The sequence below is a fragment of the Magnolia sinica genome, chromosome 4, assembly GCF_029962835.1.
Source record: "Magnolia sinica isolate HGM2019 chromosome 4, MsV1, whole genome shotgun sequence".
NCBI classification, from domain to species: Eukaryota; Viridiplantae; Streptophyta; class Magnoliopsida; order Magnoliales; family Magnoliaceae; genus Magnolia; species Magnolia sinica.
The window spans coordinates 41438398-41510486 of NC_080576.1; the positions used below are offsets into that span (position 1 = coordinate 41438398).

Sequence of the window (72089 nt, forward strand, 5' to 3'; positions counted from 1 at the left end):
AAGGAAATGTATATGTATTAATCGACGTGATTAACAGTCGGATGACTTAATTTATAGATGACAATTGTTCTCACGGGTTAGGTTCGCTAATTTACTTAAAGGAAGTACATAAGTCAAGTCTCATGATAGGTAGTCTAGTCTTTAAAATCAATGGTCAGATGACTTGATCTATGAATGGAGATCATTCCCAATGGTTAGATTTGGGTCAGGGAATAGATGTAAGGTTAGGGTAGTTAGATTTGTATCCTACACATGTACATATAAGTTAATTTCTTAGTAGCGCTCGAGAACTTTCAATACTCGGGTATTGAAATGTTTGGGGCGTTATAGTTCTCCATCAGCCTTCCTCTAAAATTTCAGCTCGAATGGATGTGTACAAAATTCCATAAAAATTCGACAATAGCACAAATCAGTAGAAATCGCTGCTACTGGACAACAAGCTTTTATACACCTTACAAGGGTGAAATACCCCCAAACCATCGAATTTTACCTCGTGGATTTTTTTGGAGCCTGAAGAATAAGTCAAGGGCTTAAGCTCCAAATTTCGAGAGAATTAAATGTATGGATCGAGAGTTAAAATTCTTGGAATGATAGACTATTAATGTAAAATGATTTTAGACAATTACAAATATGACACTAAAGCTTAGGTTCATCAATGAATGGATGATTGGCCTATCCATTGTCGTCTAGTCCAATTAAGTTATCTGGCTCTCGGGGCAAAACAAAAATTTGTTTCCAAGGATATAGAGTGAGCGAGACCACGGAATTACAAACTATATTCAGACAAGGCACAAGCGTTTAATCCAAATACCAAATCTCAGGGTTGAGATTTTCTTTTAAGGGGGGTAGGCTGTAGTATCCCAATTCACGTAGCTAATTATACACACACCTAAACGTCTATCTATATCTAACTTATGAGTAGTACATTGAAAAACATAAGCCTAATGAGCCAGTGAGGATGATAAAAGCATATCAAAATTCAAGTTGTCACGCCCCAAACTCGAAAACCAGGCTCATAGAATTTCTGATTGCTGAATCCGGTGTCGGCAGCCTCCGTAGTACTCCATTCTTGGCTTCCAGCACTCATACACCAGATTCCAATCCTGGTATCCTATAATGAGGATTTTCAGTGTGAATTTATTTTTTTGTAAAGTAGCATAACCGAGTCACAAACGACAACATTAACACCACATATTCATTAATATAAACATTCAAGTACAATGTTGAAAGGGAAATACATAAATAACAAAATCTCTAAAGTGGTCTGCCACAAGCTCCTGCCTCAATGTTGCTGCGACCTAACGTCACCTGTACGCAACGGTCGTGCATAAGCTTATAGAAAGCTTAGAGGGTGGTGTAAGTGTGTGCACAAGATAAGTGCCAAGCACACAAATATCAGAGTAAGTGGAAATACTGGCAAATCCATAAGTCATACAATATCAGAGCAAGCAATACAGATCAGCTATGTAAATGCTGAGTCATAAAGAGACAACTATCAGATGCCGAGGATGCAATGTAATCTACAATTCGTGACGAACCACGATTACCATCAGCCTCATCTAGGCCATATAAATGCAGAAACATAGCAACCCAAATGCCATATGTCACGGATGTAATGCAATATGCAGATCCTAGCAAGTCTATAATACCATCAACCTTATTCAGGATATGTAATACATAAGCATAGTAAACCAAATTTCATGTGCTGAGGATGCCATGCAATATGCGGTGTGAATGAAATGACCAAGCTGGAGTATGAAGTGGAGATGATAGTACATAGTATCACAAGCCATGGAGTTCATCACAAGGAATTCTATCCAAATTGGCCCGTACCTGATTTGAATAGCTGGACACAATGTGGTAAACTTCTGATCTCAGGTTGTCGCGTACCCAATCGAAATCAAGGCCATTGCGAGGGGTACACAATGATTTGGTTGCGCACCACCAGCCCGAGTGGATAGTGAATAAATGAATGAATAAGATGCTGAGTATGCAACTCCTACTCAGTAAGTCCATATATCAGTACTGTACATCTCTGGGATCATCATCAGGATCTAGTACACTCCGCACTAGCTGCCGCCTCCCTAGCCGTGCAACCAAGCGAGTGAAAGAGACTTTAATACTCACCTACTAATATCGGCTCGACTCATCGGTAGCAGACCCACTCATGAGCTGGTCAAAATCAGCCTAGCTTACAGCCCCTTCACTGAGGTGGACAAGGCCACACCTCCTTCCAACCGACCACAACATAGTAGGAGACATGGCCTAATGGATACGGCCCTCATGCGCTCATGTATACCCACTTGGTCTAGACATTGGAGCATCCCTCGTACCAAGGGGTTTAGGGACTTTCACCCACGGACATATTAGTGCTCATATGCTAGAACCAAACATTTTCAACATCCTAACTGGTCATCCACGATATACCTGTGGAGGCCATGGCCCTAATGTCGCTAGGGCGTACAGTGATCATGTCACACACATGCGAGATACATGAGTCATGCTATCCAGTCATACATTAAACATGCACGTACCATGTGCTCATGTGGGGCCACTCTATCTCATAAGGAGTCCCATAACAAACTAGCCCAATGGCACATGTTATGATCAGTTACTCCTCATAACAAGCATACATATGATGCCTATAGGCATATATCACGATGTAATAAAGTACATAGGCATAATTATCTGATAAGGCAGACAACAATAATCCACAATCGACCTTCACAGGCATGTCACATTCCAAGAGTATAAACTAAACAATATACTCCTTCTACAACTATAGGACTCCATGCGGCATGTCCCATGTTACATTAACATTAGCCTACCAAGGTACTGATATATCATATATTCCAAGACGGGGTCCACTAGAAGGACGGTGAATCTTTCCCATACATCGAGATAGGCTCTATATGGTGGATATACTAAATCTGGTACCACATATTCTTCCATCTATGGCAAGAGGTGATGGTGTACTAACATCAAGGATAGGTCTCACACTTGTCCCAAAGAAGTACATGGGTAGTGTGGATGATATATATGTGACACCGAGGTCCTAGCAACTGGATACAAGGATAAGATATGTCTCATGGGGCGAGTCAAGTGGGTGCACCACAAGGTGAGTTAAGAGGGTGAATCTATGTACAACAAGCGGGCTTCCTCACCCTCTTTATCATGTAATAAGTTGGGCTTTCCTACGGGGAGCCTGATACGTACACAAGGTGGCTTGGCGGGCTTCCTCACCCTCTTTATCATGTAATAAGTTGGGCTTTCCTACGGGGAGCCTGATACGTACACAAGGTGGCTTGGCGGGGTCCATACATTTAGAACTGTGTCCTTCCAAGCATATTGGGTAGCCCGCCTAACACCTAAGTGGACCTTGGGTATGGTCACTAAACTGGGCCAGCATAAGTATCTAAATGAGCCACACTTCCTATGGAAGGCCTGGTGTGAACACAAGGTGCGCTTCGAGGTTTAGATAATCCTAAAAGGTATGGTGGAAAGCACCATTATCAAATGGGGGCCCAACGGATTGGGATAACCTAATCAAGGGAAAGGTGGGTATCACTAGCATCAATGGGGGCCCAAAGGTTTGGGTTTGCCCAATATGGTGAGATGGGTATCGTTAATGGGGGCCCAAAGGTTTGGGATAGCCTGATAAGGGAGGGTGGGTAATATAATTATCAATGGGGGCCCAATGGTTTGGGGTAAGCCCAATAAGAGGAGATGAGAATGGGCCTAACAATGGGCCTTAGGGAGATTACAACATGGACATCTAACCATCGTTGCTCCCAAGGTAATGGGCTTAACAACGGGCCCTAGGGATGATTTCAACGGTGGACATTTAACCACTATTGTCTCCTAGTGTGTGGTCCACTTGGGATTTGAATCTAACTCTCTATAGGGCCCACAACCCTTATATAAATCAGGGAAATGGATGGACATCGTGTATGTAACACATACATCATGATGGGCCTCACAAGGCAACCCCATGGTGGGCATATAGCCCATAAATCAGGGTGGGCCTCTCAAGGCAATGGGACCCAAGACCTTAGAGAAATGGATGAACAGTGTGAATATAACACATATATTATGGTGGAATCACTCATCATAATTGGGCCTCATATAAGGGCCTCGTATACATCACATCGGGCCTCACACAAGGGTCATATATTCATCACTTGGGCCTCATACACGGGTTACATATACATCACAATGGGCCTCATACACGGGCTGCATATACATTGTAATGGGCCTCATACACGGGCCACAAATACGTCACAATGGGCCACATCCCATGGGCCTCAAATACCTCACAATGAGCCACGTCTCATGGGCATCGAATACATCACAATGAGCCTTGCACAGCCAGCAGGTGGGCCTACTGGACCGTTGCCCCTGTTGGGCTAGATGGCGTGTATGAAACACTTGTCCGGTGGGTCCCACCGTCCACGTCTAAACGGTGTGGATATACAACACATACATCATGTTGGTCCCACTGTCCAACATACTGGACAGTGTGGAATAAAATACAAAAATCAAGGCGGGGTCCACGTCCCAAGTGGACGGCTTGGATAAAACACGTACATCATGCGGGGTCCATGGACGGATGGTGCAAATAAAACCCATATATCATGTGAGGTCCACACAAATGGACGGTTTAGATAATAAACATATTCGTCAAAGGTGGGTCCCACCGTCTAGCAACTGGATGGTGCGAATATACACATACCTCACGATTAGACCCACAGAACTTGCTAACGTCAATATAACAGCTACAAGCTGTTTATAAGGTACACCAGCCAATCCATTTCTAGCAAGGTGGGCCCCACCCCACACATGTGCCACATGTGGGTGGGTCCCATGCCCAAAAAGGGATGGACGGTTGTGATTTAACACATACCTCAATATCAGACCGACAGAGCTTACTGACGTTAATATAACAACTATATAGCTATTATGGTGCACCAGCCAATTGGCTTCTAGGCGGGTGGGTCCCACGTGGGGCCCACCATATAATATTATATTATATATTATATTATATATATTTATATTTATATATTATTTAATCTCCTAGCCCTGGACATCCATTGATTGACAGACGATCTGGATGAAGCCCATCATCAAGGTGGCCTCTCATCTTGGTATTGGACGGACGGCCTGGATAAAGCCCTGCATCTAGTGGGTCCCACGTGGTGGCCCACCATGGTTTTAGATCAGCTAATATTTGTATTTTCCTTCCATTTGGGCAGCAAGATAGTCCAGCTGCTGGACAATGGCCACCCCATGGTTTGGACAGCTTGTGGTCCCATTGGATGGGTAACGTGGATTATACATCAAAGTGGGCCATTATACACGGAAGAAGAGAGAGAGAGAAGGAGAGAGAGAGAAACATCTGATGGAGGAGCTCTGCCACTATGAGCTCTCCTTGGTGGGCCATACTTATATAATACATACGTCAAGATGGGTCCCAACTCATGTGGGCCCTCAATTCATAAATTCAAAGGTGGAAACCCCTTTTCCACCCACAAGATCAAGGTCTAGATGATCTTCTCATAATAGAAAAAATAAACACTATAATGGGGTCCATGGAGAATGGTCCCATTATGGGATAAACATATGAATCGTGGTGGCCCATTGGCCACACCTAGGGTCCAAAGTGAGATCCATACCATCAATCTGTAGGCCCCACTTGGCCCATTATTAAAAACATAAATCTAGTCCTATAAACACCCACCGTTGGATCTTCTTGGTTCTATGGAATGCCAAACTCTTTGGCTCTCTCTTTGATAGAAGATGATGAGGATTGAAGGGCTAAGATGAGAGATTTAGGGGTAGGAAGTTGGCCACACACAAAGCTCTTTCTCTCCTTGGAAAGCTTGGACGTCCACCCTATTTGGTTGCTTGGAAAAATGGGTAGAGAGAGAGAGAGGAGATATTGTAAGAGAAGATGACATGGAGGGTATGGTCTCTCTTGACTTTTGAGGGCATGAGAAGGCATGGGGTATGGGTTGCCTTGACTTGTTAGTAAGAAAGGAATGGCTAGGTATGGGTTCATTTGACTTGGTAAAGAGAGAGGTATGGGTGAGTGATGGGTTGGGATGGGATGTACTTGACTTGTGATTGATTGATTGATGTGATGGATTATAGAGATTCTCTCGAGATTTACAACGCATGGCATTTCCTTAAATTAAACGCGGGCCCACAACTCCTAGCATGAGTATTGCATCGGTGCGCAAGTCATGGCGTTGGAACCGCGGTGACAGTGTAATCACAATGGTACAAGTCTCGAGTCGTGTCGATTCAAATTTATAGGATGCGACTTAGGGTAGCACGCAAACACCGATTACAGGTCGCGGACTATCGGAATTTGACGGGGATGATTGCAGGAGTCTAAGGAACGGTACGGACTAGGATACGAGCCTTACACAGGTAGTACATTGGAAAATCAGAGTATGCAGTAAAGCGTGATGGGCCACGTAGAATCATCCTTTATAAGAATACAACAGTACATGATATTTCCCATGAGTTTAAAACGATCGGGATTATGAACTAATGGAACCTGTTTAAGCGAAATTTATGCGGTTTGACTCGAATTCTAAAGTCCTTGCAAATCTCAATGACCCAATGCCCTGATCAAGCAAAAGATCAAGATTTAACAGGATTATGAATTGATACCAGAAAATCCTTCACACTGTGCAAGTAAAGCACCTATGTATTGAGCGCAAACTTAATACAACCATTTATTCATATCACCTATAACACAAGAAATCCTTAGAGGCATGTAATATGGCTTAGATGTACTAAATTTCAGGGGTAAAATTATATTTAAAGGGGGTAGATTGTAATGCCCCGAACATTTCAATACCCGAGTATTGAAAGTTCTCGAGCATTACCAAGAAATTTACTTATATGTACATGTGTAGGATACAAATCTAACTATCCTAACATTATGTCTATTCCCTGATATGAATCTAACCGTTGGAAATGATCTCCAAGTAATAAACCAAGCCATCTGAACGTTGATTTTAAGATAAGATCATTCATTACGTGATTTGAAGTTAGCATTCTCCCTTGAATGAACTGGCAAATAACTCCTTATCTGTAATGATCCAAATGCAAGTCTATTTTTAGGAATTATTTAGAAAGATGTATACAACCACGTAGAACTATTGAATTTCACAAAACTCTTATATCAAGAATAATTACGACAATGTCATTAACCTAAACCCCTGAATTCTAGATCACATGATTCTCACGATCCGTTTAATGTGAAATTTTACACCATGCCTATGTATTATAACTTAGTTATACATATCAAATTTCAACTCTTAGATCATTGTACAAGTGGGCCAAAGTGATAAACAGCTTGTAACTGTTGATTTTGAGGCCCATCTGATTGGTGGTTGTACACCTATTTTGGGCCTAACCCTTTAAATTAAATGGAGAGACGAATGAATGGTGTAAATTCCTTAAAGGAACACCACTGTGGGACCCACAAGTGGTCTCCATGTGCACGGTACATGTGCACCCGCAGTGCGAACCTGGAGTCGGGTCAAACCTAGTTTGACCCGACGATTTCCGAAAATAGAGGGAATTTCCCCTGTTTCATCCCGCGTCCGTTACATCAAAATGGTGGGCTGCCAGCATCGCCCTCAGGGATGATCCGAACCTCCGATCATGTACGGGAAGAGGATCCGACCAAAACTGGGCCACCCACGTGCACCCATACATGCACACGTGTGCATGACAATAGTCGCAAGAAGTCTATACGCCGCTCATAAAAAACGAACGGACATCGTCCGCTGGGAGTGGTTATGGCCTACTAGGAGCGACCGATCACAAGATCCAAACCATCCATCCTATCGGCCATCCAAAACTGACCACCCCCTCTCTTCCTTCCTTGGTTTTCGCTAGTAAACAGGAGCAAACACGACGCTCGCCCAGATTCACCACTGCAAGCAACAAACGATCAGGACTGCCCATCTAAAGATCAAATTAGCTCCGTATATAACATATTGGGCCACCAGGACGCGAGAGAACCAATAGACGGAGTGGATTCCCGGAAGACAATCGTAAGTGGACCCCACCAAATGACCAGCGAAACAGAGCCACTCCGCTGGCTGTAACAGCGTCCAAGACTCTCTGCTTGGATCTTTCCTCACGTCTAGACTCTTCTACGTAGCCCTCCACCCCATATCAATCCATCCTAACCGTCTAGGCTCCTCCAAGAAGCAATCCGACTCCTCCCACCACGACAGAAAGGATTTAGAGGGAGATCGCATGCCGCTCTTACAGTTTTTGCTACGCAGAAACTGAACCGTGAAAGGGAAGCTACACTGCGTCTCCCTCTTACACAAACCTGCGTAAGGCTTGGCTGGAAGTGTCTAGAGACTCTTCCGCCTATAAAGCCGTCCGTCCGGTGATGGGGAGAGACATCACAGCGGGAAAAGAAGGAAAAACGTGAGAGAGAGAGAGAGAGAGAGAGAGAGAGAGAGAGAGAGCAATGTAGAGCAATGTCCAGCTCCCTGCTGGACGTATCAGCAAGAAAGAAAAAGAAAGAAAGAAAGAAAAAGGAAAGGAAAGGAAGGAAAAGAGAAAAAATGAAAAGAGAAAGAGTTGGAGAAAGAAAGAAAGAGAAAGGAGAAAGAGAAAGAAAGAGAAAGAGAATGAGAAAGAAAGAAAGAAAGAGAATGAAAGAACAGAAAGGAAAGAAAAAGAAAGGGAAAAGAGAAAGGAAGAAAAGAGAACAAAGGAGAAGAAAATAGGGATCGTGCCACAGGGCCACTAAGCCGTCGAACTCGGGACAGGATGAAGTTGAGTTCAAATAGAGGTGAGGATTTTATCCTTTAAGCTTACATTAATTTAAGCTGTTATATTTACCTTGCCCTTTACATGTCATCATGTTATTTTTATCTTGCCTTTATATGCCTTCATGTTATTTTTATCTTGCCTTTTTCATGCTTTCATGTTACTGTGAATTGTCCTTGCAATTATATGTTTTATCATCAATTATTTGCCTTTGAGAATTATGGTATAATGTTAATTATGAGTGATCTTCATTATTTTTATGTGGAGCGATGGATACAAGCCTTGCCTCTGTCTTTACCAATTTTGTTGAGTAGCCATTACTATTCTTCTCTTTATTAAGATGGCCATTGTCATTCTCATTTTTATTGAGTCGACCATTGTTACTCTCATCTTTGTGGAGATAGCCGTCGCTACTTTATACTCTATCTTATCAGCCTTGTCCTACTTATTTTTATGGCTTGGGTATGTGTCTTAATATTCCTGAACTCCCATAATTCAATGGATTTCTCTCCTTGGTGTAAGTACTATATTGGGAATCCCTCTTATAACGATTGAATATATATCCTGGACGTAATACGTTTTCGGTAGTGGCTCCTGGGCAATACGTAATTCCATGTTTCATGGGTCGTGGTGCACAAATCAATGAAAGTAATTTGCAATGCGTGTTACATCACTTCCGGGATTGGATGTCGCAAATAGTCGTTCCATGAACAAATCGTGTCACGTAATTCATACAGTCATATGTTGTGTTTGTCTTAGGGTAACCGCATAAATCCATGTTAAACGTGGGACATGCCGGTGAATCTCCGTAGTATGGGATGCGGGGCAAGTCGGATAACTCTAATCATATTCCACATTGTGGCGATCGCTAAGTGTGATAAACAGCATATACTTTGCTACGCATGCATCTCATGTAGATTGCTTGTGCATATTGATACCTCTTGTAGTGGTAGAGTATGGGACGTATGAGAACCTTTACATTGCTTTTATGAATCTCTTAAATTACTGTTAATCTTAAAATAACTATCACTATGAGTAGGGCATTGACCCTCTCCCAACCGTACAGATGATGTAAGTGATGTATAGCTTGAAGACCTAGAGGACCATCTCCTTATGAAAGATTATAATGGAAGAATATGAAGATAATTTTATTATTTAGTTTTATACTTCCACTGCGAACTCAATTAATATTATAAGCTTCCATTGAGAAGGCATTTGATTATTTATTGAATTTCTTCACTTTGATGTAATAATCAAACCGGTCGATTTTATTCTTGTAATGTTACCTCCATGAATGTATCCAGATGCGATTAAAAAAAAAAGGTGCGATTTCTAAAGCATCTAAGATTTACATTATTAACTCCTGATTTTCTCAAACACGAGTATAAACTATGGCTATGAAAATTCGGGATGTTATAGGGATGTAGGAAGTTTGGGCACTAAGTGACCAAAGTTTCAACCATTGCACCTTTATATAAACAAGAGCTTAATTAATTTGATTAATCCTATAATTTATGAGGTGTATTGCTCTCATTGATTCATAGGAGATCGTCTCATGATAATCCCCTAATTAGAGACTTTTTAACTCATTGTAAATGGACTCTATACCCTTTTGTAGAAATATCCTAGTCATATGGACACATTCTCAATTTAAGGGATTATTTTGTTGACATTCTTACACTTACTGAAAAGGCAAGCTTAAGAAGTCCTTGTAATCAAATAAAGTGCTAAATAAATAAATAAATCAGAAATCTCAATCGCACTAGTATTGAAATGTTAATTCAAATTGATTCGTGGGACAACCTTCACCCCAAAAAAGTTAGGTAAGACAACCTTATTTCACGAATATGATAATAATCAAAATTTCAAATTAAGCAAGAGTAAATAAAATTATCTATTACAAACATTCACCACTTTTGCATAAAAGAACTTACAATCATTCACCACAAAAGTAATAAAAGAATTCACCACAACACCAAGAATTATAGTTGTTCGGTGTGTCAACAACTGTTCTCAAACAGCCACACCTACTCTATTCCCAAAATTACTAACCACGTAATCTTGAGCTTCACTATGAATAAGGTTTTCACAAGGTCACCTTAAAACCTGATACAGTTGTGATTTTACCGGGCTATCACAAACAAAAACCCACACTAAGATTTTCTGGCTATTTCAGAAAAACCAATATCGAGATTTTCTAACTATTTCAGAAAAAAACCAAATACAAAGTATAGAAAAATACTTATCTTCACCATAAAAGAATTTGTAGTCGTAGAACGCTTTTCTTAAATGACAAGTGTTCAATGTTCAGTCTAATAGAAAAGGTCTAGAATTTTATTTGATTTTAATTAAGTTTAAACCAAAGGCTACTTGCATTAATTCCCTTAAATCTCGATAAGAGCAAACACTCTTTTAGAATAAAAAGGCAGAGTTTTGAGATGAAGGAATTAATGAAAAAGCTATAAAAAAAAATTATAAATACCGCTTGATAGCTTGACAATAAATGAAGCTTCTTTCTTTAAAATAAGGACTTTGATAGGCTTGAATTATATTTTCAGATTGAGAAAGAACCTCTATTTATAGGCAAAAAGTTTATTCTTTCGACTAGTCTAAGGTAGCCTTTGATTGGCCTAAGCATCGGATTCAGTTTCAACAAATTTTCAATTTTAAGCGGGATAAGATCTAACAGATCTTCGGCTGGTCGAGGGACCTGTTCGACTGGTCGAAGATAATATTTGACTAGTCGAAGATGATATTCGACTGGTCGAATCGCCTCTTCGACTGGTCGAACAAGCTAAATCCGACTTGATTTTAGTTGCTCGACTTCGAGTTGAGGAACCTTTGACTGGTCGAAGGTGGTCGAGGATACCCTTCGACTGGTCGAAGGTGCAACAAAATTTCTATCCTATTTCAGTTGTTGCTTGGACTAATCGAAATATTTCTTAGATTGGTCGAGGCGGAACTTAGGCTAGTCGAAACTCAACCTACAATGAGTATAAAAATCCAAATTTAAATCGGTTTTGAAAACACCTAAACCTGAGGACTTTTTAGGGTTTATAATACCTGTAAGGACTGAATTTCATAGGACTAAAACTTCACAAAGGAGCTTGATCTTCTACTAGCACTTTTAATAAATCTAGCTTGGTTTTCAACTTAAGCTTGAGCTTGAACTTGAACTTGAGCTTAAGCTTGAACTTGAACTTGAGCTTAAACTTGAGCTTAACTAGAACATGACTTGCTAAGATGTTTTGACAATACAAAATTTGATAAACTAGGTGTAAGATGTGCTTTAAATATAATAACACTTACACTTACTTTATTAATTAATTCAATTGTTAGCCTTATATGTTTTGTTAGAGCTTGATTGGAGGGTCTTAATAACCTTCTAAATGAAATTAATGAATTCTAGAATTTGGTGAGGTGACATGACTTCCTTGAATCATGGAAAACTTTTGACTTCTAAGGGCTTCTCTTTATTAGTGATTAATTAAGTTAGTTTTACCTTCCCTAAGTAGATTTCATGTAGCATTATAACAAGTATTTATTTAATTAAAATATGTTACGTGTCATGACTCTCTTTAAATTAAGGAAGAACCTTAATTTTTAGTTAATGAAGTTACCTATCTCATTTAATTGACTTTTATAAGTCATGCAGTATGCTATTTTAATATTAAGTTCAGATTTGTTTTAAACTAACCTTAATGGAATGGTTTCGAGTATGAACTCATCCTTATGTAATGATGATGTTATTTATGTACATTTTCATGGATATTTGCATATGAAAAATGTGTTGGTTCTTCACTCTATAACTTGCGTTCGGGGTCACATGCCCATGTGCAGAAGTTATCGTTGGATTTATCTTGTCGAGGCAGTCATCATGGAATGAGTTTCAGGGATTTACAATATCATTATGAGGGACGTACCCTCTGGGCAATATTAGGGGTCCAATGGGTATTTGGATTGTACATACAGTCATTACATGATTTTATTTTGGAAGTGAACTTCATCTATCAACTAGTCGATTGTACTTATATGTTGAGTCGGGTGTTACAATAATAGCACAATCCACACTTTTGCCCGTTACCAAAGAAGGCATCATTCACCCAAAACTTGAAGATATACTCCAATAATGAATGGTTAGAAAAGAAAATCACGCAATCACAAAAAGTCTTGGTAAAGTAACATGGCACTAAACTGTGAGATGCAACTTGGGCGAGCTACAACGAATTAAGATAGTAATTTCTAACCACGAGGACAATGTTAATTAATGGGAGGATAAATGTCAAGTGTCCTCGGGTTGATCTATTTGAATGGTCACGGAGTAATGATAAATTAAGTATGAGTCAATTGGGTTGTTGATTATTTTTAAAAGTTTTAGTCAACAATCAATTAGTCCTTAGGAGATAGTTATTTAAGTTTATTCTATTAGAATTAGTCCTTAGAAGATGGTTATTTGAGTATGTTTTATTAATTTGTGTTATATTTAAGAACTTGCGTAATAAGATTCAAGAAGATATTTTTTCTGATTATTTTGTCTTGACCCTTTTAAGAAGCCTGTTAGCCCTTGTATGTTATGAAATTATTATTACTTCATGCAAAGTTTTGGAATATTGTGACTGTTGGGCAGTTCTTTATCTTACTAAAAACGTTACGCGAATGAAATGGATGGTATATAAACAACATGGTGGGCCGTATACAAAACTAATGGCGAGCGTTCCATCCAACTGTTTCTTATGTTGCTGCCTACCAGAGTTTGGGATCGTCATGATATTTGGGTTCGATGGTTAAAACGAATCAGCGTACTTGATGAACGGGGTGGATCTCATCACGAAGGACTCTCGGTTGCGAAGTGGAACACAAGGCATCTATGACGAAGGACTCTCGGTTGCGAAGTGGAACACAAGGTATATACACTAATGCAGATCCTTTATATCTGTGCGAAAAAGACGAGAAGGGGAGAGAAAAACATGTCCGATCCGTACGAGCGAGTGAAAGGAGGGAAGCTAACATTCAAAGGCGGAGGTGGCCTCGCCCCTCTCAAATCCATCAACAAAAACAAGAAGAAGAAGAAGAATAAGAAGCCTGAAGAACTCCCCGAAGAGTCAATCGACGGTGGAGATGTGCCCTCAAAAGACGGGCCCGGAGAATCGGACGGTGTCGGAGATATCTATACGATCGACGCCGCGAAGCGCATGAAGTACGACGAGCTGTTCCCGGTCGAGGCCAAGAAGTTCGGGTACGAGCCGCGGTCGACTTCGAGGTCTGTCGAGGAAGCCCTCGACGATCGCGTGAAGAAGAAGGCTGATCGATACTGCAAATGAGGTCAGATACAGATCCCATCCATTCATCTGAGTATATCATCTTATTAGGGTTTTGATTTGTTAGGGTTAGGGTTTCGTTTCACTCTCTGTGTAAATTTTAGGGTTTTTAGGGAATTGATAATGAGACCCTCCCTGATTGATAAGTACACCCACTGTTTTCACTTTTCGTAACACAGATTTTCTTCTCTCGGAATTGCTTTTGTACTGTTGTAGTTCACCAAAAGTAGAGAGGGTGGGCTTAAACGGTAACTCCCTTTTCTTTACCGTTATTTCTATTGGTGGAAAGGGAGAGAGAATGGTGATAATGTATCCTATGTCAATCTGGACCATCCAAGTCACGGGACTCAGCGTGTGTGGAGCATCGTGAGAAGGCCACACTGATGATGTTAGCCGTCTGGATGCTCCCTGTTGAGTTTGAAATGCCAAGTCATCATCATTTGAAAATCATTTATGGACAAGTTGCCGCTATTTGAAAATGGCGGCAAATTATCACCAGACAATAATATACTGGAAGCTTTGTTGTGTTTTTATAATAAAAAAATAAATTTCAAAAATAAAAGTTTATTTTTAGTAAGTAAATAAATATATTGATTATGAAAACTTTCCATTAAAAGAGTCTATAGCCAATTGGTAAGAGAATGGGTTTTTGCTTCTACAAACAGGGTTCAATTCTCTTCAAGGATAGTGGGAAGCACCGCTTGTGCTCGCGCGCACAGCGTGGGCTGTAGGGCTGCTTGGGCACTTATTAAGCGCACTTAGCACTTTGCACGTGTGCATCATCGCAAGGAGCTAAAAGGATTTAGTCTTTTTGGCACATGGTTCAAACCTTTTTGAGCCATGGTGCAACTTGAATTAAACTCGAGTCTACCCTGAAGTATTTTAATCTTTTTGTTGATTGAGAGTGACTGTGATATGGTCGCTCATGTGGCACCTATGCCACGTGTCACTCATGTGGCAATAGTTAGGATGATTAGGACCTGTGGTACATGTGGCTACAGTTTTATACTATTGGATAACTATTTTTGTCTAAAAGGGTAGAAAAATAACTGGCATAGGACAAATGGTCATGTCTTTTTCATTGTCTTTTTTATGGAAGAATATTGTTTGTTGTGAATGCGAATGGATGTCCTAAAGAGGCACATGAGTATCTCTTCTGGAAGAACTCTATAACTCTTCAATTGCTATAAATCCTGGATACTATAATCCAGAAAACTCTCTCCATTTTCCAGATAAAAACCATCTATCGTGCAATACGCTCAAATCTGAATCTGACCTCTTGTTGTGTTTTTTCTGAACGTTTTAAAGGTGTATCAGTGTCAAAACTAGAGATCTGTTCAACACTTAAATGTGTAAATTTTTGTGTTAAAATTCGGATTGAGAGTTCATCGTATCCAGAAGACAATTTGCAGATTTCATTCATCTGTACTTGTTGGAACAACCAAAAAAGGGCAACAACTCAATATTGAGAAATTAATTATTCAAGTCGAGCCTTGAACCCGATAGATCTAATCATCTCATTATCTTTTTCGTCTATCTTCTGTTGTGTACTATTTTAAATATTTTCTAATAAGCGTTGGATTGCTAAGCGCCATGGATGGCCATGGTAGAATGTGGAAATTAAAATCAAGTGATCCGTCTTTTAAAATAAAATAAGATAAATAGGATTCATTAAAAGCAAAGGGGAAGGGAATTCCCAATATTGAGATGGACACAAAGCCCCAGAAGAAGCTAAATTGCAAATACATGGATGTGATCTGTCTTCTCTTGCAGTGTTTCTGTGGATCTAGTTTGGTAGTGATCATGATCACTTTAGTTGCCCATTTTGCTTTGTCTTTTTGTAAATAGTATGTGTGCTTCTCTGATTATCCATTACCGTGAGCGTGATTGTGTAGTTGAGGTGCGTAGAAGTAGACACAAGGCATTCCATAACGGTAATGGTGACCATGATTGATGTAGGACGACTTAATCCAACCCTAAATGACTTTGATATTTGAAAGTGGTAGATTTATGCCAAAAAAAATAAAAATGAAGGTGGTATTTGAAAGGGGTAGATTTATGCAAGCATTGACAATAAAATTCAGCATTATACATCATAAAATAAGAAGGAAATAAGGAACATTCAGTAATGATCATAACCATCCATGACAAACATGTTGTATTTGTTTGTACTCATTCTGGCCGAGCTTTGTTTCGACCAATCGGGGTCATTTACGTGTGATCTGTATGGATACGTGTGGTACAATTAGAAGATTTCCTGCAGATATGTACGGTTGTATCTCGAAGGAGGGATTACAACGTATCAATTATATTGAGGTAGCCGATGCGCATGTGACCGAGTTCGAGTGACTAAGCAACAGGTAGTTAGTGGTCGAAATATGTCGGTTTATTGGCTAAAGAAAGATTCAAAGGAATACAGAACGTGGGAAACATCCGGAAGTAGAGTAATGGGAAGACGGTTATGATAACCGTCAGTACGTGAGAAGAATCTAGAGCTGTTGATCAAAGCTTATAAATAGGAAAGCAAAGCAAGCAGAAAACTCGTCTCATACCAAACCAAACAAACCAAATCTATCTTCAATCATCCTGTCAAATTTACATTCCTTAGTGTAATTTTTTCTTTTCTCGTTCAAGTAAATTGTATTTCCTAGCATAATCATTTACTTCATGTACTTGTCAATTACATTCCATAGTGTAATCCATAACATAATCAGTAACGTTAACCTTGTAGTCAATAGCTTTAGCTATAACTGGAGCTGTTGCTAGCACATTGAATCTCATTCAACAGCTGACAGCGGTCAATTGTAAGGATTTCTTTCTTTTCTTACTTTATATGTGTTAAAAAGTCCTTTCGTACGGAAGGCAAAAAGGAGTAACTCATCATTAGATGACGAACCCTACCCTCTGACCATCGCCTGATTAATTTACACGTTGAGCGAGTGGCTGAATAGGCGATCGATCTCCTTAGATCTTGGTCATACTCTGTGTCTGCTTCGTCGCTTGGGGTCATTGTTGTTTGGTTTGAATGGTTTGAATTGGAACTGCAATCCCAATTCTGCCACGCCCGCATGCCACCCGTGCCGAAGAAGGATCGCAATAAGCGACGAACAATTTTCTGGCATGCCCGGTGGGACGCGTTTGTTTAACTACCGGTCTAGTTGTTGCCAAAAATGGAGAGACGAAGTGGTCAATTGCTGGAACCAAACCTGTAATGCCAACTGCACTACCCCCAGGTGATGATGTGTAGGTCCAGGCACCTCTAGATGAAATTACTTTGAATGTTAACCCGACTGGAAGCTAGGCTGGACCATCCACGGCCCGCCCCATCCTTTTGGATGCAGTATCAGTTGTACTCCGAGATGTTCATATGGGCATCCAAATGATACAGGAGTCTAGGAGAGCTCAATCGTAGAAATTCCGTCAACAGGCCAAAAACACTAATCGTTACATGGCTAACCAGACCGAGGCTATGCAACGATTGTTGGCCATAATGACATAACGAACACAATCAACACAACAACACAATATGAGCTCGGTCGGTAATGTTATCCCATTCTCAGCGACACCACCGTTGTAGTGCAACTCACCTCAAGTTCCTCCCCTAGAGGTCAGGAATATGCCACCTCCTGCTGAGGTCAGGTGACCTAAAAGGGAGTTAAGAGATTTTGAAAATAGAAATCTCGGACCACCAGTTGGTTTTTAACCACCGCAGGGTCTCCGATATTAGGAAAATTTTAATCGATTTGCTCCAGATCAACTGCCAGCTGTAGAACCTCAGCGGGTTGATTGTGACCAAATATTGCAACTTATGTAGGAAGTTCCTGGCCAAGTGCTAGGCCGCGATGCTATTCCCATATATCATAAACCATACCCTGAGTGGGTAGATCGGCAACAGTCATTGCTGAGGAACTATCAACCGGATTTTGCCTTGTTTTCAGGCGAACATGGTCAGTCGACTATCGAGCATGTCGGTCAGTTCACTATGCAGTGTGGCGAACTAGCCAACAATGATTATTATAAATTACAGTTATTCGGTCATTCATTGACTGTTGCGGCCTTTATGTGGTAATTGAATTTGCTGCTAGATTCAATACATAACTGGCAAGAATTGGAGGAAAAGTTCAATGCTCAAATTTTCTCCAGGAATAGGGATATAACCATGGCCGATCTCGCGTGGTTCCGGCAATTGCCTGACGAACCATGCGAAAGATATATCATGCGATTCAAGCGGGCAAAAAGCCACTGTAAGGTAGTCATGACCAAGGCCGAGTTCATGCAACTCGTACAAGACGGTCTGGAATATACTAAGCAAAAAAATTGTAAGCACTGAGTTTGTCGACTTATATGATCTTACTAAGAAGGTTTCTTGTTATGAGGAACTACTCCAGGAAGAAGCCAGGCGAGCTAATTCATCGGTGTGAATGTATTACAACAACGATCCTAACTACGAAACTGTGATTGCTAAAGTGGCGGCTAAAAAGCCACTAGTTTGCTCGACATTGGTCAAAGCGAAATCAACTGCCCCGACCACACAAAAGGCCCTTTGATATCACTCGGGTTGAAGAAATATATGATTTTATGTTGTAAGCAAAGTTCATCAAAGTGCCTATTAATCATAGATACCTTTGGTCGATGAATTGCAAAAGGTCGAATACTGCAAATGGCATTGGTCTCGGTCTCACTCCACCGACAAATGCGTTATTTTCAAGAACCTCATCTAAGATCACGTCGATCGCGAACTGCTCAAGTTCGTAGAAAAGGAGGAGGCCATACTCACCGATACCAACCCATTCCCGGTCGGCATGGAGGTGAACACAGTCACTGCCAACTTGAGGGATCCACTGAGGCCAAGGATGGATCTCGGCTCAGGAAGTCTATGGAGGTTGTTCGGTCGACCCACACGGCGATGGACACCCCATCATTAAGGCGTGCGTTCATCAAGCGATCTAAGGAATTATTAAGAATCTCAGTTTTGCGATTGCTGTGCTCAGAAAATTTCTCCACGCTTAAGAGATCCTTCTTGGATGGAAGGGGACAACCTCAACCTTGGTTGAAACCGCTATCGGCTAAGGCAGTCAGCATCCAGCCGCCAATCGCGATGGGGGCTACCCTTAACCAGGATGGTGAAGCCTCCTGCCACATGAGTGTGGAGGCGACTCACCCATCCAAAGTTTTCGGCCGTATTAGAGATTCTGACCAGGACTCAGAAACGCCGATGACAGAGACAAAGCTGTGGCGAGAAGGGAGAGGTAAGGGGATGAAGTACCTCCTCAACCAGAACCCAAGCTACCCTATCCATTTTGGAGAATTCTTTCACTCGTCAAGCAAGTGGCCGTGAATACAGTCGAAGCTATGATACCATCTACTAGTCAAGAAAATGAAAACCCCCTTAGGGACATGAAAAACTCAGGAGGTCTTAAGGAAGAAGATAACACTGACAACTTGTCAGATTATTTCACTGAGGATTGCTTCCCGACAGAGGAATGGTTAGCTAACGAACACACATCGACTGCAAGTACGTTGGAGAATACAGCGGTCGATGTCTCATTCGTTGCTACGACTGACAAGCGCTCTGGTCAGACCGAGAAAGTCGAGTCTGATACACTAGAGGGGTAAGGTTTGGTCGGTGAAATTGTGTTTGGTTCGTTGCCGCCGGTGATGTTCCACTGTAATATGGTATTTACATTGCCATCTTGTTTTCAAGCTAGGGCAACTCAACCAAACACAATGCCTAAGGATGTAGAAGAGCACGCTCCCTCAGTAATTATACAACATGCTTCTTTTCCTTATGAGGAAGGTGAACATGACAAGGCAACACATGTTAACACGGTCACCGTAGTGATCGATGGTACGGCATACAGAGTAATTATAGATAAGCCCACCAATGACATGACACAACATCTCAAGCCGTTGTACATATTGACTCATTTGGATGGATGTCCCGTCATTAGGATCCTGGTAGACAACGGGGCCTCAGTAAATCCATTCCCAAAAAGGATGATGGCTAAACTGGGGAAAAGTACAATTGACTTGATTCCATCTAAGGTGACTTTTAGCAATTTCGCTGGTCATGTTACCAACACACATGGTGTCTTACTGATTGACCTCACCGTAGGCACTAAGTCTGTCCTGGCGCCATTTTTTTGTAGTTGATACATCGTCAAGCTACAATGCTTTGTTAGGGGGAGATTGGATTCACTCTTTCGCATGTATCCCATCTTCACTAATTTGTTATTTTCTGGAATCAAAATAAGGTCGAGCTAGTCTTAGCTGATAATAAACCCTTTTTGGCAACATCGAATGCCAATGAGGCCTATTATTACCTCGAAGAAATAGGGCCCATTAGGTTCACTAGGAGGAATAAGTACGGTCGCCCAACTGGGATTACAGTGAAGAAAACTCCAGGAAGTATTGTGCAGGCGCTGCCGGAAGTGACTTGGGCAAACGAGACTCGGCTGAAGGACATTGTCCCTTATTAGCCGACTACCCATTGCATAATCGAAGAAATATCATGATTATGACGACTAAGGGCAAGGCGCATGGGAGTTGACTTCATGACTAGAATAAAGAGGCTTAAGGAGAGCCTAAAGGAAACTGACAAGGGGTCCTCATTAAACTGGCTGAGTTAGATGAACCATATGAGGTTGATGGCTTGGAGATGGAAGACCTATCAGCGGAAGTAGAAGAGAGTCGATTGCAAGTTCAGGATCCGCTGAGCGAAATCAATTCGGGAACGGATCAAGATCCGAGATGATGCAGGACATGAAATTTAAATATGAGATGCAAGAATTCAGGCTTAGATCATACCAATTCAGAAACAATTACACAAATTCCACATTCGACATGACAGTCCAAACATTCAAGTAAAGGGGAATCTATGTAGGTCTAGGCCGACACAGGGTAGGACTGGACCAATTAAAATTATAAACCAAACGATGTCAAAGGGAAATAGAAATCAACCACACATGCATAAGAATCAGTCCCTAATCTAAGGGATTCCCCAATTTCAATTCAAGGAACCCTAGGGTGAGGAAAACGACAAACAAATTCGGGAAAACGCAATATAGGTTTAGGGTTTATGAAAAAACATGTATGAGGATGTAAAAGAGGACAAAAACTTGAACCAAAGACGGTTCCCACGTGTAGACAGCGGGCCTGGGGCGCTCGCACGTGCGAGGGGGTGTCGGTTGCGGAAAAGCTCTCCTTGGCCCTGGTCGATTGGGGGTAGGCTCCAAAACCCCGAAGTTTCGGGTTGATCCTTGTGCGTAGTACTCTATCGAAGTTTCTGACCTCCTGCAAGGCCGAAATCTGAAAATCTGCAGTAATGAAGAAAACTTATGCAACAAAGGACGAATTCGAAGCACAAGTGGTGGTAGAAGATGAAAAAAGAGAGATGATAGAGGATGGGGTGAATCGGGATCGATGTGGCTTTGCACCACAGTAGTTGGCCTTTCGAAAAGGGAGGGCTTTGCACCCACTTTTGAATTCTTCCACAACTCACGAAGAGAGTATAAAAATAAAGTAGGAATTTTTATTAAGCTTGAATGAATTAAAAGAACTACTAGGGGTGCCTATTTATAGGGAAAACCCTATACCCCAAAACTCGCACATTGTGTGCAACCTATTACTTGGTGATGAAGTAAACTAAAATAAAAACCAAACAAAGAAATCCAAAGTGTTCACAATATTCTAAATAATAACAATAAGCAAAACCTAAAATATGACATCAATCAGACGAGTAGGCCACGATTATGAGATCCTATGATGGGCTTTTCTTGACTATCGGGCTCACCCTTTTGAACCAAAACTTCGTCTTCTAACTAGGAGGCCCTCCTGGACGTCGTCATCGAACTAGATCAATTGTGGGGCCCTCCTTCTGCTTACGTACGTGCGTAGGGAGGGTGGCGTGTGGCCGTGCGTGCGCACGATGTCCTCATCACGAGACCTACATGTATAAGCAAATCTGTTATGATCGCCCGAGCAAGAAGAGTTGGCAAGTTTACTCCAGGAGTTCGTAGATTGCTTCGCATGAGACTACCACGATATGCTAGGGCTCGATAGATCTTTGATCAAGCACCGGTTGCCCACCAGAGAAGGATATCGGCCATACAAACAACCTCCGAGGCGAATAATGGCCAAAGTCACTCTTAAGATTAAAGAGGAAATTGAGCGGCTCCTGAAGGCAGGTTTCATCTGACAGATTAAATATGCGGAATGGATGTTGAATATAGTCCCAGTGATAAAGAAGAACGGTAAGTTGAGAGTATGTGTTGATTTTAGAATTTAAACTTGACCACACCCAAAGACGAATATCTCATGCCTGTGGCAGATCAGCTGATCGATCGGGTTGCTGGGCATGGGATTGTGTCTTTCCTAGACGGAAATTCTGGGTACAATCATATCTACATAGCCTTGGATGATGTGCCTAAGATTGTGTTCAGATGCCCAGGCCCTCTAGGGACTTATCGTTGGGTGGTAATGCCTTTCGGGTTAAAGAACATAGGGGCCACATATCAGAGAGCAATGAATGCCTCTTTCATGATATGATCGACCGTTTTATGGAAGTCTATGTAGACGATGTGGCAGTCAAGTCGATCGATGCGAAAGAGCATCTGGTCCACTTGTGCAAGTCCTTCGAACGAATGAGGCTACACAAATTGAAAATGAACCCTTTGAAATGCACTTTCGGGGTCTCGACCGATAACTTCTTAGGATTCCTTGTACACCAGAGAGGGATCGAAATCGATCAGAATAAAGCCCAGGTTGTGATTGATGCACGACCGCCTAGAAATAAAGCAGAGTTGCAGAAACTCTTGGGACATCTTAATTTTCTACACCGATTCATATCCAACTGTGCATGTAAGATTAATGTTTTCTCCCCATTGCTGAAACTTAACATGGAGCCGAGTTCGTGTGGGAAGCAGAGCACCAGCTGGCTTTCGATCGCATCAAGGGGTATTTGATGAAGCTGCCCGTGTTGATGCCTCCTATCAAAGATCGACCGCTCAAACTATACATCGCAGCTTCGATAGAATTGGTCGCGGCTCTCTTAGCAAAAGATGACGATCTGCAGAAGGAAATAGCGATCTACTATTTGAGCGAACCTTGCTTAACGTAGAATGACGATATTTGGCTATGGAAAAATTATGTTTATCCTTGTATTTCGCAGCCACAAAGCTAAGGCATTACTTGTTGGCCGAAAAAGTAAAAGTGATAGCTGTAACAAATTTGATTAAATACATGTTGAATCAGTTGATTTTAAGCAGCCGTACTGGCAAATGGGTGTTAGCATGATCAAAATTTGACTTGCATTATTTGCTGCAAAAAGCAGTAAAGGGTAGGGCTATAACAGACTTTTTGGCCGATCACCTATCAGAATTAGAAAAGCAAATCCCTCTCGACATTGCGGAGTCGTATTATGTTCAACTCACACTATGGAGATTAATTTTTAACGGATCAAGGACATGAAATGTTTGGGGTTGGAATAGTGCTTATCGCTGGGAACAGGAATCGACAGGAGTTTGCGTTCCAATTAGAATTTGAGTGCACTAACAATCAAGCCAAATATGAAGCCATTATCATTGGCCTAGAAATATTGTTAGAATTACATGTAAAGGACGTGATGATTATTCGGGATTCACAGTTGGTAATACATTATATGGCCAGATTGTTTAAATGTACCAGTCCATCCTTGCTACCATATTACGCCGTGGCTATCCAGTTGCTCGAGCAATTCGATGACGTTCAATTAATGCATGTCACTTGAGGCTTATGCTTAGTGGACGCCAACGAAATGGCATAGTTAGCGGCAAGTCTGGAAGCTTGGAAAGGACCGATTGGCCGTTTAATCATAGTCCAGAAATGGTCACTGCCTTTTGTTTTCCAGAGAGAGAACACAACACAAATTTGTCAGATAGAGGTAGAAGAAGATGATTGGAGAGCTCCTCACATGGGCTATTTACAAAGTTCTCGAACCAAGACCGATCGGAATGTACGAAGATCGGCTGTCAGCTATGTTGTGGTTGATAACGAGCTGTATCGGAAAGGGGCCAATGGAGTGTTACTTCGATGTTTGTCAAAAAACGAAGCCATGTCAGTCATGGAAGGGGTTCATGAAGGCATTTGTGGGGCTCACCAAGCAGGGAGAAAGATGAGGCTTATGCTTAGGTGTTATGGATACTTTTGGCTAGAAATGATGGCCGATTGCACCAGATACGCTAAGGGCTACAAGGCTTGCCAAAGAAATGGGCCTGTCTAACATGTGCTTGTGGCTGAATTGCATCTTATCATAAGGCCATGACCATTTTGAGGTAGGCAATCGATCTAATTAGGCAGATCCATCCACCAACCCGACTAGATTCATTCATTATAGTGGTGACCGATTACTTCACCAAATGCGTCGAAGCAAAACCTATGAGGAAGGTTGGTCATGAAGATATCATGGGCTTCATAGAGGCCAACATCATTCATCAATTTGGGGTGCCAGAGTCTATCACGATGGACCGAAGTACTGCCTTCTCGGCCAAAGAAACGCGTGCTATGACCGATCGATATGGCATAAAGATCCTGCATTCAACCTTGTATTACGCCCATGCTAATGGTCAGGCCGAGGCTAGTAACAAGGCGAGCAAAAACATTTTGAGGAAGATGATACGAGGAAATTCATGGGAATGACACCTAAAGTTATTTGACGCGTTGTGGGCTGATATGGTATCACCTCGTACTAGTACAGGGGTCAGTCCGTTTGCACGCTGACCTATGGGCATGAGGCAGTGTTGCCTTTAGAAATTATGGTCTGATCATTACAAGTCACACATCAATTGCAGTTGAGTCATCCAGAGTTTATAGAAGCCATGTTGGCGGAGCCTGAGGGACTGGATGAGGCTCTTATTAAGGCCCTAAATTCTATTATGGCCAATAAGGCGACCGTTGCTTGGGCATATAACAAAAAGATTTAAAGGAAAATCTTTTGAAGAAGGGGAAATGGTCCGGAAGATGGTCCTGCCCATTGGCCAGAAGGACCGAGTGTTAGGTAAATGGTCACCTACATGGGATGGACCATATGTTATAGAATAGGTGCTCAAAGGGGGAGCCTATGTTCTAAGAGATCTGAATGGTAATGTTGTAGCAACCCCTACAAATGGCCGTTTTTTGAAGTAACTTTTTCCCTCACTGTGGGAAGTCATCAGAAATCAGGTTGAGCCTATGAGGTAAAATAATTTTAAATTCTTATTCAAATAAAACCCTTACCAAAGGGCTAATAATATTATGCTGTGTCCCTGAAATAAAAGATAAAGAGGAGAGGAAGAGCCTGGCGATGGACCTATCGACCGGTCCACTTGATGTTTTCGAAGCTTTTAGCAGCTTCAACCGTCGCGTCCTTCGTCAAATTTCGCCTCGCAATCTAGGAGATTTGTTGGCTCACGAGTTCGACTGAGGTAAAATAATTTTAAATTCTTATTCAAATAAAACCCTTACCAAAGGGCTAATAATATTATGTTGTGTCCCTGAAATAAAAGATAAAGAGGAGAGGAAGAGCCTGGCGATGGACCTATCGACCGGTCCACTTGATGTTTTCGAAGCTTTTAGCAGCTTCAACCCTCGCGTCCTTCGTCAAATTTCGCCTCGCAATTTAGGAGATTTGTTGGCTCACGAGTTCGACTGAGGAGCGCTCGATGTGGGCCAGACGGCTATCGAGAGCCGCTTTTTCTTATTCAGGCGATCTCTTCTCGGCCTTGCTGATTGCAGCACGTCCTTGATAGAGAACCATTTGGGCCTTCACGAACGTGATTAACTCAACACTTTTTGGTCGGTCGGGGTACAACCAATTGGTCTCGGCTAGGTTAGCAAAGATACTGTCGCATGAGTGGGACAACACCCACAACATCTTCTGGTTGAACTCGTGTTCACAAGTCCAACACAACCCGTTTTTTCAAGCTGCCCCAAAGCGGGCTGGCTGGGCCTGACACTTGGTGCTGAGAGGTGACAGATGGTTCAGGGGCAGCGTTCGAATTCTGCATCTGCTTCAGCGAATACATTTCCGAGTCGCCTAAGTTTTGAAATAAGGTTCAAAATCTCCTACTATTTGTGTTTTCCCTTCAACCAGGTCTACGTGACCTTATCAATAGGTTCGACGGCAAATAAACATTACAGTTGACCATAGGAAGTTTTTGAGGGTGGGCATTTAATGCTACTATTTTCTTGTAGTATGGTCCACCTGAGATTTGGATCTGCCTCATTTTTGGGACCATACCCTAAAATGAACTGGCAAAGCAGATGGACAGTGTGGATATACATCACATGCATCAAGGTGGGCCCCATGGTCAGGGAAACACCAAAGTGGACCGTAACTTATAGTCCAACTCATTGGACCTTTACTAAAAATACGACTTGGTAGAAAACAAGCCATGTTGGCTTGTTTTGAATTGAAAAGAGAGGGTTTCCCTTGTAAATGACGAAAAGAGAGAAAAGGGGACTTGAATTATATACTAATGTGGCAAAGTTATGTGGACCCCACCGTGATGTGTGTTATATCCACACCATCCATCCATTTTCCCTGATCATTTTAAGTCATGATGTAAAGAATGATGCAGATCCAAAGCTCAAGTGGACTACACTGTAGAAAGTTGTGGGGACAATGATGTTGCCCACCATGATGTTTATTTGCCATCCAACTTGTTCATAGGGTCATAAAGACCTAGATGATGGGAAAACACAAATATCAGCTTGATCCAAAACTTCTGTGACCCTAAGAAGTTTTCAATGGCAAGAGTTCAATCCCCACTTTTTTTGGGTGGTCCACTGGAGCATTAGATCTGCCACTTTTTTGGGCCCGTGCCCTAAAATGATTCGGACAAAAAAAATGGATGGATGGCGTGGATATAAGACGTACAACACGGTGAGGCCCACAAAACTTTGCCATGTCAAAAAAACACTGTTGAGTGCTAAACCACGTAACCGAGTCCTCGGGCTTTATAAATGAAAAGAGGGGGGCTTTGTAAATGTGCAAAGAGACCAAGAGAGGGAGAGATGCACATGGCGGTCTCTCCCTTCAAGTTCGAAACCGAGAGAGAGAGAGAGAGAGAGAGAGAGAGAGAGAGAGAGAGACGCATGACGATCTCTCTTTCCCTTCGATTTCAAAGCCCTAACCTAAGCGAGAGCGCTTTTTCTTTTTCTTTTAAGAAAGAAGAAGTTTTTTTTTTAAAGGATGTGAAACATTACAGGGTATTAGCCGTTGTATGCTATAACGGCCTTTATGCTTCTTTTTTTTCAGACCTCACCGATTTAGCCTCGAATTGCGTAACGGTCATGGCAGTTACCTTTACGGATTGGCCGCTACGGTCGATACGTAACCAATTTTGGACACCTTGTGCAGAGCCTTCCTAGTGAGAATGGGAGTTTTCATACTATTCATCTCCATGACCGCGTTATCTTCTATTTTCTGCTTTTAAATAAATGTTTTTTGTGCTTTTCCAAACTCGAGTTCCTCTTTGAAAAGCACCTTGAATTTGAGGGGGAATGTTAGAGAATTTCTTAGATTTATTTATTTGTTTATTATGTTGGCCCTTGTTCCAAGCTGGGCATAAATAAGATGCTCCAACTTGAGGGGGAGTGTTAAAAGGTTTGAGTTTTATAATTAGGCCCATTGGACCCAAGTCCATATATATATATATATATATATATATATATATATATATATATATATATATATATGGGAAAAGGTACTATGCGCTCGACCTCACGATAAGCTCCCATGAGGTCGAGCTGTGTGGGCCCCACCATGATACGTGTCGACCATCAACACCGTGCATTTGATGGGTCCCCTCTAAATTATGGGATATCCCAAAAATCAGCCGTATACGGAACTCAGGTGGGCCATACCATCTAAAATCATGTGAAGACATGCCAAAAACATATAAAAGCACTTGGTGGGGCCCACCTGAGTTTTGAATGCTGTTGAAACTTGGTCTGAACCCTCATCCAAGTGGGACACACATAATGGATGGGCTGGATTTTCAAACCACATCTCGGTGGGCCCAAAAAATGATTATGAATCTTTTAATGGTGCACGGCCCCTCCCCACTTCTGTATGTGGTGTGGCCCACACAAGTCACGGATTGACTTGATTTTTAAGACCTAAGCCCACGATGGAATGGTGAATCTGACTGATGGGGTAGATGGTCGACACGCATCACGGTGGGGCCCACACAACTCGACCTCATGGGACGGTCTTGTGAGGTCGAGCGCATAGTACCTTTTCCATATATATATAAAATAGAAACCTTGAATGGGACTAGGGTTTCACAACCGAAGCAATCTCATTCACATTCTCTTCCATCTCTCATTTCTCTTCTTCTCCCCTCTCTCTCTCTCTCTCTCTCTCTCTCTCTCTCTATATATATATATATATATATATAATAGAAACCTTGAATGGGACTAGGGTTTCACAACCGAAGCAATCTCATTCACATTCTCTTCCATCTCTCTCATTTCTCTTCTTCTCCCTTCCCTTGCTTCTCCTTTGTTGCATCTTCATCATTGGCCCACAAGAACGGGAAGATTTAGCCGTTCAACAAACATGACAGAGGAACTGTTGACAGATTTCCCACTATCTACTAATCTATAACTAGTATTCAACAATAACCTTACCCTCTGCTTCCACCCACATGCACATTCACACGAAACTGTTACCAACTGACCAATGCACATCCTATTCACTCTAAACTTTCCCCAAAAAATTTGTAATTACCCAGATATTACAAATAGGAGACAGTTATACCCAAAATACTATTAGCACTATCATACATAGACTGTTATGCAACTGCCTTGTGTGTTTGGACCATTTATTGCTGTATACATAGCTATACCAACAATATCCCTAGAACATAATTGATCTTCTGGAATCCTGTCACATAATTGATTAAGTGGGGGACACTTTAGGTCTTTTGATTCACATGTGTGGCCCTTGTTGCACTATGCATCGCTCAGGTGCATCACACACCCCTTCCGAGTTGCTAGTACTTGCTAACATTTAAAAACAAACATTTGTTGGCACCCTAATCCTCTACCACTTCTGCCTCATGCTTCGTGCTATAAGAGCATCATTGGAGATGTATGGAATGATATTCTTGGAGATGAAGACGATGAAATCGAATCGCTGCTCTTTTGTTCTTATTATTATAGCTGACCTAGGAACTTCAATGAAGGAAACACATCTGCAATTCACTCCCATTGCATCTATAGCTAAGGCGTCAACAATCCACAATTCCACATACGTAGGCAAACCAAGTGCTATTGCATTAAGCTTGGAAGCGCTCTCTTGAAAATTCCACTGAGAATAAACGAAAGCTTCCAAGGATCGAAATAAATACTACAGAACGAGCCAATCAATCAAATACATGAGATGCCTATGGATTAAGATACAGATCCCTGTATTTATCAATACAGGGAGAGTTGCCAATCCTAGATTGATCTCCTCGATTGCCCAGTCTTTGGTTTGGTTGACACAAAATGGATTGGCCAATCAAGGATTTACCAATTCAAGGATCTAAAGAGGAACTGAAGGGTACATTGACCAATACAACGCACTCCTCATCTACAAGAGCCTCAATCCTATTAATTTCTAGTTGAGGTTGTCTACCCACACATGTGAGATGGATGGTGGTATTCGTGCATGTCCCAAACTAGGACTGTAGGACATTGGTGAAGATCTGAGACATTCACCAGTGTAGGTCTTCCATATCCACGTCTTGGCCCAAAAATCATGTTCAGCCACCACTCACTATGCAGACCACAAATATATACTGAGTATTGACCATTTCCAATTTTTTTTCTACAACCCTGTCGACCTGATGAAAATATCAGCCTGGTTTTCCAGGCATAATCCATCATCCACTGTAGGAACCATTTGACCAATGCTCTAGACCACTGAAACACGGGGCTTACTTGTCATAACTAAAAATCTAAGCATCATCATCTAAGCCTTATCCCAACTTACTGGGGTTAGCTACATGAATCCTTTCCTGCCATTCCACTCTACCAAGGGCCATAACCAGTGTTCAAAATATCGGTATCGCACCCTTGGGATATGAATACGTATCGGTTATCACATGGGATATATCAGTTGCATTGCATAATGTATCACTGTTATTGGAAACATGGAGAAACATTGGGAAATTGTTTGAATTTTTCAATGAAACTTCAGCGATTTTTAAAAAAGAAATCAATACACACTTATAAATCAAAACATTATAAAAAACAAGTGCACATAATAGGTTTTCTTTGTATGGGGTCCTAATCTATGCGTTGTCTAACTGAATTGATGCAAGTATATTCAAAGTCTTTTTTTTAATCCATTTTTTTACACCCCACACAAACCCACACACACACCCCTGCACTCGCGCCGTTGTAGGAATTTGAAACCAAGACTTGGTGCTAAAACTCCTAAGAGTCTACCACCAAGGCAAGGACTCGAACCCAAGTATATTCAAAGTCTATTCATATAATTTATAAATGTAAGAAGATGTGTGGAAAACAAGCAATACATTCAAAAGCAAAAGAAGAATCACTAGATCAGGTTACATACATGTTTGATTTTATGTTTGGACACAAAGATTGCAACCAATTTGCAAGAAATTGGGAAATTTTGAATTTTTTTTTTTTCAATTTTCCGCAACTCAACCCATCTCTTACAAATCTCGAAATCAAAGCTCCCAATCCATGATTGTTCAGGAAAAACATGAAAAATCATGGATTTGTAACAATTTGACATTGATTTAACATGATTTACAGAAAAAAGGATCGTAAATCGAAAATGCTCACCGGATCGAATATGTGGGATATATCCCACTACTTGTGCGTTTTGTATCGCACTGGTGAGATACAAGATATATTGTGGGATATATCGACCGATATTGTCAACACTTAAAACACTAGCCATAACTTCAGTTAAAAATAAAAATCTAAGCATGCAGTGCAAATATACACGGTGGACTGAGAAATGCCTTGGTCCTACTCAGCCCATTTGCCACCCAATAGATAGCCCCAGCTGTGCCCCATTTTTTCATATATATGGGTTGCAGTTTGTAGACAAGTGGAGCTGCTCATTTTGGGCCATTCATTGTGTGGGTCACATCATAGATGGACTATTGTTTTCAGATCTTTGAAGTTGGAAGATCCCAGTCACCTATATTAGGCTTTCTTTCCAGTTGAATGTGGGCTGTTTTGACTGGGTACTTGCAAACTTAATTTACAGATCAAGGAAACTACACAACGGGACATACCTGATGAGCGGCTTGGATGTCACTCGTGTGCTAAGTATGAGATGTCTGTGCAGAAGAGTGTACGCACTCAGGTTCACTTGCCATTCAACTCACCCCCAAAGTTTGAATGAAAGCTGTCCATCTGAACAGGTCCATGATGTCAACTGCAATCCTATATAGAACAGGAAGTAGAGCTAGATTCCTGTTGTAGTTCAACATTATTTTGAAATGGTGGTGACTTATCCTCACCAGATGTAGCACACATGTACTGCTCTATCCAAACCATCCAAAGTTTGGAATTTTTGACATGGATAATTGGATCAGAATGATGATACGCTGAAGTTCATCAGTCAAGTCTAACAATGTTCGCCATGTAACTTACACAGAGCTGCAAAGACAGCTTTTCCATATTCAAAGATTGGATATATGCTCCACAGTTACCATGTGTCTTTGCTCTTGCCTTGTTGACTCCACTTTTTGCCTCCTTGGCCGTCACATCAGCTTAGCCTCTCATCCGGCATCTTGAGCCTTTGCATCTTCCATGTGCACTCGCTTTCCTGCCATTGCCTTGTATCCCTGTCCATCAACTGACTCTTGGGCACTCTATAGAAGACATGTGGAAGGGATTTAACCAAGGTGTTCCAAAATGGTAACGGGGGCTGTAACGGCCACCACCGTTACCATTATGATGCATGCGGTAACAGTCGTTACGACCCTTTTTTGTTTTTTGAAAAAACTGTTACAGGACCGTTACGGGGCCATTACAGGTTGTTACAGGTTCGTTACAACCTGTTTTTTTTTTTTTCTTTCTTGTAACGGTTGTTATAGCCATTGCATAACCGATTTTGAATACCTTGGATTTAACCTTCCACCTACCGTCTTCGTGCACTCTGCAACTGCTAAGTATTACCACCTACCATTGACTCTACAAGACATCATGGGTCGTTTTACCCAGTGTTCGTAATATCGATACTATCGGCCGATATTATTGTTATCGCTGGCCAGCGATACGAAACTCCGTGGAATTCGCTCATAAATGAAAAAAAAAAGGGAATTATTTGTATCATGCGATATCACAAAATATCGTGCAATATTGCCGATATCGACGATATATCGCAATGTATCGTAAAATTTCCAATGATTTTATACACAATATCGTCAATATCTGTTGATATTGACAAAATCTTCTATTGCCACCCACCACAGAATCTTTCTGTAGCGGCATCGTTTTCGGCGGTATGAGGCAAAATCCTCCCTACTACCTCACAAATTCGATATATATATATAGATAAATCTCTCTTACCTAAAGATCTACATCTGATAGTTGCATTCGACTAGATTTGGTGGGCCAAACGTCAAGCGCGCTGGATCGGGTAAGAAAACCGGAACCCCTCTCCAACCCCCCCTCCCTAGGGTTTTTTTTTTTTTTTTTTACGGAGAGATTCTATTAAATAATAATAATAAAAATAAATAAAAAAAAAAAATCCTAGATTCCTGAGGTTTTGGGGAGTTGGAAAATTAATGGAATTCTAGTGAGATTTATGCGGAGAAGAAAATGAGTTGTGAGGGTTTCATCGACTCTCTCCTTATCTAAGGAGTGAATTCGGTGCGTCTACAGTGTATTCAGGATGGTGCAACCCTTATGGTGGGGCCCTCCTTATTGTATATATTGTATATCCATTCTGTCCATGTGTTTTAACGTATCCATTTAAGCCATGAGACAAAGAATGAGGCAGATCCAAAGCTCAAGTCAACCTCATCACTAAAAACAGTAGCGATTGAACGCTTACCATAACAAAACTTCTTGAGGGCCACAGAAGTTTTCGATCACGTTGATATTTGTGTTTTCCCTTAGTCCATATCTCCCTGGACTTATGAACAAGTTGGATCACAAATAAACATTATGATGGGCCCTAGGAACATTAAAAGTTTCAATGGTTGTCATCATTGTAACCGTTGTTTCATGTGGTGGGGTCCACTTGAGCTTTGAATCAGCCTCATTCTTTGGATGATGCCCTAAAATAATCTCTCCAAATGGATGGATGGTGTGGATACAACACATACATCATGGTGGGGCCCACAATTAGGGTCCCACTCACATCGCTTGTCCGTTGTGCAACGCGAACTAAGAGTGGATTAGTTGTTACCCCTGGAACAAGTTAGTGAGTGTTACCCTAACCATGTGGGGCCCATCTTGATGTTTTTATTTATTTATATATCCATGCCAGCCATCTGTTTTTCCATCTCATTTTAGGATGCGATCCTAAATCATCAGAAAATCCAAATCTCAGGTGGACCATACCAATAAAAACAGTGATGAATGACCATTAAAAACTTTTTATGGGCCATAAAAGTTTTTGATGAATCTGATATTTCAATTTTCCATTCATCCAGATCTTTTTGACATTGTCAACATGTTGGATTTGCAAATAAACATTACAAAAACCTAATGATGGGCCCTTTGGATTTTTTAATGGTGAGGCACTCAATCACTACAGTTTCTTGTGGTGTGGTCCAGCTGAGATTTCAACCTGCATAATTTTTGGTGTCCCATCCTAAAATGGGATGGAAAAACAAATGGTCAGTGTTGATATACAACACATCATCAAGGTGGGCCCTACGGTAGGGGTAACACCCACTAAACTATTACTCAGGTAACACCTAATTCGTGCACCTGTTTTGGGGACGCTGATTGCATAGTGCTATGTGGGCCTCGCATGATATATATGTGTTTTATCCAAGCTGTCCATCTATTTTTCCAAATTAATATAGAGCATGGGCTAAAAAATGAGGGAGATCCAAATCTTGAGTGGACCACATTACAAGAAAACAATGGTGATTGAATGGCCACCATAAAAAACTTCCTAAAGCTCACTGTGATATTTATTTGTCATCCAACCTGTTGATTAGGTCACGCACACCTGGATGAATAGAAAACACAAATATCAGCTTAATCCAAAAATTTTGTGGCCCTAAGAAGTTTTTAACGGTGATTGTTCAATCACCACTCTTTCCCATGGTGTGGTCCATATGAGATTTGGATTTGCCTCATTTTTAGGCTCATGCCATAAAATAGTCTAGAAAAATGGATGGATGGCGTGGATAGGACATGCACATCATGGTGGGGCGTGCAAAGCATTGTCAATAGTCACCTCGCTAGGCAATCCAGGGAATTGTCGTCCTTGTTTTGGTGGATTCCTAACTGTGGGGCCCAATGCAATGCATGCGCCTTACATCCACGCCGTCCATCCATTTTTAAAGCTCATTTTTGGGCATGATCCCAAAAATGAAGCAGGTCCAGGTCTTAGGTGGACCACAACACTGTTAACAGTAGTGATTGAATCCCCACCACTAGAACTCCATAGGGTCCACCGGAATTTTTATTCGCCATCCAACCTGTTGGTCAAGTCACAAAGACTTGGATGAAGAGACCACACAAATATCAGCTTGATCCAATGCTTTTGTGGCCCATGAAAAGTTTGTAATGGTTGATTACCACAGTTTCTTGTATTATGTTCCACCTGAAAAAAATATTAAAATATTAATTTCTTTTTTATGTCTTTTGCTTTGGAATGCATTGGTTGTGTTTTCATACATGTCTCGGTACATTTATAAATGCCATACATCATATTTGAATATGGCTGCCTTAGTTTAACCAGACAACGCATAGCTTAGGATCCTATACAAAAGAAACCTATCATCTCCACTTCTTTTTTGAGATTTTTTTATTTAAAAGTGTGTATTAAGGTCTTTTTTAATAATCATTTAAGTTTCATTTAAAAATTCAACCATTTTCGCAATGTTTCCCCATGTTTCCCAAAAAGTGCGATAAATTACGCAATACAAACGATATATGCCGTGCGATAACTGATACATATCTGTATCTCAAGGTTGGGATACATTGCGCAATACCAATATTTCAAACATTGGTTTTACCTGGATACTTCCAAACTTAATTTACAGAATCGAGGAAACTACACAGTGGGACATACCTGATGAGCAGCTTGGATGTCGCTCATGTGTGCTAAGTATGAGATGTCTGTGCAGAAGAGTGTATGGGCTCAGGTTCACTTGGCATTCAGCTCACCCCCAAAGTTTGAATGAAAGTTGTGCATCTGAACAGGCCCATGATGTCAACTGCCATCCTATATAGAGCAGGAAGTAGAGCTAGAGATTCCTGTTGTAGTTCAACATTATTTTGAAATGGTGGTGACTCATCCTCACCGGATGTAGCACACATGTACTGCTCTATCCAAACCATCCAAAGTTTGGAATTTTTGACATTGAAAATTGGATCAGAATGATGATACGCTGTAGAAGTTCATCAGCCAAGTCTAGCTACGTTCGCCATGTAACTCACACAGAGCTGCGAAGACAGCTTTTCCATATTCAAAGATTGGCTATACGCTCCACAGTTACGACATGTCTTCACTCTTGCCTTGTTGACCTCAGAGGGCGCTTCAAGCCTCTACAGCCACCACATCATCTTTGCCGTCATAAACAGCTCTTATCACCTCCTTGTCTGTCACATCAGCTTAGCCTCTCATCTAACATCCTGAGCCTCTACATCTGCCATGTACACTCGCTTTCCTGCCATCGCCTTGTGTCCCTGTCCATCAACTGACTCTTGGGTACTCTATGGAAGACGCGTGGAAGGGATTTAACCTTCCACCTACCATCTTCATATAGTGCTTGTGCACTCTGCAACTGCAAGTATTACTACCTAGCATTGACCCTACGAGACATCTATTCGACGTCTAGCTTACTCTATGTTTGCCACCTGGCTTACCTTCTGTTTGCCGTGTCCCCTACTTCGCAAGATTGTAACTACCAAGGCTTCTACATCACCATCTGTCATACATCGGCCCCATTCCGAACTGTGTAGTGATCAAACCAACTATGGTTAATCACAATTTCCATGCGATATTCAGTTAAGCCATTCAGCCGTGTATGGAGGGTGCAACATCTAAACTCTGGCCGCACGCCCACCTCCTAAACAACAAATTAGAAGATGTGGGACTCCCTGTGTACTGAAAACTGTTCTTTGAAACTCACACATGCTTTTATCTGCAAGCAGTTATTGACACTGCACCATGCACAGAACCTTCGAATTTGTTCACATTCCGGACAAATAGACCAATGATAATCTGCCACCTCAGAAGACGCTTGCTGAATATAACCTCCAAAGGTCTACGGATAGCTCTTTGTTAGCCCACTTGCAGGCACCATTACATGTAGAGACAACTTGAAGGAGGCATAAACAACTGGCATACAGTGAGATGAAGGCAACACCTCCGATAATCATCTATTGATTCAAGGTAGGAAAAACTTCATCTCTTGTGGAGTCACAGAGGCACGGCTCTGCTCCATTCAGATTCATCCATAAGCAAGCGAGAAGCGTCTATATCACTACATACAGAGATTGACTATCAGTTCACTTTGGAAAACGTCGTTCCATTCATCAGCAAGCATAAGATGTTGTCCCGCTTATCGGACTTCATCTACTCTCTATTACCCAACACAACTCCGCCTCATCGTCATCGGTAGGGCTTCGTGCTACTTTATTAGTCAATAGAGAATCATGCCTTGAAAGGAATGTCCTAAAGCCCTTCTCAACACCAGATGTTGTGCACTCCACCATCTTGGAGCCTTGCAGTGGCTATCTCCCACTCAATGGAGAATCCGCACCAGGGGTTACACTCTTCTATTCAACATCTATTGAAGAAAACGATAACCAGGCTCATCTGGAGGACCATTTGGATGGAGTTTGTTTGCTTAAGGTTCCACCAGATGCGTCTGTCTCTTTTGTGCCCTTCACCCTTCATTCTTTTAATCAAGTTTTCTCCATGATATGTAATTAACAGCTTGTGGTATAATCATAGCCGGGAATGTAATTAACAGTGATTGATTTCCTTACACGCATTTTCCATTTCAGGAAATGCACAGTGCTGATGAATTTTTTCACAGGGTGTGCAAAACATTCACCAGCAGAGCAGCAGGCCTGATTTATTTAGCAGATCGGGCTGGGTCTGGTCGTGTGAGTGTTATGTCCGCCTTTGCATTACATGTTGACCATTATTCAATTAGTTCCTATTTTCCCATTGTTTATCTACAAGTCATAAGTGAATATATATACATACACCCCTTGCTCGGCTGCGCACCAGATCTCATGAGTTATCGTGAGAACTTTTAGAGAACTCATCACACGTGATGTGAGTCCAAAATCTGAACAGTCCACGTGATGCAGCACCCGATAAAACCCCCGGGGCTCAACTTTTGCACTTATCCAAAACTTTGGTGGGCCATGGCAAAAGAAAATAGTTTCCTCCCTTGATTTGCATCTTTCCTTTCTATGGCCCACCAAAGTTTTGCATCAGGGTGAAAATTGGTCCATTGGGATTTCATGGGGTGCCGCATCACATGGACCATTCGGATTTTAGGCTCATGATCAATGTTGTTAAATAGCATATGTGATCGTGTGCGATTGCATATGCCTGTGCGCATATGCGATCGCACAATCGCATATGCAGTCGGACTTTTTTTTTTTTTTTTTTTGACATTTTTCAAATTTTTTTTTTTTAAAATCAAAATAAATCAGAATAAATTATTATATGTCATTGATCCTTGAAATACATTTAATTTAAGTAAAATAAAACCAATTACATTTACATAATGAATTAAATATTAACTATTAAGTCATCATTCATCGACAATTCTACATTCTACAATATAGTTAACTTTATAACTTAACATTTAACAAATATGAAATATCAATATTCAACATTCAACACTACATATAATGATATACATCAACAATCAACATCAACACACTTAGTAAACAAAATGAAGAAGTTATTTATTTATTATTTATCTAATCATATACATTGATCTAGTTGCCATTGTGGCATATCACCACCAGGTCCACCACCACCACTATCATCATCATCATCATTCGAGTCATCTCCTTCTTCCACATACACTTCTTCTTCTTCCGTTTCTTTATCATTTGTACGTACTAATACTTCATCAACATCCAATGGTGGATGATCTTCAGCTTGATCATCATTATCACCAGCTCGTTCTTCCATATCCTCAATCTCTTCAACAGGTTGACGGCTACTACTCGCCTCCCGGCTCCCCCCATTCCTTCACCTTCGAATGGTACTACCTTCACCAAGTGTCGATCCGTATGCGACATCTTCAACTTGTGCCCATGTCAGGTTCTCTCTACCAAACACCGGGTCCTCCATCTCTACGAGCCACTCGTTATCTGCATCCAACTCATCTAAGCGGATAGGGTCAAATAAACTGGGCTTTTCTTTCCTAGCTTGGAATCATTTTCGCAATTTTTGATTGTATTGAATGAAAACTAAGTCGTTGAGCTTTTTTTTTGCTTAAAGCGATTTCTTTTCTTGGTATGAATCTGTAAGAAAGAAAACGTATTTGGTATTAATTATTTAGCTAATTAATTTAGCTTAGGCCTTACACTAAAAAATTGAAGTTTAGTTTACAATTACTAAACAGTAAACAGTCTAAACTTACCGTCTCGAACGTGCTCCAATTATGCTCGCAACCACTGATAGAACACATGGGTCTAAGAGTCCTCATAGCCAGCTTCTTTAGAGCTGGATCCTTCCTATTCGGGTCCACCAGTTAGTTGAGAAAAACAGTTTAAATAGGTTAGAGAGTAGAGACACTTTGTAGAAAAACCATTTGTAAGACATTAAGAGTCTAAGACTGACATTCATAGAGTAGTACTAGTACTTACTGGGTAATTTCATTGTCCAATGTCTTATTACGATATCCCTTGAGAATATCCTCTCACTTTTTGTATAGAAGTCCAGCAAAGTTGAGATCATGTCCTATTATCCTCTATCTGGAATTATTCTTTCTAAGACATCAATAAATTCAACTATATGCATAGTTAGTGCTTCTGCTGGATCAACAGAAGTGAATAAACAGGCTGGGTTAAGGATGTAAGTAGCCAAATACAATTGAGATGACATTTGACTGCCCCATCTTCTATCCATAATATCTAAAATTGGCTTGTAATCACGGTCTCTATAGTTAAAATGGTCCATAATTTTATTTTTCGCTCTCTCCATCGCATCATATATGTAACCCATTGCAGGCTTCTCATCCCCGTCCACCAATCGCAATATAGTGACTAAGGGCTCGGATGCTTTTAACGCTTTTACCACTTGAGTCCAAAAACTTTGAGAAAGAATTGTTTGTTGAACCCGTTTCCCTTCAGCCTTCTTTGACCAAGGCCTACTTGTAAAATCGGACGACACTACAAAACTTCTAAGTTCTGATTTCTTTGCATGTAGCCTTTGTAGTGTTAAAAAGGCTGTAGGAAAATGGGTGACTGCTGGACGTAGCAAGTTATCCCCAATGTGTTTTCTCATTTGACTGAGAAGAAGGGCGTGTTTGTAGATAAAGACCGTGATTCTTTTAGCCCTTGCAATCTCATTTATAAATAATCTACATATCTTCTAACATAAGATCAATACAATGGGCTGCACAAGGGTTTCAAAATAAACGTCGTCTCTTCTCTATAAGAAGACGACTGACCACTACATACGAGGCTGCGTTGTCTGTAATTACTTGTATAATATATTCCTCACCTATTTCTTCAACTACACTATCTAGTAAGCTAAACAAATATTCTCCTGTGTGTGAATAGCCCAATGTGCCCACGGACTTCAAGAACATTGTTCCAGCTAGACAATTTACCAAAAAGTTAATTAGAGATCAACCAGATCTATCGGTCCATCTATCAGTCATTAGTCAACACCCATATGTTTTCCACGATTCCTTATATTCAGTTATGAATGATCGTGTATATTCAACTTCAGTTTTTAGGCATGTTTCCCTCATTTCATGATATTAATGAGGTTTAAGCCCAGGTCCAAATTGATCTATAGCCTCAACCATTACTTTGAAGCTTCTCGATTTAACGACGTTGAAAGCAACGCCGGTTTCGTAAAACCACTTAGCAATATATTGAATAGTGGTTTTCCTATCTTTTTATTTATATCAGTTATCTAAAATTGTTTGAACCGACCCTTTCCCTCTACCCGTTTGGTCGATCACATCCTCGGGGTGTCGTCTACATCATCTATCCATGGGCTCATGCCCTCGGGCTCTTGTCGAGCTTGTGTAGACCGGCCTACTTGTGGTGTAGACCAGCCTGTCGAAGTAGGGGGAGTGGGACTAGCTTCATGTACATTAACTATGTTTATATCTTCATATGCATCTTGTTCCAAATATTCATCCTGACGTAGGGTACTATCGAATCTCCTTCTTGACTGTTTTTTCATATATTCCATGATCCTCCTTTGGATTTTTGGAGTAATTTTGTCGCATACTTTTGCATTTGACCCCGGTAAATGTGCAAGGTGTTGCTTGTGTATTGCAATGCCACCGGAACTCACAAACCCACATAACTCACATACTATGTGAGTTTTTTCTGTAATATTACGGTAGTGCCCATACTTCCAACTCGGGTCATTCGACTTGGGTTTCAAAGAGGAAGATTGGGAAGAAGACATTTTGTTGGTGCGTTGGTGATGTGTGTGTGTATTGATTGCTAGTATAAAAAGTAAATTAAAAACTAAAGTAAGAGACTGAGTAAGAATAAAGAGTAAAGAGATGAGAGAGAGAGAGAGAGAGAGAGAGAGAGAGAGAGAGAGAGAGAGAGTTACTACACTTGCAACTACAAGTTACACTTGTAGAGTTGTAGTAAAAGAGAGGGGGGAGAGAGAGATTTACACACAAACACAAGTTACACAACAATTATAAATTTTCAAAAAAAATAAATTCTTCACTTCTTGGTCTTGTCTTCACTTTTGCCTTGGCCCTTGACCCTTGAGGCTTGAATAGTGGAATATTGTAGACTTGTAAGTTGTAAGTTGTAACAACTAACAAGTTGTGTTGTAAGTAATTTGTAAGACAAAGTAACAATACTAACAAACTAAAAAAAAAAAATGTTGGAAGTTAGAACTTACAACTTAGAACTTGGATACATATGAATATGATTATGAATATGTATATGATATGAATCATATGAATATGAAACTTTAAGAGATGATGAGAATATGAGATAAGAAAGAGAGATAGAAACTAGAATATGAGATAAGAAAGAGAGATACAAAGAGTCTAAGAGAGAGAGAGAAACTACAAAGAAAGATGGATACAAGAAAGAGAGGGAGAGAAACTAGAAAGAGATAAAAAGAGAGTTGTGTGAATATGATTATGAATTTATGATCTTTAATTTTTTATAACTTGAAAAAAAATTAAAAACTAGAAAGAGAATTCAATGGATGGAGGAGCTTGGTTGTCTTGCTTGCTCTTGAATCTTGAATCCTTGTAGTAGTGTACTTGTCTCTTCCCTTGATTGAAACTTCAATCTTGTAAGAAATATAGATGAAGGAGTGGAGCTTGGGATTTGAAATTATGTAAGTAAGAGAGAGTGTAAAGACGAGAGAGAGAGAGAGAGAGAGAGAGAGAGAGAGAGCTTTGAGTGCATGTATGAGTACTTAGAACCCATTTTTTATAGAAGAAAAATCAAGATTATATATATATATATATATATATATATATATATATTCCAAATGGTCAGATTTCTGACCGTTGGCCAATACGCGATCGCATACATTGCATATGCGATCGCATATACTCGCACATGTGGCATATGCGATCGCACATGCCAACACTGCCCATGATACGTGTGCAAAGGTGTGCACATGCACAAGTGAGCATGCTTTATATATATATATATATACATACATAGAGAGAGAGAGAGAGAGAGAGAGAGAGAGAGAGAGAGAGAGAGAGAGAGAGAGAGAGGAATGCTCACCTGTGCACCTTCTTACATGTCATGAGCACAAAATTTGAACGGTCCACATGATGTGGCACCCTTGAAATGATGCGGACATCAGAGTGTACCAACGTCATCATAGGAGAGCCCTGGCCCAACCCAGCCCACACTTTATTTGGGTGATCATTACTTGGGCCTGGCTCGTGGGCCACTTTGAAGACCCCATGTGCATAGGATTTGCATCATGAAGGCCTCTGACTAGGAGGATGCACATGGGCTGCATTATTTGAAGTGCCAGGATAGTTTTTGAGAGTTTTTGTTGAGATCCGACCGTTGGATTGCGTCTGATCACATGGTGGCCCGCCATGTGATCAAGTCTTTTTGTAATTTTTAGTGTTCATTTTGTTTTGTTATTTTTGTGCACATTTTAGTTGGTTTGAATTTCTTAGTGGGCCCTTACTTTGCTAGATTTTAAAAAGGGGCATGTTGGTCATTTTACTTTTAAATGTAAAAACTCTATTTAAGGGGGGGAAATGTCCAACCCTAGGGGGATGAAGAGTACACGTTTGTTTTCTAAAGAGAAGCCTTTCTTTCTTCCATGTGACTTAGAAGAACCCTCCATGAGACTTGGAGCAAGGCTGTGAGATTTCATCTTTTTGTGGGCGTGTGACTCACTTACGTGTTTATCTTCTGAAATGTATGGTCTTTCCATCTCCTTTTACTCTAAAAAAAAAACCTCTTTGATCCTATCTAGCCTAAATCCTTCAATCCATTGCGCCTAAAACCTCGACATCATATGTCTTTGCCTCCCACATAAAACCCACCCTAGATCCTCTCCCAATTTCCTCCCACAACCTTCAATTCCCAAATTACAGATTTATCCCACCCCATATCTCACGTGATCTTCATCTCCTCTAAACATAGTTTATGTGGTGAATGAGTATGGTAAATTCTATGTGTGCATGAATCTGTCCATGAGTATTTTGTTGATATTCTGTGCTAAGGGGTTGTTCTAGCAACTTTGACATCCTGCGATTTAATCTTTATATGATTGTGTGCATGTGGGGATGATTTCTAATGAAATGACATGAATTTTTGCTTGCTGAAATTACTGTTTGGTGAGCTGTTCTGCTGAAATTATTGTTTAGTGGGCTGGCCCATAACTCACAGGTCCTAGGATCTGTATGCTTTGAATTGTCCTTTGACTAATCTCCTGTGAAACATGACATCCATACATGTATCCTACATCTTACATGAGCACCTATGCGCACCTTTGCACACATGTCATGGGCACAAAATCTGAACGGTCCACGTGACGCGGCACCCTTGAAACTTCACAAGCCCAACTTTCAGCCTGATACAAAACTTTGGTGGGCCATGGAAAAAGGAAACAATTTCCTCCCCTGATTTGCATTTTTTTTTGCTATGGCCACTAAGCTTTGAATCAGGCTGAAAATTGGGCCTATAAAGTTTCAAGGGGTGCCGCATCATGTGGATCGTTCAGATTTTGTGCCCATGACATGTGTGCATAGGTGCGCAGGTGAGCATTCCTCTCTCTCTCTCTCTCTCTCTCTCTCTCTCTCTATATATATATATATATATATATATATATATATCCGAATGCTCTGTTGTGCACTAGTTTGCACGGAACTCTCATCATACGCGATGTGAGTCCAAAATCTGAACGGTCCATGTGATGTAGCACCCCAGGAAACCCCAGGGCCCAACTTTTACTTTGATCTAAAACTTTGGTGGGCCATGAAAAAAGAAAACAGTTTCGTCCCTTCATTTGCATCTCTCTTTGCTATGGCCCATCAGAGTTTTAGATTAGGGTGAAAATTGATCCCTTGAGGTTTCATGGGATGCCGCATCACATGGACCGTTCGGATTAGACCCACATGACACGTGCAAAGGTGCGTAGGTGAGCATGCTATGGGTGTGAAATTTTGGTCAATTTCTCATCTATTGCGGGTCCACTGTTTCAACACAATGCACATGGTGGACATTCAGAAGAATAATAAAATAGTTGATAAGCTAATTACGGTGGGGTCCACTTCTTTCCTGGTTCTAAACAATGCCCACAAGCAACATGTGCCTCTTTGGATGCCAACTATGCCAACTAAGAATGAGTTTGTGTCATTTTGGTAAATCAAATTGTGCACTAGAGATCCTATTTCTTTTTGTCATGGACTAAAAACAGGGAGAATGATCAAAGCCCCCAAACCATTTAACTCCTCAAACCAACCACTCTGCAGTTTCATTTTCATTCCTGAAACCAACCCTCTGGTAAAACCCGTTTAATATGCCCCCCACCGTTAAAAGAAAAGCTCTGGCCCTGAGGTTTAAGCTCAATTTTCTAACTTACCCATCCTTTGGAATGAAAATGCTTGCTTGACATGTGTTCTCATATCAGGGTATGATTACTTGCTGATGTGGATAGACTTATGTGGATAACATCCATCCCAGAAATCAGGCTGATTCAAAACTTAGCTGGGCTACACCACTAGGAACAGTTTAGATGGGAAAACCCACCAGTAAAATCATCCGAATTGTGTGGGGTCCACCATGGTGTGTATATACCATCCAATCCACTCGCCTGATGCACTACATGGGGAGGGTATTCCCAGAAAAACAGGACATTCTGAGACTTGTGTGGGCCACAACACGCGAATTTAAGAGGTTTTAGGGATGAGTTTACACCGTTCTTTATGGTGTGGCCCACCCAACTCTTAGATTGGCTGATTTTTAAGATCCATGATGAAAATGTGGGGGCACACCTGATGGCCAGGTGGATCATAACGCATGTTCCTGTTCCTGTTCCTGTTCCGTGATCTCAGTTAGAGCAAGTCACGCTTCGTGACACTGCTTGTCATGGCTACAACGGTCAAATAGGTTTGCTTTAATGTTTTTGTTCCAATGCATCCCAACCTATTGCAATGCGGTACGCCTGCGCTTCAGCCCTTGAATCTAGGTCATCTTCAATGATTTGAACCGTTTATATGGGCTTATGACGAGGGGGTTATTTCAATCCTGATTTTTTTTTGGTTAGCTTGTTAGTACACCCACTGTCAGTTCACACCTCACTGTTAGCCACCCCAACTAGGGAATCGATGCCAAGACCTCAATGTTGAGACGGGCTCTTTTGCTTTGAACGTGAACTTGAACGGTTTAAACATCCACTAGAAGTTTATTTCTTCTTTTTTAAAAAAAATCCGGACGTATCCCTTCCGAGATGACCCCTATCAAATAAACGGCTTGGGCCATTGGAAAAATCTCAATTCCTACCGATAAAGAGTCCCGTTGCATCTTATTGCTTTAGTGCTGTTAGGATCGGAGTCGTCAACAGGCTACAGCACTTGTACTACGCAGCACATCCAAGTTTTATGGTGCCCATCAATCTTTTATATGTAAAATCTACTTCGTCCACTCGGTTGAGAAGCATTATTTTCACCGTACATACGAAATATCAACCCTGATAGAAAACTACAGTCGGCCTCATCAGTGACCTTATTTACAGGTTGGATGGCAAATAAACATCATGGTGGGCCCTAGTAAGGTTTCGGTGTCATTGTCTCCACTGCTCTCTATAGTGCAGTCCACTTGAGCTTTGGATCTGCCTCAGGCCTATGCCCTAAAATGATCTCTCAAAATGGATGGACGGTGCATCCATCATGGTGGGGCCCACAGAACTTGGTGACCTCGGTGGTGTGTGCCACAAACGCAATCCGCTTCGGTAAAACAGGTGTCGGTTATAATTCCGGTCCATGATATTAGACACACCGTTGCCGGTGAAAAAAGATTTGCTGATTCACCACAAGTGTGGAACCAGCCATACACATCCACACAGATACGTTCAAATATAAAACACGTGCGGAATCTAAGCTTTTCATAAGGTTGAAATAATGATTACATCTTCCACATAGAAAATCGGACAATTTCAGCCTTCAGGTGGGCCACAACTTTAAAATATTTAGACCATTCATTTTTCTTGATGTTCTGTGGCACGTCCATCATGAAATAGCCTGATTTTTATGCCATATGATATAGGCATTGCATCTCACCTGATGGATGGTTCAGATCTCACACATGTATTTCATATTTGCATGTGCAGGGCTCTCACATGCGTGCGGAATAAGCAAACCCGTATCGTGAGGGATTAGAAGACGAATAAAATTAAAACCGTAAGGGGGCATCCTATGAAAATGTTTACAAATGGGAGCACAGGAAGGAAACTAAGGTAGCCCTGTAGGACCTTGTCCCTTGAAACTAATTTTCATGACTAACAACAATCATGTTCTCTAAAGGGTGCGTTTGGACACCAAATATATTGATATTTTGTAACAGATTACACTGATTAATTAAGAAATAAAATGAAATTTCACAGTGTTTTTTGCAACCAAACGCACCATCTAATACATAATAACAATTAACTAAAATGAAATGAACTCACTTTTAAGTTGCACTTAAACAGACACGAAGGACTAAGGTTGAGATTTAGAAGACTAATCTGTAAGACCGGTAACCTCGCGAGACCTTCCGTACGCTTCTACTTTGGCACCGGCATGTTCCCGGTGGACTAGATTGATGAATTTTGATTGCAACCATTTTATTTGTTTTTTGTACCGCAACACCCCGAGATTTATACCTTAGTGACCGCACATGTGCTACAACTCTAATATCGTGCGGCACACCCCATTGTAACTCCTAGATTAGAAGTTGCAGTTTTGACACAATCCGAGGTGGGCCATGAAACGTTTGTGGGCCCTACTTGCACAAATCCCAAGGTTGTCCAATTAATCAATCAAATTCATCAATCAATTGGTCCATCCATCAATCAAGCCATCACTTCTCTCTCCCCATTAGTCAAAGCAACTCATGCGTCCAATCATGCAACTCATGCCTAGCCATCCTTCTCTCCTTCTCTCTCTCCCTATTCTGCCCCTCCATTTTCTTTTAATTACATCCTTATCCTAAAAGTTCTACAACAAAATTCCCTAACTCTCTCTCATTTCTACCATTTGCTAGCAAGAGAGTAGAAGATAATAAGATAAAGAAAAAAAATTATAGAGAATTATGGAGAGAGAGAGAGAGAGAGAGAGAGAGAGAGAGAGAGAGAGAAGTGATTAGAGGAGGTTAGGAGTGGAGATGAGCTTGGTGGACCATTCGATCGTTGATTCTGATTCAAGCCGATCCAACCATTCATCCGTCGTTGTGAATGCATGGAAAAATTTTGATCCTTCATTTCTTTGTGATTTATCCATTTTTGGTGGGCCCACAAGGGTAGGATCCACCTTGATTATGTATAGAGTGTATGAGAACCTCATAGTGGCGGCTGGATCTCTTCTGTTGTTTTTCTTTCATTTCCTTTCTTTTAGTTATGGTATTGTGGGGCCCACAAGTGGGCCACGTTGTTGGAGAGTGTGCCCCCCATGCTATCACACCGTGGACCACCTAGTGTGGCCTACCGTGATGTTTATTTTCCATCTAACATATGGTTTGCATTACAAAGATTTGGATGGTGGAAATGCCTCAAAATCATGTTGATCCAAAGCTCCTTGGCCCACTATGAGCAGGCCAATCTGATGGACGGAGTAGTTCATCTGGGAGAACTTCACCACCCTTTAAAAGTAAGGTGAGAGGGGAGTGTGTGGTAGCCGTTGTTGCCACTGGGTGCAGAGCGTTAAGGGATGCTAGCATCGTGTGGGCCCACTGGTGCGTCCCACCATGATGCACATGTTTCATCCACGCCGTCCATCCACTTCCCCGGATCATTTTGGCCATTGGACCAAAAAACGAAGCCGATCCATATTCTCAATGGGCCACACCATGAGGTGCAAGGGTGCTGGGAAGCCCTTGCGTTAATTACACTTTACATGGGAGAGTTTTGTTTTTGTTTTTTTTTTTTTTTTTGGGGGGGGTGTTACACTCGTGGGACCCACCTTGATTTGTTCCTTAAATCCACACCATCCACCTCTTTGCCCGGGTCATTTTGACCGTTGATCCTTTTGGGACTGATCCAACCATAAGGGGACCACATTATAGGGAACATGGGGCTGGGAGCCACCTCACGTCAACGTCTACACCTGTAGGCATGGGGAGTAGCGTCCCACTCGTGGACCCCACCATAATGTATATGTTAAATCCAAGCCGTCCACTTGTTTCTACATATCATTTCAGGCCATGGGAAAAAAAAATGAGGCAGATTCAAATCTCGAGTGGACCACACTTATGGAAACAATGCTTGGCTGTTGAAACCTTCCAAGGTCCACCGTGGGATCCATGTTCGTCCAAACTAGTCCCAATCAGATACTATTGGACCCGACTCGAGCTGAAAAATGCGATGAATGGGTCATATCGTCCAAGTGGGGCCCACCTTGTAAGTGTAACAAAAAAAAAAAAAAAGATGAAGCAGCCAGCAGCGCTGTCAGCGCCCAGGCAGGCGGACGCCCACCGTGGGGCGTGGAAGTGGGTCCCACGTGCATGATGTTTGTGCCTTATCCACTCTGTTCATTTATTTGGCCAGATCATTTTAGGCCATGGGAGCAAAAATCAAGGGGACCACACTGAGGGGAACAGTGGTAGGGTGGTGCTGCCATTTTGGGCAGCACATGGGTCCTCTCGTGGGACCCACTTGATGTTTCTGTGCCATCCACATCGTTCTTCCTTTTCTTTAGGCAGTGTTGGGCCGTGGGCCCAAGGTTAAGGCCAATCCAAAACTTAGGTGGGCCGCATCCCAGGGAACTATGGGGGTGGAAACCCATTGGGCTTAGAATTCCTGGACCTTAGAATCTCATAAACTTGGGTTTTCCTGGATTTGGGATCTCTTGTACTTGGGAATTCCTTATGTGGGATCACTTGGATTTGGGGCTTTTTTAGACTTGGGATTCTTGGATTTTTGGAATCCCTTGGCTATGTTTGGCACCCTCGATTCAGAATCCCTATGATCCTAAGTTAAATGCGATGAGTATTTAATGGATTTGAAATTAATTATTAAATCAATTTAAAATCCTTCATTAGTTTTTATATGTCATGTTGACACGATGGTTGTATTAAATCTGTTGAGGCATATACCTTGCCTAAAAAGAAGCAATCCTAGGACTCATATGGGCCACAAACACAAGATCACGTCCTAGTGACTAACCAATGATTTATAACCATGATTACATCGGCAATATTCAAACGGTGCAAATCATCCTATTGTTGATTGTTCTGGGATATCATCAGGGGGATCATGTGCTCAAATAGATTGGTAGCCTAGTGGCACACATGTTGTACATGTGATTGTCCATCCTAATCTGTCCCAGTAGACCTTGTCATGGCATATATATCTTATCCATGCCTTACATTCAGTTACTAGATTTGGATGTGTGGGCTACATGAGGAGCCGATGTTAATCTAATGTGGGCCACACCATATAGACCTCTATATTTCTAGTAAGGCCTATCGTTCGAGTCCCACTATTTATATATGATGTGCCAATTAAGGCCGATTATCTCATGATATGTCTGATAATATGCTGATGTATTTAGCCTGATAGGACACATTGATAACATGATATCATACCTAGTTATATGCCCATACACATCATTTTTATGTATGTTGTGGATGATGATTGTTCATAGCATATGCCCGTCGGCTTAAGACAGTTAAGAGACTATATGAGATACGGTCGCCCCACGAGTGGTATGCTCATGTTTGGTATATGACATGGATATTATGACTCATGTATTTTGCATCCTGTGTGTCATAAACACTTTTACACCCTAGCGACATCGGGGTTGTGGCCTCTACAGGCATATCGTGGATGGTCGGATTAGATACAAAAAATATATGTTCTAGCATTAAGGCGCTATGAATGTCCTTGGGTGAAAGTCTTTAAACCCTTGTAGTACTAGTGTGATGCTTCAACGTCGAGACCAAATAAAAAACATGAGCTCTCGAGTGTCAAATACGAGTAGGTCACGTCTCCTATTATGTCGAGGTTGGTTAAAAATGGGTGTGACCTTATTCGTCCGAGGGTTAGGGGTTGTAAACTAGGTTGAGTCTGATCAGCTCGTAAATGAGTCCACTATCGATGAGCCAATTGAGCATTGACATACCACTGATGAGGTGAATAGTGAGGTCTTTTCCACTTACTTGGTTGTGTGTGCCATGGGCGACGATCAATGTTGGAGTGTACTAGACCATGATGATGTTTCCAATAACAAATTGTTCTGATACGTGGACTAGTTGAGGATTAGCGTGTTTGTGTTGCATCTCTAGCATATGACACTCGGCCATGTAGGCCTTTCATTGTTTAGTATTGGTGTGACTAACAACATTCATGGACTTGGATACTTAGCCCTCCATCATCTTCTGCATACTCTTGATATTTGTATTATTGTCATTACATTGTGCACATGCGCACGCACACACGCACACGCATAAACTCTCTCTCTCTCTCTCTCTCTCTCTCTCTCTCTCTCTCTCTACTAAGCTTCGTAGGAAGCTTATACGCGTTTGTTTACGTTGCAAGTAATGCTATGGTGTATCAATAGTATTGAGCCCGAAGCATGAGCTTGATTTTTTGAGTTTTTGTTATATCTTGTATTTCCTTTTCAGTACTGTACTCAAAGATTTTATTAGTAGATATGTGGTGATGATGTTTTGTGACTTAAATACACTTGTGGTTATGCTCTACAAAAGAAAAAGTACTCTGAAAATCCCCATTGTAGGATCCTGGGATCGGAACATTAGCGTGTGGGACCTGGGATCCGAGAATAGGGAACTACGAAGGCTATCAGCGCTATATTCGGTGGCCGAAAATTTTGTGAGCCCGATTCTCTAGTTTGGGGTGTGACATGAGCTACTCGAAAATGTGAGTGTGACACAAATAAATGAGACCTGGGAAAGAGGCTTGCTATCTCGGTCGGGGAGCATAGATGGAATCAAGTGTACAGCTCTGCACCACTCCCCATTGTTCGAATGGTTGGGTTGGATTGTTAATCATGTGGACCGCCAATCAGGCAGGTGACATCTTGAAAATCGAATGAATGTGTTGTTGGAACTCGGTTTGTTTTCTGTCACGTGCGGTGTGTGCGGGCATGCCAGAATCAATATAGCAGCTCAATTCAAACCGATCAATTTTGACCCCAAGCACCAAAATACGCAGATACGTTAAACTTGATAGTATATAATCGAATTTGAAGAGATTGGTCACCTACTCAGCCACTCAAAAAATATATGTAATGATCAGGCAATAATTGGAAGGTGAGGTTCTTCCTATGAAGATGGGTTGAACTTTGGCTTTCATAAAAAGGACTTTTCAGTATACCGGTGCAATCAAACAAAAGGAAAAACCTACGGTTGGTCATTAAGAACAACTGCAAGAGTGATTCTTCTGAAAGAACTGCTTGTATTGGATAATTATCAAGTCCAGCGTATGAGTATAAACCTGCATTACAACTAAGAAATTACCGCTACTAGATTATCATTACTACTAAGATAAACTGAGCTAAGATACATTGATAGATTTGATTTGTTTGTTGGATTTTGTTGTTGTTGTTTTGCTCTGCTAATCTTTCTATTATTTATTAGATTTCTTATGTAGCTAATTTTCAAACATCTCTTCTTTATTGGATGGTTATGACAACTGAGGAGTCGCCATCTAGATCCTTTTCTTGTTACATTCTCATTTTGATTATTCATCTTCTTTCAACCAAGCTCTATTCCCCTCGGTCATGGCTTGCTCTTCGATCGCGTTTTGCTTTTGGATATTTTGGCCGCACTACTTTGTCAATCACCTGATGACGTGCAGCATTAACTCGATGTCGGCTATGATTCTGCAAAAGCACTTCATGTATCTCAAAAAATCTTTTCATACACCTCCTATCTCCCGTGTAATGCTGCCTCCCTATTGGCTTTTTCTAGAACGGTCAAACATAGGATAACGTGGACAAGCTGAACATCCAAATGATGCACGCCCTTTCTTTTGGCTTATTCCAATATAGAAATGTGTTTTTGAGGTTTTTAAATCCGTGTGCATTGAACTAGGCAACTCTACAAGCCGATTCAAACTTGTAGAGCATCAGTACCGTCCATCAGGTGGCCTGACCAATGTCATCGTCCAAATATCAGGTCAGTTGATTCGTCAGGTGTGCCACTACTAATGGATTAGCCTTATTCTCATGTGTGGGGGCACATACATGGTGAGGACTACCAAACGGCAACTTAGGTTTCACATGTGCAATGTTGGCACTTGGGAATTAGAAGCATGTTCATAGAAACTTTGTTGTCCAATCTTATCTTGAATATTACTGACCATTAAATGAGAGGATTTTGAGAGGCGATTGGGACTGGTGTAAGCTACCTGTCATCATTTTCGGAAACCCCTTGACAGGTGATGGAGTCAGCAACTGCTGCACCCGAGCTCTGTGGGGCCATAATGTTGTGTCCATCAGTTGTGCACCCTCATGGTTGTTGTATTTTGTATTTGTGTTTCAAAAAAAAAAAAAGAAAAAAAAGAAAAGGTTTTTAAATATTTTATTTTCCCTCCAAAATTTTAAAATTTTAGTTGCTTTTCGTGTTGTGGATTTAGTCCCACATCAGATTTACCTAAGGAACTTTTCATGTACATAAGAAATGTTTTTTTTTGACAGTGGGGCTTGAGCTCCTTTTAAAGGGCATGTGAATTGGCTCATGTTGGGACCTATGCTATTAGCTATAATCTATGTAGTAGACAATGCGTGCTGAGCCTAGCCATGGTCATGGTCATGCGTATTCGCGAGATTTTATCTTGTGCAAGAGTGTACTCATGTTTGTGCCCTTTCGTTTTTTAAATAGAGAGATGCTCAGTCCGTTAGTCGCATCTATTAGGTTTAAACCTAGTAGACCGAACCATTTCAAAGGGTTTAAACCCAACGGACCAAACCATTTCAAATAGTGCTTAAGGCACCATTTTGGAGTCATAAAAAGACTTCCCTCCATTTTATATACAACAAAGTTCATTTTCACTCTTCTTTAAAAACTATCTGTTGCTGCTTTCTTTAAGGAAGTTTTGGTTACAGAGTTCGTCGCTAAGTCAACTCAACATTTTTGGGTTAAACTAAAAGTGGTTCGAACTCATGTATAGTAAGTGCACCATTAGGATTGGGTCATAGTCATATCCCTGAGGTTGATTGCTCTGGAAACCCATTGCACTTGGGTCGTTGTCGAATGGGAATAAATTCGATTTCAAGGCGAATGACTCACGTCACACCTTGATTCAACTCTATAGGTTTTCTATCTCAATTTTTTTAAAAAAAAAATTATATGGTCTATTTAATTTTAACCAAATAATCTAACAATCTTGAAATCAAATTGTTGAATTAAATAGATTATGGCTATCGTAATAGTAAATGCTTTCACCAAGTTATTCAAAATTACACCGTTCATTGGACAACACTTAAAACGGTAGAAAATGAAGCTAACGTTTATACTGACCACCCTTAAAGTTTCATACATTTTATCTGAATCTTTTAGAATAGATCCAACAAATCAAAATGAAGTCACAAATGCAAATAATTGCAAAAATTATACCATGAATTATTTATCCAATGATTTATATGATATGTATGTTTCTTATGAGTTTGCCAAAGACATCTAAACTGCTTTAAAAAAGTACATCCTGGAAGATGCATGGATTAAGAAACATACAATCGCTAATTTTCTTCACTATGTAAGGACAGGTGATAAACCTGTCACAAACTAGATTCATGACTTTCAAAATTTAGTATACGAATTATCATCAGAAGGAATGAAGTTGGATGACGTGTTTCTGTCAAGAGTGTTAATAGAAAAACTATCGCTATCTTAGAAAGAATATAAGAACAAAATGAAACATAAACGGAATGATATCTTATTAGAAAGTACAATCGTACACATATGAATAAAGGAGGCTAATAGAAACAGAGACGAAAAAAAAATAAAAAATAGTAAATGCTAATGAGGTAGACTCAAAGACAAACTTTGTAGAATCAAATTAGGAAAACAATAAGAAGATAAAAATGGGCAAATGTAACAATTGTGGAAAGCCTAAACATTATGCCAATGAATGTAGGCTAAAAAAGAAGAATATAAATTAGCAATTTAAGAAGATTAAAAAAAAATCACTATAAATATGAAAAGCCTAAACATTATGCCAATGAATGTAGGCTAAAAAAGAATACAAACAAACGATTCAAGAAAAAGAAAACTAATATAGTTGTGGAAAGCCTGGGCATCACATTAAAAATTATAAGCTTAAAAAAACAAAGATAAGCCTCAAGTTAATCTTTCAGAAGTAAGCAACGAGTTTGATATGGTAGAAGTTATGGTTTCAAAAGTCTTTTTTATAAATAACTTAAAATGAGAACTAGACACTAGTACAAATCAACATGTGTGCAAGGATAGTAGTATGTTTACGTCTTATATATTATTAGGAGATGATAAACATGTAATTATGGGTAATGCTCGAACTTCTCTAGTAATAGGAAAAGGAAAAGTACTTTTAAAGCTCACTTTTGGAAAGACTCTGATGTGGAATAATATTCTACATGTGCCTGGCATTAGAAGAAACTTTGTCTTTAGTTAGCCTCTCAATAAGGCTGGAATTAAGTTGGTATTTAATTTAAATAAGATTGTAATGAATAAAAATGAAACTTTTGTGAGAAATGAATACTGTAATGACAGTATATTCACTATAAATATATCCAATGATAATAATAAGAAAATATTCAATTATGTTTATATCATTAAACCTCTTTATCTATACCATAGTAGATTAGGTCATGTAAATGTAATATATTTGAAGAAAACGAAAAAGTTGTGTCACGCCCAAAACTCAGAAACTGGGCTCACAAAATTTTCGATTGCCGAATCCGATGCCGACAGCTTCTATAGTACACCCTTTTCGGCTCCCGGCACCCATATACCAGATTTCGATCCTGGGATCCTATAAGGAGGAATTTCAACGTACATTTGCTTCATTATAAGCATAACCAACGGCATAACCCATGAACAATAACCAGAACTTAATTACAAAATCCACTATGATAAAAAAACTTCAAAGTACAAACCGCATAAAGGGAAAAACAATGATAATAATAACAAATCTCCAGAAGCTTGACTGCACGCTCCTGCTCCTGCTAAGATACGGCTGCGTCCTAGCGTCACTTGCATGCATCAATCGTGCATAAGCTTATATAAATCTTAAAGGGTGGTGAGGGTGTGTGCGCAATATAAGTGTGCTCAAAATTCAACATCAGAGTAATGCGGAATATATTGGTAAGTTTATAAATGCTATCAGCCGTACCAAGGCTATGGGATGTAAGGCATGAATGCTATCGGCTACATCAAGGCCATGCGATGCAAGGCATGAATGCTATCGACCACATCAAAGCCATGCGATGTAAGGCCTACATATTCAATGTCACGTGCAAGAAGTAGCTCAAGCATACCAATCCACATATCAATCTAACTCATCTCTGAAGCATCATATATCAGTACAGTTCTCTCTGATTAATCATCGGGGTTTAATACACTATACATCACATTGCCGCCCTACACTGGACACACAACCGTGTAAGCGGAAGAGACCTCACTATCCGCCTAGCCAATAGTCAACCAATATCTATCTGGCACGTTGATAACGGACCCATTTACGAGCTGGTCATATTCAGCCTAGTAATTACCCTCTCCCCTCGGAAGGGTAAGGCCACACCCCCTTCTAACCAACCACGACACAGTGAAAAATGCGGCCTCCTGGTATTTGGCCCTCGTGCGCTCATGCATCCACTCGGTTTAGGCATTGGAGCATCTTCTGGTATCATCATGTTTAAGGACTTTCACCCAGGGACATCCTTCGCACCCCATGTAAAGAGAAAATTTCTGGTGTCCAAACCTGTCATCCACAATATGCCTATGGATGCTATGGCCCTGATGTCGTTAGGGCGTACAACAATCACAACACACAATGCAAGATCACACAGTCCAATCATGCATCAATCCCGCGCATATCGTGCGCTCATGTGGGACGACTCCGCCTATCAGGGAATCCCATAGACAACCTGCCCAATGGCATATGCAATGGTCAACCACATCTCACAACAAGCATGTAGACGATATGTATGGGCATGTATCATGATGTTATGCTGTCACATACTTATAATCGATATCGATAATCAGCATCGATAATCGGCCTATATGTAAAGCGGGGTCCATAGATGAACAACCAATCTAAGTCATAATATAAGGATCGGCCCTCGGCCGTGGATATGCCAAATCTGGTAGCACGGAGCCATCTGTCTATGGCGATGATGGAGCATGCAACATCAATGAGGCCTAATGATTTGGATTAACCTACTAAGAGAACGATGAGAATGGGCCCAACAAGGCCTGAGGGAAGGTCACAATGTGGACATTTAACCATCATTGCCCATCAATGTGGACATTTAACCAACATTGCTTCCTAGGAATGGCCCACATAGAGCCAAACATATAGTGGGCCCATGGCCTCACACAAGGGCCCAATACACATCCCATTGGGCCGCACACAAGAGCCCAATATACATCACAATGGGCCTCACACAAATGGCCAATATACATCACATCGGGCCTCACTATATGGGCTACATATGCATCACATTGGGCCTCACTTATGGGCCTCACATACATCACATTGGCCTCATCATATGGGCCTGGTATACATCACAATCGACCTCACTATGGGCTATATACACATCACATTGGGCCACAAATACATCACATGTGTGTTCCACGGGCTAGATGGCGCTAATAAAACACGTACATCATGCGGGGGCCATGAGGATGGACGGTGTGAATATACATCACATCACAAGGTGGAACCCACCCGTCTCGAAATTAAATGGACGGCGTGGCTGAAAACACATACATTAAGGTGGACTCCCACCGTCTAGCAATCTGGATGGTGAGGATAAGGCCCATACATCAAGATGCGTCCCACAGGTGGGCCACACGTATCATTAAGGTGGACCCCACACTTAGAGCTGTACACGAGCAGGCTAAGCTCCGGTACTCGATCGACTCGACTCGGAATACTCAACTCGATACTCGACTCGTCTGAGTTAAAGCTGAGTATGAGCGAGTTTCTAAGATTCGTTTAGATTACGAGTAGAGTAGGAGTCTAGAGGTACTCGACTCATGTGCTCGACTCATACCCGTATATATAAGCCTGCCCAAAAAAAAAACCCTACTCACCTAGTCACCCGTCATTTTCAAGCAGCGCCCGTTCGAAACCCTTCTTCCCTCCCAGTGGCCGTTTGAAAAAAAAAAACCCTCTCTCTCTCTCTCTCTCTCTCCTCTCCCCTCCCTTTCCTAGCGCCCGTCCGACCGTCCCTCTTCTTCCCTCTCTCTCTCTCTCACACTCGTCCGGTGGTGCTAGACCCTGCCGCTCATCCCTGCGGCTTGTCCGGTGTCCCTGTCCGGTGACGGAGCTCGTCCCTGCCACTCGTTCGGTGCCGCAGCTCGTCCCTGTCAGGCTGCCACTCGTCCGTCATCGCCCTGCCCTGCACGTGCCGGTCGTTCCTGCCCAGCTGGCCTGGTAATGTGTGGGTTTGATTTTTTATTTTTTATTTTTAGAAATTGTTTAATATAGAAATTGTTTAATATATGTTAATATAGAAATTGTTTAATATAGTTTTGGGATTAACCTGATATTTGTGTTTTCCCTAAATATTCGTTTTGTTATGAATTCCCTAGAGGGGGTGGCTAACAGTGAAGTGTGAACTGACAGTGGTTGTACTAATGGGCTAACCAGAAAAAAATAAAAATAAATAATAATAATAATAACAATAATAATAACCCCAAATCCTAGGTATTGTCCCTGTAACAATGTTGGCATGGATAGATGGTTATGAAGTCGGTGCTGGAAAAGCTTTGTAGGCATCATGTTTATGCATGTGATTTATCCACACCATCCATCTATTCTGCCAGCTCAATTTAGAACAATTTAAATTTTTGGTGGATGACACTGCAGGAGAAGAGTGGTAATTAAAAACTTTTTGAAACCCAAAAAGAATTTAGATTAGGTTAACATTTGTATTTTCACTTCATCTACTTATTGTGGTGTGGTCAATGGAGATTTGGATATTCTTCATTTTTTGACTTACGCCTTAAAATGTGCTGGTAAAATAAAACACACTAGTAGGTTGATTGCTTGGAAAACCTCTAACATGAATTGGGAAGCTAGGTGAGGCCAGTGTGATGTTTGTGAGAAATCCACACTTTCCATCCGTTGATCATGTTAGGACATGCAAAAAAATGATGCAAATCCAGAATCCAAGTGGGTTGCATGATAGAGGATTAAACTTCTATTGTTGAAATATCAAGTGTTTCACTCAAGTGTTTCACTCAACCATAACATCATATAACTTCCTAATGCATACTAGTATAAACATTGATCGTGAGAGGGTGGTAATCGGAATACTAGACACATGTGAGAGGATGAACACCTTTTGAAACTTGGTGGGCTACTCTGACATGTCGGATGGGCCAATTAATATAGAAATTGTTAATATGTTTATATATGTTAATATATGTTAATATGTTGAAATTGTTAATATGTTTATATATGTTAATATATGTTAATATGTTAAAATTGTTAATATAGAAATATGTTACTATAGAAATATGTTAATATAGAAATTATTAATATGTTAATTATTGTCCTCTACTATTCAAGTCTCATGCCCTAATAGTTATGTTTTCCATGTTTCTTAATTTATTTTATAAATGACAGTTTCCTTGTTACTTTGTTAGTGTTGAATGCTACCACTTTAAGATGCATTTGGTTTTTCATTTGACATTTTGTTATTAATTAGCTAGATGATGAATGTCAATTTCAGCATGCTCCTTTGTTTGCATAGATATCTATTATTTGTATTGTTCTATTTGTAGATTTGTAATATAGGATAATTAGTTACCCATTTGAGGATTTCTATGTTGCCAGATATAGATTCAGTGTGTTTTTGAATGCATAGAAATTCTCAAATTGTCCCCTTTTGAACAGTTCAGGGTTAGATAGATTGTAATATCTTCATTTATTCCAATTTAAATGCATATGTCTATTTTGGTTTCGTCTCTCCTTTTTCTCTCCGGATATATTTCATGTATTTATTTCCGTCGTCAAATGTCTGCATTTTGTGTTGATGATTGACATGAGAATTAAATACAAGATTAATATATTCTGAAGAGATAAGGGGAGATGCTGCCAAAATTTTGCCGTAGCATTTAAATTGGAAAATGAAGGCATTACAATCTATTTAACCTTAATGGGTGACTGATTTAGACAGTTAAGTAAGTATGCCCGTCTAGCGGTCTAGGCGTCTAGCCCTCTAGGTATAACTGTATAATATATCGAGAACTTTATTTTATATATGACTAGTTAAGACGAAAGCCCAAATACTCCTGGAATGGGTGCATTCGCCATCTAATCGTAGAGGGAGACACAGATACGTCAACTGCATGCAAAGGGAAGAAGAAGAGATCAGCAGTGTGGGATGATTTCGAAGATGTGATAGTTAACGGTGTACAGAAGATAAAGTGTAATCACTGCAAAGGGTTGTTCAGCAAGATTCCAGGAGGATCTACGACACATTTAATTAGACATTTAAAGACGTGTCCTAAAAGACCAAGACTCCCTCCTCCCGGCCAACAGTTGCTGTCATTTACAAAGTCAAAAGGGGACGACTCTCAAGGCGTAGTGTCCACTCATAAGTTTGACAAAGAGAAGGTGAATGAGTGGTATGCTAGATTATTGATTCTGGAAGAAAAACCTTTCAGAATGATAGAAAGTAAAGGGTTTAGGGCTTTCTGTCAATTCCTTAACCCTTGGGCCGAGAATGTTTCCCGCGTCACAGTGCAGAGAGAGTGCATGAAAATGTACGCAAAGGAGAAGATGAAACTGAAAGAAGTTTTGGATTCAGTATCCAGAATAACTTTGACGTCTGATTTATGGACGACATCTAATCAAAGAAAAGGATACATTTCATTAACCGCTCATTATGTCGAAAAGGATTGGAAACTATGCAAGAGAATTTTGAACTTTCGCAACCTTCCTCCTCCACATATTAGTTTACTTATTTTAGATTGCATCTAAAGTTGTCTAGAAGGCTGGGGTATTGAGAAGAAAATTTCAGTAATATCTTTAGACAATGCTTCAGCAAATGATAGTATCATTTCATGCTTATGTAACTAGTTCAGGGCTACAAGAAATTTATTTTTTGAAGGGAAAATATTCCAAGTCAGATGTTGTGCCCATATTGTAAATTTAATTGTACAAGAAGGGCTGAAAGAAATTGACAACACTATAGAGAATATAAGAGAGTGTGAAATATATAAGGGGGTTGCCATCGAGACTGAGTGTATGGAATGACATCATCCAACGTTTGAATGTGTCATCTAAAAAAACATTGAAGTTGGATGTCTGTACACGTTGGAACTCAACTTATGAAATGTTAGATACGGCAATAGAATTACAGCTTACATTTCCTAAATACACGGTGCATGACATAACATATTCTTGGTTGCCGAGCATAGATATTGGGCCAAAGCACAACAAGTGTACGAAGATTTTTTTTAGGAATCAGTAACCAACCACGAATCTGTTTCTTCCGTCTCTTTGGAAGATTAAGGATGCTCTACAGAAAAATGTCAATGCGGGTCCAGATTTTATACGCCAGTTGACAATTGGTATGAAGACGAAGTTCGATAAATACTGGGACGAATGTCATCTGTTGATGTCCTTGGCAGTTGTTCTTGATCCTCGTTGTAATATGGGGTTGGTTAGTTTTATTTTCATGAAGCGTTATCTTACTGAAAGAGAGGCAGCAGAAACGTCTAAGGTTCGTCAAGCCCTTGAAGATTTGTATAAATCGTATGTTAATACTTTACCTGCAGCGGGTGTTGAAGAAAGTAGAGATTCAGATATTTCTGTACCTGGTAATCCGGATGTACTAAATGAATACATATCATACTTGGCACAAGTACGAATGAGAGTTGATACTAAGGAATCAAAGCTAGAAATGTACCTTAAGGAGCCAATCGTAGTGCGATCCGAATTTGATGTGTTGGAATGGTGGAAGATGAGGGTTAGTGAATCAAAATATCCTACATTATCTGTGATGGCACGGGACATATTATCAATACCAATTTTAACAGTGGCATCAGAATCCGCATTTAGCACAGGGAGCAGGGTTGTGAGCAAGTATCGAAGCTCACTTTCGCCAAATACAGTTGAAGCGTTGATTTGTACGCAAGATTGGTTGCGCCCGATATGAGGAGAAGATATGAATGATGATGATGAAGAAGATGAGATTGAGATTCGTGACGAGTCTCTACCTGCAGATCAGTAATTATTTTCGATTTTTCAATTCTTTTTGGTTGAAAGTTGAATGATCTGTAATATTATTTCACTGCAACTGCAAATATGAAAGTGTTGGTCCTTTTGTAATGTGGTTTGGAAAACTTTGAATCTTTGATATTTATTTATATATGCCCGTTCATTTGCTTTTATTTTTGAATTTTGATACATTTATATTGCTTTCTTTTGTTCCTCGATCAAGTTCAAATTATTTATCAAAATTCTAATTTTTTTAATTAAAAATTGAGTGTAGATATGTCGTTATCTGACCCATCGACAAACATTTGGGACTACGCTTCCCTGGTTGAATCACCACCAAGGTCTGGAAAAACAAAGATTAAGTGTGGTTTGTATGGCGCAAAGTTTGTGAACAAGACTAATCACTTTTGCTTACACTTATCATGTGGAGGTGGTGATGCAAAATCATGCCCCAATGCCCCTAAAGATGTCCAAATTCTTTTTCAAGCCCTATTAGATTCGAATAGAAAACCTTCCACTCCATCCAAACCTTTTACTTCTGGATCTAGTACACGAATGACATTCACAAAAGATGCGGAGGAGGAAGCCAAATTAAAAGTTTTAGAGGAAGAACAATTCCAACTCGCCTTAAAACGCAGTATGGAAGATGTTTCTAGACTTCAGTAATATTCGAGTTAAAGACAACACGATGTTGAAGCAGGGTCGAGTTACTCGAGTACGACAAATAAGAAGAAGAAAAAGAGTAACAAATTCAAATTCCTGACCTGTCTCGGTGAATTTTATAAGGCATTGGGTACTACATATAATTCTTCACATAAAGCAAGTTTGAAAAATATAATTCAAAGTGTAAAAGAGCACGAAGGAAATATCTCTTCGCCTTTTGACTCAAAGGAAGTGAACCAATTTGTATATGAAAAAATAGATAGCAGTTCCGATGGATCAGATGACAATACAGGAAGACACTCCTCTTATGGAGGTTATTAGTTATAAATTGTCATTTTGAAAAATGTAATGTAAATATGTTAATGTAATTATCAAATTTTTTTAATCATAAATTATGTGCATTTTATATATTTTATTGTTTCGTTTAACTTCGAATTCCAATTGACAATTGAATTAAAATTCAAATGAATCTTAATTTATAACTCGAACTTAGCTCAAAGCTCGAACTCGTTGCTCGAAAACCATGCTCGAATTGGGCTCAAATTCAGACTCAGACTCGAACTCACCTCGAAAACTCGGACTCGACTCGACTCTATTTCTGCTCATACTCGAACTCGCCTCGAAAACTCAGACTCGACTCGACTCGTTTTCTACTCATACTCGGGCGAGTAGAGTACGAGCAGGGCGTCCATGCTCGTTGGCCGAGTAGAGTCGAGTACGAGCAGGATTCGGGCGTTAAGAGCCGAGTGCGAGTAGGGCGATACTCGGCTCGGCTCGACTCTTGTACAGCTTTACCCACACTAAGGATGAATGGTTGGATATAACACATACCCCATGATCAGACCCACTGTACACCAGCCAATCTGCTTCCTCGGCAGGTGGGTCCCACATGGGGCCCACCATAATATAATAATAATATTATTATTATTATTATTATTATTATTATTATTTATTTTATTATTATTATTATTTTTGTCCAGCAAAACAGATGAACGGCTGGATATAAAACATACATAAGAGGTGGGGTCCATCGTCCTACCCAATGAACGGGTGGACATAGAATACTTACATCAATGTGGGTCCTGCCCATCCAGAACGGACGGACGGCTGGATATAGAATACATATGCCAAGGTGGGTCCTATTCCACATGTGCAGCACGTGTGGGATGGGCCCCACACAAGCTGAAATGCATGGACGGTGTGTGTGTAAAACACATTAATTACAGTAGGGTCCACCACCATCATGACAAGTGGACGGAGTGGATATACAATACATATACCAAGGTGGGTCCCACCCCCACACATGTCACACGTGTGGGATGGGCCCCACGTCCAAACAGATGGACGGCTGGAGTTACACATACATCATGGTGGCGTCCCACCATCCCAATCATGTGGATGATGAGGATATGGAATACATACGTTAAGGTGGGCCCACCCCACACGTGTGGCACGTGTGGGTGGGTCCCACGTCCTAAAAAGGACGGTTTAGATATAGCCATACCTCATGTGGGACCACAGGAGTTGCTACGTCAGTATAACAGCTATATGTTGTTGGGCATGCTGCCCAGCAGCCCATCAAATGGACGGCTAGGGACGCATACATCTAGTGGCCCACAGAACTTGCTAATGTCAGTCAGTAGCGGGACCCACCGTCCTGGAAAAAACGGATGTTGTGGGTGCACTACACGCACATCATGGTGGGTCCACGCACATATGGCCCACTAAAGTTTGGATCAAACTGATATTGATGTTTTCCTTCATACAGTCCAGTAGTGTTGCTGCTGGAGATTCCATGGTTGGACGGTCTAGATGTATTTCATCCACCAAGTGGGGCCCATGTACACATGGCCCACCAGCCATATACATCATCATCACCATCAAAATTAGAAGAAGAGAGAAAGAGGGAGAAAAAGAGAGAGAGAACGGCCATTGAAGGAGGGACTCTGCCACTATGAGTCCCTCACAAGATCTACACCATATAATCATATTCATGGCCCATCATAATATAAAAAATCTGAGGTACGGATACCATCCCCACTATACAAATGAGGGGTTTAGATGACCCTTAAAAGGCATGGATTCAAAAAGAAAACATAATGATGGGGTCCATAGAGAATGGACCCACCATGGATTATGCATGCATCAAGGATGGGCCATCGGCTACATCCAAAGGGTCAAATAGGATCCCCACCATTAATTGGTGGGTCCTACATGATCCTATACAAGAAAATCAATGAAGGAATGAAGATCTATTCTAAATATGACGCGCACCTTGGATTCTTGAACTCCTTCCACCAATGTCTTCCAATGCTCCAAGGGGTGAGATTGAATGGTTAGGATTGATTTTTGAGGGTTGGATTGATGAGGAGGATGGGTGAAAGGGCTAGAATTTTGGAGCTCTCATGGAGGGTTGGAGGTTGCTAACAATGGAGAAATGAGAAGGAAAGGAGAGGGAGAGAGATAAGAGAGAGAGATATGTTAGGCTCTCTCTCATATGTAGGTATGATGACTTATAAGAGCATGGGGAAGAAAAATAATCATGTGTTGTAAGAGATAGGTTAGGGTGGCTATGATAGCTAGGGTAGGTAGGTGAGGTCATCCTCATAATGACCTAGGAAAATGTGCCATGAGTTAGGTAGGTCCCACAACATGCGGTCCACGGCCACGATCATGCGCGATCCACATCTCATGACCTAGACGTCAGATTGGCACACGAGATGTAGCGACGACGCGGTCGCAATAGCATAAGTTTCAGGTCGAGTCGACTCGGGATTACAGGATGTGACTCAAGGTCGTGCGCAAATGAAATCAAAAGGTCATGGGTCGCTAAAATTCGATCGGGAGGACCGTGGGATCCTATGGAACGAAACGGACACTAGGATATGAGCCTGACAGCTCTCCCCTCCTAATAAAAATTTCATCCTCGAAATTTACTATCATGTATAATAAAGAAAGGGAAGAGAAAGCATGACATCATGAGCATATATATATATATATATATATATATATATATATATATATAACAATCAACGCAATACAAGGCATAATACAAGCACAGTCAATCTACAAACAAATGGGAATAACGTTCTCTAATCTCAGCCTCGCACTTCCAAGATGTCTCCTCAACAGAATAATGACCCCACTGAACCTTCAATAAAGGAATGACCTTGGTCCGGAGAACCTGCTCCTTCCAATCAAGGATGCGAATCAGTTGCTCAATATAGGAAGTATCCTCACGGACCTCAAGAGGCTGCCAATCAATCACGGGAATGGTGTCTGATCCACATTTTCGCAGCATCGAAATGTGGAAAACATTGTGGATGCCGGACAACTTAGAAGGTAAGGCAAGCTTGGAGCCAACGCGCCCAGTGATCTCGAAAGGTTCAATAAATCTCGGGTTGAGCTTACCCTTCACTCCAAATTGAAATACGTCATTCATGGGCGAGACCTTAAGATACACTTTGTCCAAAATATCGAACTCCAAGGGACGACGCCGACGATCAGCAAAACTCTTCTGCCGGCTCTGAGCTGTGCGCATCCTCTGCCTGATGATATCGATGACCTGTGGCGTTTTCTGCACAAGCTCGAGGCCTAGGAAACAGTGCTCTCCAACCTCGGCCCAATAACTGGGGGATCTACACGGCCTTCCATACAAGGCCTCAAAAGGAGCCATACAAATAGTCGCCTAATAGCTGTTATTATACGCAAACTTAGTCAGGCGTAAATGCTCGTCCCAGCTATCCAAGAAGTCGATCGTGCAAGCTCTAAGCATATCCTCAAGAATCTGGTTGACCCTCTCGGTCTGCCCATCGGTTTGTGGATGATACGCAGTGCTGAACTGCAAGGCAGACCCTATAGCCTTCTGGAAGCTCTTCCCAAACTAAGATGTGAACCTCAAGTCTTGGTCGGAAATGATCGAAACTAGAACACCGTGCAGTCTCACGATCTCATCAACAAATAGCTTGACAAACTGATCCAAATGCCAAGTCGCATAAATTGCAAAAAAATGTGCTGACTTCGTCAGACGATCCACGACAACCCAAATGGCGTCATGACCGCGCTGAGTCCTTAGCAAGCCCATGATAAAATTAGTGGATACGTGCTCCCACTTACACATCAGGAAGCTCAATGGCTGCAATAGACCTGGGGGTCTCTGATGATTAGCCACAAAACTAGCTATCTAAAACTTTATCTTTACCTAAAAATACTAATGCCTCATATCATGATACATCTTCGTCGAGCCAGGGTGGATAGAAAACCGCGATCGATGTGCCTTGGTCATAAGATCTCTACGCAACTCTGAAATATCCGGGACACATAATCGGCCTCTAAAACGAAGTCCACTATCAGAACCAATCTGCCAATCTGTCTGACTCTTAAATGTTGCCTCTGCCCAATAACTCTGCAACGACTCGTCTGCCTGCTGAGCCTCGATCACTCTTACGACAAGAGAGGTTAAATCGACAAGCTTGATAACTGCACAATAGAAGACTATAAGCCAGACTTGAAGTCGAACGCTGACACATCCTCGAGCATCTTCCACTCCTGAATCATTATGTGTGCCACCAGGCCTCGTGACTGACGGTTAAGGGCATCCGCCACCATGTTCGCCTTGCCTGGGTGGTACTGAAGATGAAAATCATAATCCTTCAGGAGCTCCATCCAACGTCTCTGCCTCATGTTCAGCTCGGACTGAGAGAATAAATACTTTAAGCTCTTGTGGTCAGAGAAGAGCTCGAACCTGACCTCATAAAGATAGTGTCTCTACACCTTTAGTGCAAAAACACCTGTTGCCAGCTCCAAATCATGCATGGGGTAATTCAGCTCATGAACCTTGAGCTGACAAGATGCATAAGCCACTGGCTTCCCATGCTGCATCAGGACAGCACCCAAGCCAATACGCGAAGCATCGGAAAATACAACAAAACCATCACTTCCAGAGGGAAGAGTGAGGACGGGAGCGAACGTGAGACGGTCCTTCAGCTCCACAAATGCTCGCTCACAAGTGTCACTCCACACAAATTATGTGCCCTTCCGGGTCAACCTGGTCAACGGTGGTGCAATACGGGAGAATCCCTCGATAAACCGTTGATAATATCCTGCCAAGCTAGGAAAACTACGGATCTCGGACGCGTTCGTGGGCTGGCCCCACTGACACACTGCATCAACCTTCGAGGGGTTCACCGCGACACCCTCCTTCGTTACCACGTGATCAAGGAACTTCACCTCCTTGTGCCAAAACTCACACTTCTCCAGCTTTGCATACAGCTGGTGGGCATGGAGGGTCTGCAAGGCGATCTCCAAATGTTGCTCATGGTCCTTGCAAGTCCTCGAATATATCAGAATATCATCAATGAAGACCACAACAAACTGATCAAGATAAGGACGGAAGACCTCATTTATCAACTGCATAAAGACTGCGGGCACATTAGTTAGTCCAAAGGACATGACCTGAAATTCAAAGTAACCATAGCGCGTCCTGAAAGCTGTCTTCGGGATGTCCTCTTCTCGGACTTGAATCTGATGATAATCGGAATGCATGTCAATCTTCAAGAAGAATTGTGCACCCTGCAGCTGATTAAACAAATCATCAATCCTCGGGAGCCGATGTTTGTTATTGATCGTAACCCGGTTGAGCTCGCGGTAATCCACATAGAGCCTCAACGAGTCATCCTTCTTCCTGACGAATAGTACCAACGCTGCCCACGGTGCACTGCTCGAACAGATGAGCCCAACTTTCCCAACTTGTCCAACTACTGCTGCAGCTCTTACAACTCCATCGGTGCTATACGATACATGGCCTTCGAGATAGGCGCGACATCAGGCATAAGATCAATCTAGAACTCAATATGCTGATGCGGGACAATTCCGGAATCTCCTGAAACACATTGGGGAAATTGTAAACCATAGGCAACTGTTCAATACTCACTACGACGAGCTCCTCTACTGCACAAGATATCAAACAAGACAATGACTCTCCTCTGGGCTTGGCAACGAATTAGAACTGCGACAAGACAGGTATACTGAATGTAACTGTCCTCGCAGAGCAGTCCAAGATGGCATGGTACTCGACAAGCCGATCCATGCCTAGGATGACGTTGAAATTTAACATCGGCAGCACAAACAAGTCGGTACGCAAGAAAATCTCTCCCACCAGCATGAGGCAAGACGAATAAAAGTTGCTTAACATTATAGTCTTTCCTAAGGGAGTCGATATGGTCAATCCCTCGCAGGCAGACTCTGTCGGCAATCCAGTTGACGGCAGAAATCCTCGGATATGAAAGAATGAGATGTACCGGAATCAAATAGAACTCGAGCAATGCATGCAGAGATAGGAAGAATACCCTCAACGACTCCTCGAGAGGACTGTGGGTCCTGCTGAGCTGCATAGAATTTAGCCTGAGTCGGCTGGGGAGGTGTCTATCCCCTTTGAGGGTGCTGCTGCTGCTGCCGTTATGGTAGCCCATACTGCTGTCTCGGCTGCTGCTGGGGCCTCTGCGGTAGAGGTGGTTACGGTCGCTTCTGCTGTGGAGGCTGCTGAGGTGCTCTATGCTTTGTTACTGCTAAGGTCGAGTGCACTCCTGCATACGGTGCCCTACTCCACCGTACTTAAAACATGTCCCTGCAAACGTCCTCTGAGGTGGTGCTGAAGGTGCTGCTGGTGCTCGGCAGCTCGTGTGCCTCTACCGCTGTTGACGCTGCTGCTGGTGGGAGCTACTGGAGGGGGTTTGCCTCTTCTGGTCTCTCCTCCGATCACGATCGCTCTGGGTATTGGCCTAGTCAGCCTCATAAACCTGAGCCCTCCCTACTACAGCCTGAAAAGTCAGGAGCTCATGCCCAACAACACGGCCTTAAAGACCATAACGCAAGCCGTTCTAGAAACGACGGGCCTTCCGCTCCTCATCATCAACCAAATACGGCGTGAACCTCGATAACGCCACGAAACGAGCCGCATACTGCGACACAGACATGTCTCCCTGCACCAAGGTCTCGAACTCTAACGCTCGCTGTCGAAGTATGTGGTCGGGGAAGTACTGCTGGTCGAATCAGTAAATGAAATCCTCTCGTGTCCAGACGAAGTTAGCTCATGCAACATGGGTGACGGAGGTTCACCAGTGATCGACCTCACCTCGGAGAAGAAATACGGCTAGTTGGACCCGCTGCTAGGTCGTACATGCCATCGTATTAAAAATCTTCTCCAACTCGGAGCGCCATCTCTCTCAATAAGGCGCTCGCACCCTCCTACTCTGCCTGCTCTAGGGTTTCAGCTGGGCGCCTGCTCTGGGGTTTCAACAGGGCGCCTGCCCTGCCCTTGAAAGGCGGCTGTCAAAACCTGGATCATCTGGCGCAACTGATCAGCATCATCTGGCACGGTAGGGGCTGCGCTAGTCTCTGGCGAAGGTACCGGACCTGCAAGGGTCTCAGACGGGGGAATAGAAACTGTGAGAGGTGGAATAAGAACCTTGGCCAGAAGAACAGGATCCTTAAGTGGTGGAGCGAGGGCTGCATGGGTCACTCGGGTACCTTGGGCGCCTCATGTACCTCGCGTGCATCGTTTAGGCGGTATAGTCTACAATAAGAAAAACAAAAGTTTTATCAGCCTTGGGAACACTCGAAGGCTGAGACGTTAGCGAACCAAACCGAAAATATTACACACTCGGGACCTGATCATCCTAAGCTCGTAGTAGATATGTGATGCTATCCTGAGTTATTCCTAAGTTATGCTCTGATACTAACTCCTGTCACGCCCCAAACTCGAAAACCGGGCTCACAAAATTTTCGATCGCCGAATCCGATGCCGACAGCCTCCATAGTACCCCATTCTTGGCTCTCGACATCCATATACCAGGTTTCGATCCAGGATCCTATAAGGAGGATTTTCAACGTACTTTTGTCTTGTAATAAGCATAACCAAAGGCATAACTTACGAACAATAACCAGAACTCCATCACAAAATCCACTATGATAAAAAAAACTTTAAAGTACAATGCGCATAAAGGGAAATACAATGATAATAATAACAAATCTCTAGAAGCTTGACTGCACGATCCTTCTCCTACTAAGCTACGGCTGCATCCTGGCGTCACTTACACGCATCAATCGTGTATAAGCTTATAAAAAGCTTATAGGGTGGTGAGGGCGTGTGCGCAATATAAGCGTGCTCGGAATGCAACAACATAGTAATGCAGAATATACTGGTAAGTCCATGAATGTTATCAGTTGTATGAAGGTTATAGGATGCAAAGCATGAATGCTATCGGCAACATCAAGGCCATGCGATGCAAAGCATGAATGCTATCGACCACATGAAGGCCATGCGATGTAAGGCATGCATGTTTTCAGCCACATCAAGGTCATGCAATGTAAGGCCTACATAGCTAATGTCATGTGCAAGACGTAACTTAAGCATACTAATCTACATATCAATCTAACTCATCTTTGAAGCATCATGTATCAATACAATTCTCTCTAATTAATCATCGAGGTCTAATACAGTATACACCACATTGCCACCCTACATTGGACGCACAACCGTGTAAGTGGAAGAGACCTCACTATCCGCCTGACCAATAGTCAACCAATATCTATCTGGCACGTTGATAGTGGACCCATTTACGAGCTGGTCCTACTCACCCTAGTAATCGCCCTCTTCCCTCGGGCGGGTAAGGCCACATCCCCTTCCAACCGACCAACGACACAGTGGGAGACGCGACCTCCTGGTATTCGGCCCTCGTGCGCTCATGCATCCACTCGGTCTAAGCATTGGAGCATCTTCCAGTACCGTCAGGTTTAGAGACTTCCACCTAGGGACATCCTTTGTGCCCCATATAAAGAGAAGATTTTTAGTGTCCAAACCTGCTGTCTACGATATGCCTGTGGACGCTATCACCCTAATGTCACTAGGGCGTACAACAATTACAACACATAATGCAAGGTGCATGAGTTAAACAGTCCAATCATGCATCAATCTTGCTCATATCGTGCGCTCATGTGGGACGACTCTGCCTATCAGGGAGTCCCATAGACAACCTGCCCAATGGCATATGCAATGGTCAACCACATCTCACAACAAACATGCAGATGATGTGTATGGGCATATATCATGATGTTATGTTGTCACATACTCATAATCGGTATCGATAATCGACATCGATAATCGGCCTATATGCAAGGCGGGGTCCATAGATGAACAGCCGATCTAAGCCATAATATAAGAATCGGCCCTAGGCCGTGGATATGCCAAATCCGGTAGCATGGAGTCATCCATTTATAATGATGATGGACCATGCAACATCAATAAGGCCTAATGATTTGGGTTAACCCATTAAGAGAATGATGAGAATGGGCCTAACAAGGCATGAGGGAAGGTCACAATGTGAACATTTAACCATCATTACCCATCAATGTGGACATTTAACCAACATTGCTCCCTAGGAATGACCCACATAGATCCAAACATATAGTGGGCCCATAGCCTCACACAAGGGCCCAATACACATCCCATTGGGCTGCACACAAGAGCCCAATATACATCATGATGAGCCTCACACAAAGGGCTAATATACATCACATCGGGCCTCACCATATGGGCTACATATGCATCACATTGGGCCTCACTCATGGGCCTCACATACATCACATTGGCCTCATCATACGGGCTTAGTATACATCACAATGGACCTCACATATGGGCCATATACACGTCACATTGGGCCCCACCAAATGGGCCACAAATACATCACATGTGTGGTCCACAGGTTGGATGGCGCAGATAAAACACATACATCATGCGGGGGCCACAAGGATGGATGGTGTGAATATACATCACATCACAA

At 41.5% G+C, this 72089-nt stretch overlaps 1 protein-coding gene across 6 annotated transcripts; it reads left to right on the top strand.

The window, feature by feature from the left end:
• Positions 1 to 13725: 13725 nt before the first annotated feature.
• On the top strand, positions 13726 to 46595 carry LOC131243061 (uncharacterized). Of its 6 annotated transcripts, none has more exons than XM_058242125.1 (2): positions 13726 to 14133; positions 46324 to 46595. In XM_058242125.1, the coding sequence occupies exon 1, from the start codon at positions 13728 to 13730 to the stop codon at positions 14130 to 14132; it is 405 nt and encodes a 134-aa protein (XP_058098108.1). In that variant the 5' UTR covers positions 13726 to 13727; the 3' UTR covers position 14133; positions 46324 to 46595. The 6 variants fall into 6 exon arrangements, with proteins under 6 accessions (XP_058098108.1, XP_058098109.1, XP_058098113.1 ...); XM_058242126.1 differs by lacking the exon at positions 46324 to 46595 and adding an exon at positions 38499 to 38515; XM_058242130.1 differs by lacking the exon at positions 46324 to 46595 and adding an exon at positions 37358 to 37374.
• Positions 46596 to 72089: the final 25494 nt, after the last annotated feature.

Excerpts from the sequence above, each read along its gene's own strand:
- LOC131243061 (XM_058242125.1), top strand. The coding sequence starts at position 13,728 with ATGCAGATCCTTTATATCTGTGCGAAAAAGACGAGAAGGGGAGAGAAA.